This window comes from Sciurus vulgaris, assembly GCF_902686455.1.
Source record: "Sciurus vulgaris genome assembly, chromosome: X".
Classification (NCBI taxonomy): domain Eukaryota; kingdom Metazoa; phylum Chordata; class Mammalia; order Rodentia; family Sciuridae; genus Sciurus; species Sciurus vulgaris.
The window spans coordinates 129,418,704-129,490,792 of NC_136471.1; the positions used below are offsets into that span (position 1 = coordinate 129,418,704).

Consider the following 72,089-nt stretch of genomic DNA (forward strand, 5'->3'; position numbering starts at 1 on the left):
ATGACAGACACACAAATAACCCCTGGCAACACCTTCAGTGTCTTAAAGAAAACATTGAAAAAGTTGACTACGTAAAAATAAATCTTACTCATCTATAACATGAGCGATGAGGCTGAGACTGAGTGATATAAAGACACATCCAGGTTTATTTGCTAAGGTACTGAGAGACCATGATACGTGTATTTAGCATATTGATTATGCTTTCTTGCATGGCTATTTATCCCTTATGCTTATCTCTAGTTTCCCAACAATATTAGAGACCCCTTGATTTAAGAATGTGTTGCCCCCAGCATCCTGTTCATAGTAGGTATTTAAGAAGTTGCTCTTTATGAAGATGAAAATAAAAGTGATTTTGAAAATAAGACCATTTCAATCAATTAGATGAATTTTGAGAGAAAGACCATTAGGCAGATTAACCCATTGAAATGATCAGTCATCTGATTGGGTTCTAGTTGGTTGAATTAACTAACAATTTCGTCAAGGGCAACTTTTCTAATAGTTAAACATCAACAAAGCCTTTGTTTACTTATCCAAATTTGCTAAGTCCTTATAAACCAGGTACCTTGGTGCACATCTGTAATCCCAGTGACTCAGGAAGTGGAGGCATGACAATTTAGTAAGACCCTATCCCAAAATAAAAATGACTGGGATGTAGTGGTCGAGCACCCCTGGGTTCAATCCCCAGTAACCCTCTCACCAATAAATACTAATTCCTTCTTAACTCAGTAGCAGAGTGGATATTGATTTTCTAACTGATATTATATAATTCTACTTTTTAATTAGTAATTTTTTGAGTGCTGGGAATTGATCCCAGGGTTTTGTGCATGCTAGGCAAGTGCTGTACTACAGAGCCAATCCCTAACATCATTCTATCTTAATTTCAATTACATTAATATTCTTGATTTTAAAGGAAAAATCTTCCTTTTTCTTCCCAACTTTTTATTTTGAAAAATTTCCACATATAGAAAATGTGAAAGAATTACACAATATAACGTGAACACTAGTTGTTCAAGTTCAATAACTTTTACCAGTGAGTTACATTGGTTTTATCCCTTTATATGTAGATAGATATTTATATATTTTTCTTAATCATTTGAAAGTCACAGACAGCATGAAATTTTGTCACTAAATACATAAGCCAATATCTTCTAAAATGAGGTTTACATGAAAGAGAATACTTCATATAATCTCATATCAATTCTGCATTCAAATTTCCCTGATTTGTCCCCAAAACATCTTTTATAGCTTTTTAAATTATATTTATTTTTTTCTGATTCAGAAACCTCTCCGAGTTCTGTATTTTCTTTAAAATATTTGTTTATAAAAACTTTGTGAAAAAATATGATACCTTCAAAGTTAATTCTAAGCTCTGTGACAAAAACATTCTCATGAATGGCAGACCTGTACTTCCAGTAATGGGCTGGACTGTTTTATAAGCACAAAGAAGGACCATATTATTCTAAAATGAAGCCCTAAGATTTTTGAAACATTAATTTATAAAAGCTGAAAAAAGTTAAAAATTAAACATAACACTGTCATTTAAAATCTACAAGAATTTTCTGTCTCCTTAGAGATTGAGGTGGTGAAGTTTGTTGTATTCTTTATTTCCTTCATTTTTTCCTCTCCTTCTCTGCAAACATTTTGCTTGAAGTTTTTAGTTGGCAAATATAAGGCAATAATTTTTAAACATTTTCTTTCATTTTAATGGAAATAATAGCCATGGGTTTAGAATTCTTACAGAAAATAGAAGAGAGGAAACAGAAAAAGAAAGAGGTAATTGATCACATGGGGCTTTTAGGCAAATATAAAGTTTCTTTTCATTTTTTCTGATTTCAATAGGTAATAAATATTTATGTAGTACTGAACTTTTATATAGAGATATATAGATAGATACAGGGAGAGAGAGGGAGATACTGTATATCATGGCAGGGGGGCCCAAGATCACCCTGGGTTTGGTGATTCACTAGGAGGATTCACAAAATTCAGCATAGGTCCTACTAACGGCTATGATTTATTACAGTGAAAAGATGCAAATCCAAATGAGCAATGCGCAAAGGTCCTGGAGTACTGGTTGGAGGAAACCAAGCCCAGGCTTCCAAGAGTCTTCTCCCATGGAGTCTCACAGGATGGCCTTACTTCCTCCAGCAACCAGTTGAGAAAATACACACAAAATGCTCTCTACTAGGGAAGATCACTGGAGACTCAGTGCCCAGAATGTTTACTGAGAGCTGTTATGTAGGCGCCCTCTGCCTAGCACATTGCTTACATAATTTAAGTATAGTGAGCCACCCCTGGCAGTTCTGGAAATGGTGAGAACCATTCCTAAAGCCAAGTTCCCAGGCATCAGTCAAGGATCAACCTTGCAAGCAGTCCTTTCTCATCACAGCACTCTCAGGCCTGTTATCTTAACTCTTTTCGAATTTAGTTGTATATGGACCCAATACCGTTATTTAATTTATTTATTCTTTTGAAGTGCTGAGGATCGAACCCAGTGCCTCACACAGGCTAGGCAAGCTCTCTACTGCTGAGCTCCAATCACAGCCCCACTGTTAACTCTTTTCTGTACAGACATGTACATACATATACACATGCATGCAAACATACATAGGTGGATACACAGTAAAACATCTTCCACTCTCTTACCATCCAATCACACCCCATCCGCACAGGAAACCATTGTTATTTAGTTTCCTGCTTATTTTTCTAGAGTTTCTTTAGGCATACAAGCCAATGAAAACACACTTTTATCACCTTTCCCCCCCTAGAATGGTATAGTTTGTCAGTGTAAACTTTGATCTTCTCTTGCTTCTTTTATTTGACGTCCCTTCTACACCTTCATCTTTTCTCACAGTTAGAATACTTTCCATTGTCTGGATATTCTGCAATTTACTTCACCTTTTTTCTATTATTGACAGTTGGGCTATTTGTGATCTTCTGACATAAAAGTGCTTACTGCAACCACTAACTTTGGCCCTTTGAAGTCTTTTTCTGAAGAGTTCATGTGGTTCCCACGAACAACCCCTGTCTGATTGATGCCACGGATCCTACGTGGTTGGCCAAGTCCTCTGCTATTAAGTTAACTCAAGAGAAATCACTGGATGAAGAGGATAGAGATCTTCTATTTATTTTGTGAGAATAGGCCTCTTGTTGGCTGTGCTGCCTCGTACTTTGGTTTGTCAGTCTCATTGCTTTTTTCTCTTTCTGTGCAGGTGAAATTGAAAAAGATAGGAAACAGTCCTTGGTGGGCAGGTAAGGTTTAATGTAGCATTGCCAAATTTAACAAATTGGGATATTGCCTTTAAAAAATCATTTGTTACTTATCTAAAAATTAAATTTATCTGGATGTCCTGTATTTGGTTTGGCCTTCCTAGTTCAGTGCCATTTTTAGGTTCAGAGATTTAAGTATTGAAAGACTCCTGGGGTGAAGTCTCTGAGATGAAAAGGAAGGTCAGTCTTGAGCCTCATTCAGAGTGATGATTGAAACAAGGATACAGGTGGGGATGGAGTCCTAGGTTTGAGCCTCAGTTCTACCACTGGTCTCAGACATAGACATCTAAGTGGGTCAGTAGAAACTTAGCATGATATATACTTTTCCACAACCAGAGAAACACCTTTTTACTGATGGTAAACTAAATAAATGCCTCAAATTGCTGGATTCCACCTAATGCTGCATCCTCAACCTGTGGAAAGATAAGGTTTCAGGTTTCTTTATGCAAGATTTGGGTGAGCCTATGAGTGAGAAGTAGGGGTGAGTCCCAATGCTTCCAAAATTTCTGCTGGCTATTTCCACTCTGAGATGCTGTAAGCCAAGGTCTGCTTGATGAAAAGAAGCAGAACTTCAATGACAAGTCTTGTGGGATTTTTATAAATAGTCTGAAATTTTAACCCTTTAAGTTAGATACAATTATGGGTATTTTTAAAATGATGTGCTTTATTAGAAATTTGCAGATACCTTGAGCCTGCTTTTTGTAAATGACATGTGGAAAAAGAACACAGCCTACATATTCCTTTATAGAGGGTGTATTTTTAGCATTGTAAAGCCCCAATGTCATAATTAACCTTGTCTTTTGTTTCTCATTCCCTCTTTAAACTGAAACATGAAGCACTTCACTGCTTAGCTCTTGTCTAAGTTTCATTTTACCAAGAAATGAAAGTGTTCTGGATATGCCCTTGACACGACATGCAAATTAGTATGACAAAGACATTCTTTTGTGCTGAAGGCTGGTCCTCAATATATACTAGATTTCACTGAATAAAACTAAAAGTTCATGATACTGATGCAAATAATCAAGTAGGTGACTTGGTTAAAAGGCTATATCTAAACGTGATGTAATGGTCTTTGCTGTCTCAGAAACTCCAAAGCAGCTTTCCCAAGGTGTGCATTTACACACTCCATCTCACCATTTGGTCTCCATAGACCCATAAGTGATTTATCAGTATTAGGTATAGTGGAAGAGCACTTGCTTGGGATTCAAGAGACATGGCTAGCTAATAAAAATGTTAACTCACACCTGTTCATTCTGTTAAAGTAAATTAAAATGGAGACCAGGCCTGAAAAGTCCCTGAGCAGTCAAAAGCAGTTTCCTCAACCTTTCTTGATTTGTGAAGAGAGGTGAAACTTGAGCCATTTATTCTAAATACCTAAGTTAATGAATTACAGAACTTAAACTCAAGCAATGTAAAACAGCCAATAAAGTTACCATTATATAACTAAGGGCTTTCTAATGGTACAGACCAAATAAGGTAACTGTATAAGTGTAACCAATCAAATAATTTCCTTACTTCTGTATCCATTCTATAAAAGCTCCCTGCTTGCTCACTCTATTGAGTTCCTGAACCACTTCTGATTTGGAACTGCCTGATTCATAAATCACTGTTTTTCTTTCACATAAACTTTGAAAATTTTGTGCCTTGATTTACTTTTTAAATAATACCTTCATCCTGTTTATGATTTCATGGAGTTAGAGGCTCCATTACTCCATAAAGCCCAAGAGTAAAATGCCCACAAGGCAGCTATTTTCCCATAAGGAAGCTGATGTACAAATAATCATAGATATAGTAATGAACCAAACTGCAATACAACTCATGTCTTAATTCCACTGCCCCTGTTCTTTCTGACATCTATGCTGCCAGGACCTCAACAATTTGAGTAGATAATAAAACGTTTTTCCTTTGAGTTTATGATTCTAAGGATTTCTTTTCCATAATCAATGCAACTATTCATAATAGATACTTTCATGTTTTGCTCATCTATAGCTGTATAAAAACTATCCTAAAACTTATTGGCCTCAAACAGCAGCCATTTATTTGTTCATGATTCTGTGGGTTCACTGGAGCTTTACTGGTCAGTTCCTCAGCTGGTCTCAGTTGGGGTCTCCCATGTGATTGTTATTGGTGTTTTTTCTCCTGTCTACTTCTTCCATGCAGAAGACTGGGGAGTTATGACCTCTTTCTCTTTCCACACAGCTAGCTTGGATTCTTTTCATGGTTGTTAGATCCCAAATGGGAGAATTTCAAGAGAGATGAGCTCCAGTGAATCAGCAATTAAGTCTTTGTGTCTTTCTTGTTCATGTCCTATTTATTGGTCATGACCAAAGTCAATATGAAAATCAGACATTCAACAGTGGCATGAATAATGGGAGGTATGGTTCATTAGGAACTAACAAAATAACCATCCATCATTTGTAAAATGTAGAGGGATTAATATTTAAGTCAAGACCTGTCTTTTCACATTCTTGGAAGGATATCAGACTTCAACATTACTTTAGAATGCTATACAACTTCTGAAAATCACATTATTAGAATACTAAATGACAGAAAAAATATAATATGCTAAAAGTAATAAAAATAAAGTTCTAAAATAAATAATTGGGTATGCATCACACTTTTAGGCATTGTTATTGGTCATTCTTTTCATTGCTTGTCCTTGTATTTATCAAAATTACATCAAGAAATACATATTATTTTATAATGAATAATACAGTGCTATTATAATTGAAGAAAATAAAAAATAGTATTGCAACAATTGGTGATAGGTTAATAAAGTTTGAGTACATCTATATAATAGATACATTGCTTTTATAGATTCTGTAAAGTACTTGTTGTCAATAAAATAAAGTTCTTATGGAAATGCTCATATAACCATACCCCAGTTTTTAAATTATCAAACTGTAAAAAAAGAAAAAGATTATCAATTCTTATTTTTGGTCAGGATTCAGACATTTTAGGAGAGTGCAAATTGATGAGCAATTAGATTAGAATGTAAAATAGGCATTGTTTTAATGGAGAGATTCTATTTGTAGGAATTCTAAGGAGAGAAAAAAGTAATTCTCCAAAATGTCGGTTCTGACTTGTACTCATTTGTGGTCTTAATGGTGGTGTCTTTTTCTCTCTTTCCACCATTTTTATGCTTTATAAATGTGAAATCCCAAAGCTGATATGCTGTCATGTTGAGAGGAGGCAGCAGAACTTGGGAGTTTGGCAGCCATGACCCAAGGTTTTCCATCTCAGCTTTGTTGGAAAAGGATCATTATTAATTTCCTGATTCCTGGCACCCAAATATTCTGATTTAACTACTTTTGGGTTTCACTTGACTATTTGACATTTTTAACACTGTCCATATGGTTTTAGTTGACAGTCAATTTTGAGACCAACAGGCATAGAAAAAAACTATCTTAACTGATCTGAATGTAAATCTGACTGACTCATCTGCATTCTCTTTCCTGTAAAAAAGCGTTGACTAATTTTCAGAATCTTTTAACCTCTCAAGTTGGTAGTGTACTAGTACATATTCCCTTTTGCTCCTACAGGTTAAGTTGTATTCCCAGAGTCAGTTGTATTTGTTTCTAAGCCTTTTAATGCCAGTTGTATATTTCTAATTGTAATACTAGAGCTCAATCAAATGAGTACAAAAAGAAACAGCTGGATATTTTGGAAAGATAGTCAAAGTAAGTTGCTTAAAATAGGAAAAAAGCTATTGTGAGTATTAATTTTAAGTGTCAACTTGTATAGGACATGGTTGTTTGGTCAAACATTAGTCTAGATTTTAATATGAAGGTATTGCATAGATGTGTATAATATTTACAATCAGTAGGGGGTTACTCTTGATAATATGTGTGAGCATTATCCAACCAGTTGAAAGTCTGAAGAACAACAACCAAGGTTTCTCAGAGAAAAAGGAATTCTGCCTCAAGAACATAGAAACCCTGCCTGAGTTTCCATCCTATCAGCCCACCCTACACTTTTCATATTCAACACTGTAACACCCGCTCTTGCCTCAGTTTCCAGTGTACAGTCTGCCCTATAGATTTCATACTGGCTAGCTCCCATTACTCCTCAAAATAAATCTATATATTTCTATCATCTTTTCTTGGTCTTGTTTCTCCAAAGACTCCTGACTGATATAGATACCAAGTTAGATACATATGAGGCAGTTATAAAGGGGAAAATATTTGGAAGGATTTCCTAAGTCAGATTGCTGTAGGGCATGTTTTTAAGTTCTTGCTCCCCTGTTTAAAAAGATCAAGGTAAACTGCTAATATATCCCAAGTGTGATTTATGGAAGGCAGATAACCAGGGAATTCATATTCAAAGGGCCTTTGCTGTACATTAAAACAATTGATAAATATGATTGTCAAAGACCATGAAGGATTCAAGATTTCACCCTACTTGCCAGTTAATAAGTTAACTCACCACAGTTTTCTGGAATCTAGTAGAATATAAGAGTCTCTTGGCTCAGAGACAAATAACTTTAGTTCTTATGGCAAGGCAAGCATCAGTTCCTTTGTTTCTCCTTGTCCCATTTCCACAGAGTTGACCAGGTGGGTGCTGTGCACATAGCAGATTTGTACCACAGTTGGAGAACCTATGCTTAGAGAACCGAAACTTTTAGATTGGGTAGCAAGCAAATTTCCCTGAACTTTACCACAAGGAAGACATTATCAGACATTATCTTTATTATACTAGACAGCAAACAAATCCACCTGTGCCAGAGGAAGACACTTTATCTTCCAACACTCTCCGCTATTTTCTGTTCATTATACCAACATCCTTGGAAGGTGTTTCTGGAATAAAGATAGTCAATACCCCTGCTCACAAGAAATGCAGAAATACAAGAGACCAATGGAGAATTGTCACTTTGAAAGAAGTCCATTGATGTATTCCAAGTTAACATAAAATAATTAAGTTGCATATTTGTCTTTTAAAAAAAAAACTCCCTGGTTTATCTAATGTTGTTGTTTAACTGGTCAATGGTGTTTTAAAACATGGTGTTAAATAAAAGGATATTGATCATTTTTTTCTTGATTTTATCTTCCCTCCTAAAGATACTATTTTTTAAAGTTATTCTCATATTACTTAAATGTGAAATACTAAGATGGATCTACTTAAATATTAAGGAGTGTTTAGTAAACTCCTTATTATAAGTGATTTGAATACTTCTAATTTTAACATTTTTAATAACTGAATTTTCACTAGTGGTGTATTAATAATATAAGAGCATTACCGTATACATTGTGTTCCAAGACCACCAGCATTTCCCGTTTAACCAAAGCATTAGTAGCAACTGAAATATACCAGGCAACCAAAACAGCCCCTGGCAATTATAACTGTCAGGTGAGTGAATACAAATATCAAATGTTTTTAATTTAGGAATTGTGAAACTCTACATTTGTCACAAGTTTCGATTCTCTTCAAATGTCCACCAAGTTGGCATAGTTTTTCAACTGAATACAAGATTTACAATTAAACATGATTAAATTTGAGAGGAACTTACCAGAGTCAGAAGCTTTTTTGTCAGAGAAGGAAAGGATCTTCCCTGCACTATGAACAGGAAGCATCACACCAGCACCTGCATGTATTTAACCATCAGGGCTGGTTTTCAACTTTCTCCTAAGTTCCTGTTGATGCAGATTCTACTAGTCCAGGACCACACTTCATAAATCACCATTATTAGAAAAACCTCTATTACCCAGTGTTGTTATTTTGGATCACTTGTTAGCATGACCATCTGGAAGAGGACCAGGTGAATGCAGTGAATACAATAAAGAATTTTGGCGGGGTGGGGGAAACATATGGGGATATCTAAGTTAACAGAAACAAGAAGTCCAGGCTGTGATGCAAATAATCGTGCCATAGTTTGCTCTTTTCCTACCCTGAGGTTTAGTTGTATGCTCCTTCACTGTTAGTAGCTAGTTACTAGAATCATTGTAGCTTCCTTGGTTTAGAGCAAACCTCCTCATGTGAAGAATCAAGACCATTTTCCAATCCTGGCTTGTCTCTAAGGAACAGTGCAACCTTACTAAGCCAATCACTTCATCTCTTTTGAGTCTTACATTCCTTGTCTGTAAAATGAGATGGGAATCATTTAGCCATCAATGGTCCACCTAACTCCAAAATTTTATCAATTCCATGACTGTTGACAGGAGAGGTAATGGGCTCTGTGATTTGGCCATGGACCACATTTGTCATTTTAGCACATAAGAGTTAAATTACCTTTGTCACCATGATTCATCTTCATTCTGGTCTCTTACAGTGGGATGAAAAATAACTGAAGGGCCAGGTAACCTGCAATCTGCATGGCACATGAAGAAATCTGCTTTCTCAAGGTCTATATTAAAGTCAGACTAAATTTCAATCACCTCTTTCAAGGCTGCTGTTAGTATTATGTCAATTTCTTAATTTAAAGAAAAAAGAGGGCTGAAACCATTCTTAGAAGAAATCGAACAAACAATTTACTTACTCAAAGTCTCTCCCCTAAGGATGGGTGTTTGTGACCCTGCATGAAAAGGATAATGTAATTATTTCTATATAAATTTCATGTTGTAATAAAACACTGGTGTTGAATTTTTAAAAGGTGATATATGATTGCCATTGACTTATCCTTATTATTCTAAAATGCTTTTCTATTTGTGATTAGGATAGAGGCGAACTTGAACCTACTCTATTTCTAATGGCAATCTTCAGGAAAGAGGATTAAGGAAGAAGGTCCTGGTTAAAATAAACCTTGTTGTCCACTGAGGACAGTTTTGCCCCAAGGGAGCATTGGCTTTGTCTAGACATGTTTTTGGATTGTCACATTATCACAAATGAGGCTTGAGGACAGGGTCTGTAGTCCAGGGATGTCGCCAAACATTCTAGAGTGTACAGGGCAGTCCCACAGCAAATATTATCCAGTCCGTAATGTCAACAGCAGAGGGACTCTACTCCAAGGGGAGGTATCTGACCCCAGGGAAAGGTTGGTTCACCCAGTCTTCCTTTTCATCAGTGATGATTTTAAAGGGGGATGTTAATTCAGTTCTAGTACAGCATTCAAATTTTTTCCATAATTCATGGTCAGCCTTAGATTTAATGCAAGACAATACTAGATTTAACACCCCTTGTCTAGTTTTAGGAATCCCTCAATACATGGAAGAGCAAATGTCCAACAGTAAACATTCAGTGCTGTCCACCTTCTGCCTGTACTCTATCCTGGGGGCTCTACAGGCCACTTGCAGCATTAAAGGTAGATGTGATTAATGACCATGGACCATGTCAGGTCTTAAACATAGTCTCTAAGTGTTTCCCTACAGTGCTTCAGCTTCTATAGTTGGTTGAAAACAGATATAAAAAGAACTATTAATGGTGCAGGTCTTTGGCACATTGTTGGGCTTGACATATAATCTGCTTTTCTTTTTCTCTTTCTGCAATTAGCACAAGGGCAGACTCTTGTTCATGAGATTTCTTAGCTAAGGTGGCACAGGGAATCCAGAATTTTCTGTCTTACAAGCAAGGAAACTAAGGTGACCAAACATCCTAGTTTGCCCATGATTTCCTAGGATATAGGATTTTCAGTGCTAAAACCAAGAAAAGTGGCAGGCACACCCAAATGAGATGGTCACTTGATGAAGAAATAACCAACCTACCTTTGCCTCACTGGAACCACAGTCTTCACTTAGTAGAATAATTCCATCTGAATCTAGAGTAGATGTCATAGCCTATTAAAATGCTCATGAATTTGGCAATAATTTCCCCTCTCATTCTTGTTTTAGTCAGCATTTTTAGCACTGTGACCAAAAGACCAGACAAGAACAATTTTAGAGGAGGAAGTTTATTTGGTGCTCATGATTTGAGAGGTCTCAATCCATAGATGAATAACTCCATTGCTCTGGGCCTGAGATGAGGCAGCACATCATGGTGGAAAGTCATGGAGGAAGAAAGCAGCTCAGGACATGGCAACCAGTAAGCAGAGGGACAGGGAGAGAAAATAAGAGAGTGAGAGCTCCCCTCACCACAGACAAAATATAAATCCAAGAACTTTCCCCCAGTGACCCACCTCCTTCAGTCACACCCTACCTGCCCAGAGTTACCATACAGTTAATCCCTATTGGGATGAATGCACTGATTAGGTTAAGACTCTCATAACTCAATCATTTCACCTCTGAACTTTCTTGTATTATCTCATACATGAGCTTTTGGAGGACTCCTCATATCTAAACCATAACAGAGACACTCAGACTCAGAGAAGCATGGACATTATCCCCAAGGTCATACAGCATGCTAGGAGCATATCAGGAACCAGACTCCAGATTGCCACATTCCTAATTTAGGTTGCTATCCACTGCATTCTTTCTCCCCACCCCCATTCTTTTTATCATCCTCTTAAAATGTAAAGTAAGTTCAGTTGGCTTGTCTTTTGGCCACAGAACCCAGCTGTTGGAAGAGTGAAAACTGCCCTTCTGGTTTATATTGGGCACTGCTTTTAGTTGTATTTCTGATGGGATGTGAAAGAGGGCTAGAATAGTATTGTTTCATTGAATGGCCTCAATGGATCATCATCTCTATGATCTGGGGGCATTCATTTTTATCTGTTATTTCTAAGCTTGCTGCAAGTATTTCCAACATGCAATTTTTTGTTATCACCTAAATGCTAACGCTGACCAAGTCAGTCATGTGCCAAGACCATATAACCCTTCTAAAATGGCAGGCAACAGAATTGTGTTCCCCTCTAGATTTAACAACTAAAAAACATATGAAATTTTGTTTCTTTGTTCCTTACATTCTTTCCAAGGGAAGATTAAAGATTCCTATCTAAAAATTTAACTTACTTAATGTACAAACAATGGGTTCTGAGCACTTTACAGATAACATCTCATGTAATCCTCCACTCCCCCATGAGGGAAGTACTATTATTATCCCCATTTCACATATAGGGAAACTGAGGTACTATGGGGTTAAGTAACTAGCCCAAATTGTTTTAATTCTGGCAAGTGGTGTTTGTGTTCTTGAACATTATGTTCTTCTAGAAGTGAAAATGGAGCTTCAAGACTACAACAAAGCAAAGCATGCTGAATGTGGTCTTGGAAAGCAAGGGCAAGAAAAAGGTAAAGGCGTGTGTTCCTAGAAGAAAGTGCCAGTAAGAAGGATAATTGCAGTGAAAAGTAGGTGCTCTGTTGACTTTGGCATGCAATTTAGATGAAGGATATGGTAATATGTTTTAGGTTCTAGTTCCCATCTTCATTGGTTATCTTCCCTCAAACACAGCATGTACTGAACACCTGTGCTATCCTGCTTCAGTCCATGCTGAAACATAGCCATTAAGTTCTGGAAAATTCTGCCATCAAGTAGCATCTATAATGCTGGTTCCTTTACAAAGCTCTTCCTGATCTCCCCAGCCTGATTCAATGTTCTGAACCCCTTAGTACCCATCTTTCCCTTCCCCATTTAGCTTGCCCCATTGTAGTTCAGCCAGTGGATTGGGTAGGAAATGAAACACCTTCAAGATGAGACTGAATTGTTAGGTAGAAGTAAAGACTTTATTTTGGCTTTCACCTCTCCTGTACTTCCTTCCTTCTTTCTAGTATATTCTACATGTTCTCTGTCACATTGTGATCAACTTTTTGTTCAGATTTTGTTATTCTTCATATTTCACTGTGACTTTAAGACATTAGGTTGCCACTCAGTGTTATTCACACTTTGAAGCTGAGCTACACTGGGGGAAGTTTATTTTGTCCCCAAAAAGAGTAATTTAAAATATCACTGAACAGGGATGTGTTCTATGGGACAGGAACTCTTCTCTGGTGTTTCGAACATCAAAACACATGGACAACTTTTATGTGGCCTATGTTTAAGTTTGGTGTTCTCCAATACATGGGTATTGAACATCATTACTTCAATGTCTAAACACTATGCAATCTTTAAGGGGAACATCTATAATTACCAATTTAGGTGCCTTATGTGGCATACCTGTTACACGTTAGGGTAAGGAGATTGCTAGGAAGTCCTTCACAAAGAAAATCCTTCAAAATGAAGAAGAACTGACTTCGACTAACTTCTGACTTTTCTTTTTGTAATCTGGGCTATACTTGTAAAGTAGCAAACACTTTCAGGTACTGCATTAACACAAAACTCCACCAAAATGATGATGCAAACTGAAACAAAGTAGTCAGCAGGATTTTATTGAAATGTTTTAGTACACTGTAGGATCTTAAAATCCTAGATTCTAACCAATGCAAGCACTGCAATGATACATTCCTGAATCTAGTTGACATCATATCTAATAAAGGATAGTTATCATGTGAATATCTATAAGTTGACTAGTATAATTTAAATTGGAGGCTAAACAACTTTGGCATATTCATATTTTGATGGCTCCCCTTTTTGGCTAGATATATGTGAAGTTTACCCCCATTCTGTAGAGTTGGACAAGACTGATACATTTGGTGGCCTAACTTATTAAGTCTGCACACCATGAACAGCAAGGAACAAGAAAGTTCTGGGATTAAGCTATTCACGAGGCACTCTTCATCACCTCCGGTGACTGAAAACCAATGAATAGCTAAAGCCTGCATTTCCACAGTGTAAGGTAAGTTCAGTCTAATTAGTTCATAAATGCATTCAGGAGTATTTTGAATTGTACAAGTGGGGCCTAATAATGATAGCAACCATTTTTTAAAATCTGGAAATCATTATTAGAAAACTAGTTCTATACATTCTTAAACTTTCACTATCTCAGATAAAATGGTTACCTTTAAATTAACTGGCTTTAGTCAACACACCTGAACTTGCATACTTGCATGTCAAACTGTCTACATAAACATTTACAATTGTCTTTATTTCGTACAAGCATAGAAATTCCACAAAATACAGATGTCATACATTTATCAAAAAGGGAAATCATAAAGCATTAATATAGGTTCTTTATACATCTCCAGTCAACTCTTTCTAGACATAGTCAATCTGCACTGCAGAGCTGAATTTTTACCAGGCTCCAAAATTCTTTTGTAAAAACCACTTTAAGATATAACAAAATGCTAGTTTTGGTAACAACTTAAGTTATATTTTCTAACTTCAACTTCTGCTGTCTTGAAGTTTGAAACTGTAAAGACAGCTGGTCAAGTTTGTTAATGACTTAGATTTGATTTTTCCACCCGCGGAATTTTGATCAGAACATTTATTTTCTATCAGTTTTAAGATTCAGTAGAGGGGAGTTTAATCCCCAGTTCCAAAAAAACAAAGGACAAAAAAGAAAAGATTCAGTAGAGGGGATTTTTTTTCTCATTCCTAGGCTTCGTCTATGCAGAAGAACCCTGTTCTTTGGGGACTGAAGAATTTGGTTGGTTGTCCACCAAAATTGCATATAATAAATTCAGAGAGTCAACACTTGGCTTCTGCCACGGAGACAGCAAGGCACTTCACTTATGAGGATGTTATTAAGGGCCATTTATGGAGAATGCAATCTTCAGTGTATTTTCCCTTCACAATCACTTTTGAGCCACTTTTTGAACATTATCCTAATGGAGCAACTTATGTTTACTTTCCATAGGCCTCTCCTACACACGCTTTTTTGGTGTAACAGCTTTAGTTAAGGTACTTGTTTGCCAGAGACCTACTACTTCCGATTATAAAGGGCAAAAGAACATTTAATCAAAGCTCATGAGATAATGTTCAAAATAAGCATTTGACAGCACTCATAAAAAATTCACTTTTATATATGTCAAAAGCAAAATAATGATCAGCTTAGTAAATTTGAGGGGATTTAAGAGAGTCTTTGATTTTGGTAGAAATCCTAAAGTGAAATTACTGGAAAAACACTAAGTAAAAGCTATAGATAAAAAATATGGGGTAAAGGAACATGATGACAGGGACACAAGGTACATCCCAAAGAATTATCTATCTAGAGTGGACAGAGGAGAGTGTAAATATGACCCTGAGCTCAGAAACCACAACTCAAAATGGTTTATAAATTAGAATGATTGTAGAATGTAAATCTGAAGTTTTAGGACATGACATTTCCAGTGATAGTTATAACATAACTTAAAAGTGGTAATAAAAATGATACAGAACTATATTGCCTTTGAAATGTCTAATGTCTACCAAAAATTAACATGTCAGTGGTCATCTTTAGCTAAATAAAATTTGGTCCAAATTAGGCACAGTTAAGATGGTTTATTTAAAACCCAGATACCATTTTTAAAAAAGGAAAAAAAAAGAAAAATTTGAAATTCTTGGTATTATAAATTTTCTAAGATTTATTCCAAAGTAAAGGGCTATACAGGGTTTTACCCAAATGTCCATAGGCATTATATATTTATACAGAAGACTTTAATGTGAAGTCACCTTTGGCAACCTCAAAATATATAAAAGATGAATTTCCACAATGGAATCTTATACTTGAAAGTTGTTGCCTCAAAATACTAAAAGAACAAAGGAAAGGATCACCTATCAGAACAAGTCAGGATGATAAAAAACATTATTCATTTAAGATGGTTCACTTAAAGACCAAATAACCACCACCTTTTCCCCAATAAACCAGAAAGAAATAGTCTTGGGCTTCACAAGGGGAAAAAATGAATCTCAGAGTATACAAAGATCTGATGCTTTTGCCAGTGAATAGCCTATCATTGCTTAGTCCTAATGCTAAAAAAGCAAATAAATCAAGTGAGAAGTCTGAGGAGGCCTGCTCGACATTTCTCAGTTTGCATTTACAGCGGCACATGACTGAACAAATAAGACACGGATTCCCCATTGTGTGTCCTTCGGATTGCCTCGGCCAGGATCATTGAAATGTCAATCACCTGAACGCCAAAGAGAAAACAGAAAGGGAGGAGTTATAGTTCTTTAAAAAATGAAAATCCAAAAAGCCTAGAAATCATTTCTCTAGTATGCACAATGTGTTACTGTCAAAAGCTTCTAAACCCATTTCTTTGGGGAAAGCAGATAGCTTTGGGGTCTCTCTTCACAATACAACCTGCTGAACCAAACCTGGAAGGAAGATTTTCAGTGCAGACATCCAAAGGCTCTCCAGGGCTGCTGTTAATATCCTTTTCTTGGGAATCTGTTGTTGGTTTTATGATTTTTAAAAAATTTATTCTTTTTAGATATGACAGCAGAGTGCATTTTGACATATTATACATACATGGAGTATAATTTATTCTAATTAGGATCCCATTCTTGTGCTTGTATGAGATGTGGAGTTACATTTGTTGTTTTTAAATTCATTTTACTCAATAATCAGTGGGAGTTTTTTTTTTTTTTTTTCTTCTTTCAGAAAAAGGTGGTGCAAGCTTTTTCTTTCTCTCTGTGTGCCATTTCAGAGCACAGCTGTGATCATCTAACCCTGGGGTCAGCAAATTACATTTTATATAATGGACCACAGTTAATATTTTTGGCCTTACAGTCCAGATGATCTACCACCATTGTAGTATGAAAGTGACCACAGGCAATGTATGAATGAATGGGTGTGGCTGTGCATCAATAAAACTTCATTATGAAAACAGGTGATGGGCTGGATTTGGCCTGTGGGTCACAGTTTTCTAATTTCTCAGCTATACTGTTAATGACACCTTAAAATAAAAGCAACCAGCCAGGCACAGTGGCACACGGCTGTAATCCCAGTGACTCAGGAGGCTGAGGCAGGATGATCGAGAGTTCAAAGCCAGCCTCAGCAACATAGTGAGGCATTAAGCAACTCAGTGAGACCTTGTCTCTAAATATAATACAAAAAAATGGCTGGGGATTTGGCTCAGTGGTAGAGTGCCACTGAGTTCAATCCCCGGTACTGCCCCCCCAACCCCTGCCAAAATATATAAATATAAGCAATCAGTATTTTGACCATTTTCAAACTTATCTCCTTGCGCCAAATGAACTCTTTTCCTCTACAATGGACCCACCTATACACTCTACAGATGGAAACCCAGGTTCTGAGGAATTAAAGGACTTGCCGAGTTTCACCGAAACACAGAGGCAAAATGGGGACTAAAAACCTTTAGATTGATTCCAGGCCAGTTGGTGTCAGTGACTACCACCAGCTTCCAGTGGCCTGTGTGTACCTAGTTAGGAGGGATACAAAGGAGCAAAGCTCTGAAGTTCCTTAATATAGCCTGCTGCTTTCCATGGCCTCCCTCACTTTTTTAAAAAATATTTTTTAAGATGTTGGTAGACCTTTTATTTTACTCAATTATTTATACATGGTTTTGAGAATTAAACCCAGTGCTTCATACATGCTAGGCAAGTGCTCTACCACTGAGCTACAACTCCAGCCCTGTCCCTCACTTTTTGATCATACTAAAATATGTACATAACCAAAGTTGCCACTTAACCCTTTAAGAATTGTATTATATTCCCAATGATGTATAAACATTATGATTATCTATTTTTAAAACCTTTTCATCATCCCAAATAAAAACTGTGGGCTGGGTACAGTGGCCCATGCCTATAATCCCAGTGGCTTGGGAAGCCGAGGCAGGATTATCAAGTTCAAAGCCTGCCTCAGCAATTCAATGAGGCCCTCAGCAACTTAGTGAGATCCTGTTTCAAAATTCTAAAAAATATATAAAAAGGGCTGGGATGCAGCTCAGTGGCTAAGTACCCTTGGGTTCAATCCCTGGTACCAAAAACCAACCAAACAAACAAAAACAAAGAAATAAACAACAAAAAAACCCTGTGTACCCATTAAATGCTAACTCCCCAGCTGCCGTACTCCACTTTCTGGTAACCACCATTCCACTTTCTGTCCCTCCCATGTTCCTTCCTATTCTAAGTACCTCATATAAGCAGAAACATACAATATTCCTGCTTTGGTGACTCTCTTATTTGAGTTAACATGCTTTTGAGATTCATTCATTGTAAAAGATGTGTCAGAATTTCCTTCCTTCTAGATCAGAATAATGTTCCATTATAGCACTAGGTCACACTATGGTTTTCTCAGTATCAACTGATGGACATTTTCTCTGTATCCACCAATGGACATTTAAGCTATTGTGAATAGTGCTCCTATGATCATTCATGTGCAAGTTTTTATTTGAACATGTTTTCAAATTTGGGGGATATACCTAAGGGTGGAACTATCTAGTCATATAATAATTATATGTGTAACTTTACCACAGTCTTTTTTTTTTTTGCTACTTTTCTATTGTGATTTTATTCATTTGCTATTTCTAAATAGTAGACATTGATCTCTGCTGGCCCTGGCCTTTCTCAGGGATCTAAGGTGACTGAAACCCTGCTGTGGTGAGAAGCTGCAGTCTCAGTGAGCACCTGCCCTAGCAAGCAGTCACACCCAGAAGACTGGGTGCAATTTTTATGGATCTGAAGCAGGTACCTCACTGCTTGATTCTGTCTGTGGGAGAGTACCTGAATCTTGGAGCAGTGTTTCATCTTGTCCTCTTGTGGAATTGTGTTTGTGACAACAACAGCCTCAAAGGAAGCACTGTTGATTCTGGAAATAGCTGGCCCAGAGAAGATCCCATGAGTAAGGATAGCATAAACTTTGGTGGCTCCAGCTGAGAGTAGTCTGTAAAACAGAAGTTAAAAAAATAAGTATATACAAACCATCTTGTGATATTCTGCCTTAGTATCAGTGTTAGAAGCAAAATGTGTGTTACATAAAGGAAAAGATGTGACAAATTTCACTCACATTTATTAGCCAAGAGTAGGATCTTTTAAGATATGTTAGCAAAACACTTAGTGAGCTATCTCAGTGCATCTCAAGTCAGACTGGCCACATTCCAAGTGCTCCAACAGCCATGAGTGGCTGGTAGGGTCTCCACATTGGACTGTGCAGCTTTGCAGCCTCTGGAGAGCCATGCTGTCAAGGGAGCTGGAGCAAAGGCCAAAGTGGAGGAAGCAAGAGACTGAAGAAGCCCCAAAAGTCTTTTCTTCTATGCTCAGTTTCCAGGGAAGAACCTTCTCTGACCTTTTTAAAAATACACTGAAAGCTTAACCTAGAAAATGAAAAGGTCTATGGTTTCTTTCGTACCAGGAAGAGAAAAACAAATGGAACTTGCCAGACATGGTGGCATACTCCATACTCCTAGCAACTCTGGAGGCTGAGGCAGGAGGACTGCAAACAGCCTCTGTGACCTAGTGAGACCCTTTCTAAAAATACAAAATAAAAAGGGCTGGGGTTGTAGCTCAGTGGTAGAGTGCCCCTGGGTTCAATCCCCAGTACCAAACAAACAAACAAACAAACCCAACAACAACTACAAAACCAAATGGGCCTAGAATGTCCTTTGGTCTAAAATTCCACTGCAAAGCAATCATCAATAGGAAAAACATGCTCAATTTTTAAAAAACTGATTGTTTTTCTTTTTTAAGGAGATGTCCTCATGCTTTCCAAACTACCCCACGTACTTATCAGCAGCATGGCAGATGGTACCACATGTGTCAGCCATGTCATCCACGAGAATGGCTACGCGGTCCTTCACATCTCCCACCAGAACCATCCGGTCCACTTCATTTGCTTTCTTCCTCTCTTTGTGAATCAAAGCAAATTCCACATTCAACCTGTCTGCAATTGATGTGACCCTGTGCAAAGATGCAAAGGAACATGATAATACAGTCCATTTAGGAATTTGTTCTTTAGTGAATGTAGCTCAGTGGTAGAGCACTTGCCTAGGATGTATGAGGCCCTGGGTTCCACCCCAGAACCACAAAAAAGAAAAAAAAACTTTTCTTTTAAATTGTATTTTAGGAACATGGCAGGCAAACTACAGTCAAGAAAATGAAAAGAATCAGGTAAAGCAGCATACTCTGAGGTACATAATAAGCAATCCACAGGGAGAAACATGCTGGTGACAAGACTCTGCCTTTGTGACAGCTGGTAATGAATGTCAGGGCACCCTGACCACAAGATAAACTACTGGATAAGAAACTGATATTCAATATGTTAGCATTTAGGGGTACATTTTTAAAGTCATGGGCACAATTTAGAGCAAGTTATGTAGAAACTACCATTTGCTCCATTTGGGGAGCAGACAGCAGGGACAAAAGTACTGGTTAATGTATCTGTGTAACATGTAGGTGTTTGTGAGAATGAGTTTTGTTTACTTGAGACCTAAGATGATTCTGTAAATCATGAGTCCAGTCCCTCTGCACATCCAAGGCAACTGCTCCAAAATCACCGGCTCAGGAGAAGCTGAGGTGGCAAGAGAAGAAGTGGGTAGGCCAGGATAGTTGGTGAGCATGGGGCAATTTGGATTTGCCCATGAAGATTACACTTAAATATGAAACATATTTCAAAACAATGCCAAGGATATAAAGTGATACTACAATTTTCCTATTGCAGTTTCTAAAATGACAATTGTAATTATGCAACTCAGCTGAAAAAATATTCAAGGGATCAATTCACAGCCCCACCCCACCCCAATTTCAGATGCAGTGCATGGAGTATACCTCCAGATATTATTTTCAAAGCACTGGTCCTAGTCATCATATCATCCTCAGACCGCAACAGGTAATGGAGCTCCGTGTGTGCTCGATCAGGGGCAGAGTGGGCAATTCTCTGTGAGGACCCACTTTCTGGAACTGAGAGGGCAGAATGAATGGGAATAAATACTCCGGGGCTATCTTTCCTCATTTTTGAGAACTTTCAAATAGCTAGTAGTTTTCAAAATTGCAGTAAAACACATAAATTTATCTTTTTAACCATTTAAAGTGGCATTTAATGGCATTCACAATGATATACAACTATCACTTCTATCTAGTTCCAGAACATTTCATTATGTTGAAAGGAAACACCATTACCCATTAAGCAGTCAGTCTCCATACCCCTCTCTCCCCAGGTCATGCCCAGCACTAATCTTTCTGTCTCTATAGATTTACCTAGTCTGGGTTTTTTATATAAATAGAAATACAATACATGGCCTTTTCTGTCTGGTGGTTTTCTTAACATAACATTTACATGGTTCATCCATGTTACAGCATGTATCAGTACTTCACTGATTTTGTGGCTGAATAGGATTCTATTGAGAGGAAATAGCCCATTTTACTTCTTTGTTCATCTGTTGATGGACAGCTGGGTTGTTTCTACCATTTGCCTATGGTGAACAGTGTTGCTGTGGACAGTGAATTCCTTTCTTTGATTCTTTTGGGCATATACCTGGGAGTATAATTGCCAGAATATATGTAATTGTATATAACTTATTCAGCTAGTAGTTTAACAGTTTCTAGTTACCTTTTCTAAATATGAACAGAGAACACAGTGACCTCTTTCATGCCTTCATGCTTTCTTTCTACGTTTGAAAGCAAGGATATCTGGCATTGTAAGCAAGGGACATACATGAAAATGAGGCCTAAGGGAAGGCCATCTTTATTCCATACGGACTCCATACGTCTCTACTTCCAGATGACATTATGGAGTTGCATTATGGCAGTCTGGCACACTAGGTAGACTGATTACCCATCCAAGTGGAAACAACTAACTACAACTAACTACAGATGACACAGTAATCCAAGGAATTATCTTTACAAACACATCACCAACTCAGACATCAGCAAAGGCAGACAATGCACAAGTAGGTGACTCTGAGAAGCTGGCAAGCAGCAAAGTGCTTCTTCTAAGGGTTTTGAAGGAGCTGTAACAATCTTAAGCTTCTGTTTTGCTGGCAGGGACCTGGCAGATGATGGAAAATAAACCTAGGGCTCAGGCAAGACTGAGGGTATAGCAAGAAACCATCCTATTACACAGGAATACCACAGGCTCTTCTTTCAGGGTAATAAGCAATAAAAAATAAACCTGCTGCCCACCTGGGAAAAGGAAGGATGCTTACCTGTCTCAAACTCGATGCTGAGTAGAGAGGGTTAGTTCTTTCTAGAGAGTTCAAAACCACATTCCGGCTCTCCTGAGGGTTGCTTGTCCAAATTCCTATTATGTGTCTGATGAAAACCCTCAAGTGGAGAGTTTAATTAAAAGTGAATATTGGGGGCAGTTCTCCAAGGGAGCTGGCAACAACACATGCACACCCTCTCAGAAGGATTATAATAATAAGATTCTAAGGAAAGTGAGGGATTTATAGAACAGAGCCAAAAACACCCAAGGCAGCAAAACTGAGAGCCACCAGAAACAACTGTCGCCTAATTATAATAACAAAGAATGAGACACTGAAATTAGCTGAAAAGGACTATAAGTCAATTGTTTTGTTTTAAAGAAATAAAACAGAATCTTAGATAAGAAAAAAGGATGAAAAAATACCCAATCAAGACAGGAAAGAATGGAAGAGAATTTTGAGAAAATATTATGTTTAAATTTTATTGAAATTAAAAATACAACAGATAAAGATGGAAAACATTCAGAATGAGAATCAAAATCAGAAGATGGAGATGAATTCATTGTCCAGAAGGCAGTACAAGAGACAAAAGAAAAAATATACATGAAAAAGATGCTAAGAGGCATGAACAGCAGAGTGAGAAGGTGACATAAATAAATGGAGTTCTAGAAAGAGAGAAAAGAACAAAGAAGTGAAAATATTTAAAGAGACAATGACTGAAAAATTTCCAGAAGTATTAGAAGACACCAATTCTCTGATCTGATAAATGGAACCAATGAATCCCCAAGCAATCATATAAAACTGTAGAAGATGAAGGAATCTTAAAAGGCAAAGGATAAAAACCAGTCACCTAAAAAGGAATAACAATCAGACTAACATCCAAATTCTGAACTTCCACCATGGAAGTGAAACTAGGATTCAATACCCAACAAAATTGTCTTTGGAAAACAAGGACAACATAAAGATATTTTCTGTTAAATTATACACCCTGAGAATTAATTTCTAATATACGACTTAAAGAATGCAACTTAAGTAAAAGAAAAATGATAGCAGATACATTGAGATGTCATAGGGAAGAAAACTGAGCAAAGATATTGATATGTGAATAGTTGTTGATAAATGTTGATCGTGTAAGACTGCAATAATAATGTCCAATCTGTGGAGAAGAAACAAAAGCTATACTAGGTAACAATTTTAAAGTGCATAAGATGGTAGTCATAAATCCAAATATTAGTAATCATGTAACAGAAAACTGAACGAACTTTCCAGCAAAACAGACTGTTAGTCATGAGAAGACACTAATTTTAGATTTTTTCGAATATCTTTGGAAGCAAAAGGAAGTATTACTATGATGAAGTCCAAGTTTCTCCTCCCCTAGAAAAAAACATTTTTTAAGCAGGAACCAAAATCATAGCAGCCCTAGCAGACGCCTTTAGTTTCTAAACTTTCAACAGTTTCCTTGCCTAAGGATTTTACTGAAAGGAAAAAAAAAATTAATTTGAAGGCAGACAAAATCTTTGCCCCATAATCACCTTCAAATATATACTACCTATCTACATGCCAATTTTATGAGAGACAAACCATTTAAACTCTAATTAAGGAAAGCTTATTTCTTAAAACACGAAAGAAATTTCCTCAAGAAAGGATACTTGAACACTTTACCCAAAATGTATATTTGCATTAATTTTTGTTCTATCTGTTTATTTGGTAAGGAACAGGAATAGTACTAGCTCACAGCACAGCTTGGGAAGCACTGCCATTTGTGGCTGAAGTTCTAAGTCTGCGACATCCAGGCACAACTTGCTTTCCCCTTTCTTCCAGGAGACTCCTGTCCTCATCAGCCTATTTACATAGACAACTGGGAAGGCACAGAAGCCTGTCTCAGAAAGAAATTGAACTATGGGGTTCTTGGCAGTGGGGACCATGGGACATCTATATTTACGTGAAGAGTTCCAGCAACATCAGGTACTCAGTGGTAATGTCAAAGGCAGAAGATAAAACAAAAACATTCCTGCAAAAAGCCCTCTGGGTTGCTATAATGCTATTTCCTGAAAAAGCTACAGGTAACTCTTCTTTTCTGGGCATATGGTGGAGACACAATACACATTACCAATAAATGAGGTTAAGACAACATATCACATTGAAATCTTAGGTGGACAGAACTAGAACAAAAATAATATACAGTTAGATTTTGTTTTCTTTTTGGCATTATTTATATTCTTTCCTGTATGTGTGTGTCAGTGTTGGTGGACAGACCCAGGAGGGATAGATACGTGATACACCAAATTATTCCTCCTTTTATCTGATAAAGAAGGGAGGTAGTCTAAGTTTTCTCATAATTTTCCAAAAATTTTTATAGATAATGTCCAAAGACTACATAATCAGAAAAAAAAGTCAATCTGAATTTAGTTTCTTTCACTTCCCACGTCACTTTTAGGTTGATATTTACTATCTCAACTGGGGTGGGTCTGTTTCTTCAACCAAATCAAGCTTCAAAGACTACTCACGAGTGACCTCCTGTGGCAATTTTAAGTTTTACCTGGAATGAATTGGGCCTCAACTTTTTCCAAAGCAACAAGTTCTGATTGGTCAGATAGATATAGTTTCTCTTGGGAAATACGCTTTTTGCATTATGCAAAGAGGTCACAGATAATGACTACTACGTGGATTACTTGTTACCTACAAGGTTGTCAGTAGGAGAACAGTTCATTCCAGAATATGAGGATGACACGATATATAGCTGACACTTTGGGGAAAAGAGAAAGGAGGTGGCAAAAATTTCAAAGCTGGCCTCTCCTGGGATAGAGAGTCAGGTAGATGAGTGGGAATGTTTTGAAGGAATCTAAACAAAATGGTGTCTCAAACCTGGCCATTTCCTCTGGTTAGACTATTGTATTTTTTAAAAGTAGGAGTTAGTGAATAGTTAGGGGGACTTAGTATATGCAAAACACATTTCAAAACAATAGGAAAAGGTGGGTTATTTAATAAATAGTTTTGGAACAACTACACAGCTGGTAGGATTGAGGGGGGTAAAAGAGTTGAATTATAATTTCATTCTTTTTTCCAAAATAAATTTCAGATAAAAATAACATTTTTATGGAACATTAAAAAAGAAAAACAGTCTGGGCATGGTGGCACATGTTTGGAATCCCAGTGACTTGAGAGGCTGAGACAGGAAGACCGTAAGTTCAAGATCAGCCTCAGTAACCTGGCTAGGTTCTAAGCAACTTGGTGAGACTCTGTCTCAAAATAAAAATAAAAAGTGATGGGTGTGTGGTTCAGTGGTGAAGTACCCGTGGGTTAAACACCCAGTACCAAAAAGAAAAAAAGAAAAAGGGACCCCCCCAATATACAAAATCATAGAAGAAAAATTTTAAGAGAAGGGCAAATGCTTCATAAACCCAGAAGCCATAATATGAAGAGAAGATAAATATGACTGAACAGGAAGGTTTTAAAAATCCCACAAAGGATAAAAATAAAAAGGGGGAAAGAAATGAAAAACTTGGGGAAATATTTGCAACACACATAAGAAACAAAGCTGTGATCTCATATTCATGCAGAACTCTTGATAATCCTTAGGCAAGACCTCCAGCCATAAAGCAACAGGCAAAAGGTCTGATGAGACCATTCAGGAATCTGCCATGCCACAAAGAGCACTTTCCTTCACCAAAAGATAGCACAGCCTGCTCACCTGATTTGCCAAGTAAAACTGTCTGATAATCCACTGCGTGAGCAAGGCTAGTAAAAAAGTCACTGGTATCCGTACTTGATGGAATGTCTCTGAGTCTTTTTTGAAAGATCACATTTTAGCACTGTCCATCAAGACTACAATGGCTGGTCCCTCTGATTTGACAGTTCCCCTTCTAGGTATGTATCCCACCTGCCCCAGACACTAAATGGCAAAGCAAGCATAATGCTTCAGGAGTGTTCAATTACAGTACCTACACATGGGTAACAGGGGATTGACCATAGGAATTATAATGTGTGCATATAAGAGAGCATTACATGTAAAAAAAAATAATCAAGCAGACCTGTTACACAACTATGGAATTATTGCTAAACTATAGCAAGGATGTTTTTTAAAAAAGCATGGTGAAGAAGTGCTATACAAAAGTTAACATATTTGTGTAAGAAATAGGGGAAATATATGTTTGAATAACATCATTCTGACATTGGAAAGAACTGTGGTGCTTGAAGAAGAAAAGAGAGGTGTCCACCTTTTGTACTATTTCAATTTTTACTCAGAGCAATCATGACTTTTTTTTTTACCATATATATAAAAATATGGATGGGACAGGAGAGGAAAAGGCAATATAAATCTTTGGAATCTATTTGTACTTATTAGCCAAGAAAGTTACGTTTTCTGGTTAAAAAAAGAAATATATGAAACACATGGGTCATGTGCTTTATGATCAATTGATATGAAAAGTTCTGAAGACACAGTTCCATAGAGAAAGAAAGTGGATTAGTGCTAGCCAGGGGCGCAGGGCAGGAGCATCTGCTAATGGATATAAGGTTTACTTTTGGTGCAATGAAAATGTTCTGGAATTAGACAGTAGTAATGTTTGCACAAATCTGTGAATATACAAACCACACTGAACTGTACATGGATTAACTGTAGGTGTCTGAATTATAACTCAATAGATCTGTTATTACAAACCAAGGACATCTTCTGCACCTGAACCCCTTGGCCTACTTCCTCACCCCAAACCAGTAGATTGGCAATATTTGAATGCAGATTCCACCAAGTGACTTAAATAAGTTTCCATGAGAACTACTAGCATTTCCAGTAGAAATGACTCTGAAAAGTCGCTCAAATTCTTATGGAACCCCAATGAGATGGCCGAGGGCATATGTGTGTCCATCATGCACTATAACGAGCCACATAACATGGTGCTGCTTTCCACCCCATTGCTGTCCCTCTGGGGGCTTTGCAAGCTAATTCTCTATACTGTCTTTTATATATTTGTGTCTCCTTCCTGTTCACAGCCACTTCCTGCAGCTGTCAGAGGCCGATCTCCAGCTGTATGGCCCATTTCTTCCTCCTCTTCAGAGCTGGGAACTTAGGCAGCCGTTGGACTGACAGCTGAGAGCAGAATAAATAGGGCTCTTCTGAGAATTAGGACCTACATTCCCCTGCACGGGTGTTGTGACCACTTCCTGGGCCATTCCTAAGCTTTTAAATGTGATTCTAGGTCCCCAGCTGGGCTGCAGGTGGATGAGGGTGCTAAATGAGGGCCAGGCTTTTGCTTTGCCTTTTTTTTTTTTTTTTTTTTTTTTTTGGTGTTCGGGCTGGAACCCAGGGCCTCGTGCATGCTAGGCAAGAACCCTACCAGAGAGCTACATCCCAATCCCCTGCTTTTTAAAAACCTCCTGTGACTTGATACCCACTCAGCACTAGTCACACATATGTATTCTCCTCCTTGCTTTATTATTGGGCTGGTGGGTGGAGGTCTCTCCTACCTCTCTACCTTATGGTGGCCCCTATATGGGCAATAAACTCCATTCCACTTCTCTTTTTCTACCCACATTCCACTTTTTTTTTCTTCTTAGACAGCAGCTGCAAAGTTCCACAGCCTCGGCTTCTAGTCAACACTACTACAGATCAGCATTTGCTTACAATTCTCAGTCTTGATCCTCAACACCCTGTGCCCTCATGGGTCACTATCTCCATGAATCTTCCTATAAAATGCTGCAGCTTCATATATGCTACTCACCATCACTTTCTCTGCTGGGGGTTTTCAGTACCACATTGACTGCTCCCTCTTTTTTCTCCTTAGTTTTCATTGAATCTTGCTCATTTGATTGCATTGTAATTGTTTTATCACTCCTGCTACCCTACTGTCTACATATACTGGGTCTCGGAGAACTGTTTTCTTGGATTGCTGACTTTGGATCCTCAAGCATCAATCCGTTCATGTTCACATTCAGTAGGGAGTGCTCACTGAGCAACTGGGAGTCTCCCTCTGCAGTAGCTCTGCAGCCCAGGACCCATTTTCAGGTTAACTATTTTTTAGCATAGGGATTCCTGAACTTCAGGGAGAGGGGATATTCCACTGCACATCTGCCTGTGGCACAATCTTGTTGTTTGAGTCCTCATGGGGGACTATATTCTCCCCCTATCCAAAGGCCCAGCCTGCTAGCTAGAGGTCTGGCTTCTAGCTCCTTTCTTTATGGAGGTCCCAGCGTGAGCATTCACCGCCAAGCTGCCAGCCTGGCCTCTTCCCCTTAGGGTACCAGAAATGCAGCTTTTAGCACCTTCTTTATTTCTTGGCCTCGGGGTTGTTGGTATTCTATGTACACAGATATCTTTTTAAAAATTTTGTTCTATTTAGGCTACTATTTCTATGGTTTATAGCAGGAAGGGCTAGTTCAGTTGATGATGGTGTTCATTAAAAGCCTTATTTCTCAATAAAGGTCATTACTTTTATAATCAGAAAATAACTTCAAAAACAAAATATATCTATTTTTGACTGAAAACAAATATATGCATATTGTATGTGTATTTTTTAACTTTCATGAATGATGAAATGTTGACAAAGAGGATAAGTTTCTGCTCTGAAAGTGAAACCTGTGGTGTACTTACTGCTCATACGCAAAATAAAGTGTTAAGTAACTTAAGGCATGATTTCCTGGGAATGAGGTGTAGCTCAGTGATAGAGTACTTGCGTAGCCTGTGTATGGCCCTGGGTTCTGATCCTCAGCAAGGTGTGGGGGCAAGGGGACATAGAGCAATATGTAAAGAAAGCAATTTGCAAAAAGAGAAATCTGCATGGCTCTGCCTGTGAGTTACCTCTTGGCTCCCCCTGCATCCGGTGAAACAATAATACAGTTCTTCCACTCGGTGATATTCTCCCGAATCCACTGCAGAACTGCAGGCTCTGCATATAAGTTATCCACAGGAATATCAAAGAATCCCTAAGGGGAAAAATGAGTATCACCTTGCAGGAGTTTATTTAAAAAAAAAAAAAAAACAATAAATTGCCTTCATTAAATAACATTTGAATTTTCTATCCCAAAGAAATCATTACAACAGATTCACTTTTGTTAATGTTAACAGAAATTAAATCAAAATAGATATGTTACAGGGCATGTTTCAATCCAGCCCAACTTCAAGACATGATAAATCACTTAGGATGCCCTATCCTCTGAGGAAGAGAATAGCTTTTCAGGGCAGTGGGTGGGGGTTGGAGGTTTGTTTTGTTTAAGCACCTATTACAAGCCAAATATTTTATATTCATTATATATTGTAAAGTGGGCATGATATAATCTGGCCTGTTTTGGGGAATGAAGAAACTGAGTAATGAAGAGATAAAAGCACACATTATGATTCTGCCATTCTAATCATTTCCCACAAGTTGAAGTGGAATTATATAGTGTATACTCCAAGATGCCATCTCTACTCCTCCAAACCTGACCGGAGCCCAGGTGGTGATAGAGACAGGAGGTATCAACATGAAATTTCATTCCCAGGTTCACTAAGGACAGAAATCTAAGAGAGCAGCCATACAGAAATTCAAACATGAATGTTACCTCCTAAAATTATTTAACTTAACAGAGAGTTAAAACAAAACCCTTGGCAGAATGAAAATGCTGGTACCTGTATCTGAGAGGCATGCAGATCCATGGTGATGATGTGATCAGCCCCAGCAACCGAGAGCATGTTAGCCACAAGTTTCGCAGAAATTGGAGCACGACTCTATAAAAAGAAAGACACAGGGCTGGGGATGTAGCTTGGGGTAGAGTGCTTGCCTAGCCTGTGTAAGGCCCTGGGTTCAAGTTCTAGCATTGTCAAAATCAAAGACATGGATTTCATAGCAGGAAGAGATGGAGAAAAATCAACAAAGCATAGTAAGGAAAATTACACAAGTTATGACAATAAAAGATCTATCCATCCCATTTTGTTCACCAACTATTCACTATTTACATAAATCGCTGTGAAACAATGTACTTAACACTGGGTATAGAAAACAAATGTCAAAGAAGCAAACTTACAGGTGTATATACTATATATGTAATCTCATAATTTGTATAATTCAAATTATGAGAAGTAACTAGACATAAAATAAAAGTCACAGAATGAGAGATGAGAGCAGGAAGGACACAAAGTTTAAATAGGGTGGTTGTTAGAGGCCCCACCAAGGAAACTGCTTTTAAGACAAGGTGGCAAAAGGCAGTGAGAGACAGTGTTCTAGAAGGATACAATGGTACGTGTGAGAAGGCTGAAGCCAAAGAGCCTCACACAGCCAGGGACTGAAAGAAGCCCAGTTATTAAAGAGGCATTCATGTACTGACAGCTGCAAGCTACTGCTGTTACAAATTAAACAAAAACCAGGGGAAAGAAAGAACACTTTATGGTGACTGATAATTTAATATTTAGAGAAATAGATGTACTGATATTATGGTCTTTTTAAAAAAACTTCTTTATAGCTTTTGTTTCCACATTATAAATTATGGACAATAAATCTTTCCACATTAAAAAAATCCAAGAGACTATACAGATGTGATCTAGGAAAAGGTAAGTAATTTGCTATAAACAATGGTATTCCTATATAATACTAGCTATAAAAGAGAAAATAGAAGCTTGAAAAGAGATTTCATTCAAAATGGTAACAAATAAATAATCCCTTTAAAAACACACACATACACAGTATATTCATGTAAAAACACACAGAGGAAAGAATTATATCAAAAGATTAACAGAATATTTTTATTTTGTCTACCATTCTGATTCTTGAAAAGGAAATATATATTACTTTATATTATATATGTATATATGTGTGTGTATAAAATGCAAAATGTAAAAAAAAAAGACTAAAACACCCCAAAATGTTAACAGCAGATATATTTTAAAAACTGTGGAGAAAATTTTTTCTTTGTTTTAAAGCTTTTTAATCTTTTCTATTAACTATATCACAATTCATATTTTCATTGTTTAATTCTTCTATGCTATGTTCCACCTTGCCAGGATAATAAAAAGAACAAATTGGTCACTGTGACTTCTTTACAAAAGAATCTGATTCACAATGCTATCAACTTTGGGCTCTTCTCTTTATAAGCAGCTGCTCTGGATTGAATGTGCCCCCTCTGAAATTCAGGTATTGCTAATGTGATAACATTAAGCAGCAGGTCCTTTAAGAGATGATTAGGTCATGAGGTCTCTACCTTTTAAATGTGATTAATGCCCTGATATGTTTCCAGCTGCATCATGGGAGCTTGTCCTTCTGCCTTCAATCATATAAAGACAAAGAATTCCTCCCTTTGGAAGTTGGGACTCTTACCAGAAACCAAACAGCAGTGCCTTGGACTTCCAGGTACCAAAACTGTGAGAAAATAAATTTCTGTTCTTTATATAAATTACTCAGTCTGCCAGGTGTGGGGATGCACACCTATAAACCCAGTGGCTTGGGAAGCTGAGAAGCAGGATTATAAGTTCAAAGCCGGCCTCAGTAACTTAGCAAGGCCCTAAAGCAACTAACTTAGTGAGGCCCTATTTTAAAAAAGGGAAGGGGGCTGGGGATGTGGCTCAGTGAGTAAGTTCCCCTGAATTCAATCCCTGGTATCAAAATAAATATATACACAAATAAAATAAATCACCAGTCTCTGGTATTTTGTTATAGCAGCACAAATAGAAACCAGCAAAAAGGATCTTCTCTCCCCTCAGTGGAATCAAGTGTTTCTTACTTCTGGAATCCAAAACATAGGGGTAACTTCTAAATTCAGGTGTTCTGATTTCCTTCTTCAGCCCTTGTTTACAAATTTGGTTTTGTACTGTGTTTCACAGTTTGGCTTGATACCCAACCAAATCATACAGGAAGAGTGATTAACAAGTTAACTAACTTTACAGCCTACATAGATAAAAATTGTACAGCATTTAAACAAATGTAGAGTCAAGGCACAGTAGCCAAAAATAAACTTTTGTTCCTCTAATGTAAAATGTATACAGGTCAAACATTTTGCAAGTCAGCCAAGTATACGCAGGGTATCCCAAATTGCAGCATCAAATGTAAGCAACCCTGCTTCAAGGGAAATCTTGAAAGTTTTAAGGAAATTACAAGATTGTAGAGATGCATATCAGTTAAAAAATAAAAGGAAAAAATATTTTATCATTGCAATGAAAACAAGATTTTAAAAATGATTTTGAAATCAGAAAAAAAAATCCCATGCTGAAAGTCCTTCACCTCCTTCAGAAAGTAATTATTCCATCCCTTGCCCACAATCTATGGTTTTCGCCAGTGAAGGGAACTAGCAATTACTGAATGTCTACTATGGCAGCAAACTATGCTCATGGGCCGAACCCACATGTGGCCTGCTTTTATGCAACCTGAAAGCTAAGAATTTTTTTTTCATTTATAAAAAAGAAAAATATTTTGAGATATTTGAAGAGTATATAAAAATTCATATTTCATTGTGCATAAAGTTTCATTGGAACACAGACATGCCTATTTGTTTACATATTGGCTATGGCTGCTTTCACACTAACATGGCAGAAGTCAAGCTGTTGTAACAGAGACCCAATAGTCTCTGAAGCCTAAAATATTTGACACTAGTCTCTTTTCAGAGGAATTTTGCCCATTCCTATACTGTATAATAGGTACTTTATCAATAGTAGCTGTTACTATCCTTAATCTACAGATGAGCAAACTAAAAATACATAGTTTAAGTACCTTTTACAGAGGACAAACTGAATAAATAATGGTGTTAGAATTCAAATGTCAGTCCACTTCATCCCCAAGGTGCAACCCAAATCTCAGATCACTTTGCACCACCTCTTTTACAATTAATATTATAGCATCACTTTTTCTTGTTAATATTACATTGTAATATATCATAAAATTATTCCTTCATTGTCAGAACCTGCCTCTGGGTTCTTGTACAAATAAAAGCCAAAATAAAACCTAACATATTTGCAGGACTTGCTTAAAAAGAAGAGCAGGGTAAAAATGAACAAGCTTTGAAGATGGTTAAAGGCTCTAGGTTTTTCTGAGCTTCTTTGTAGGTACTTCTAAGTAGAGCAATTACACAGAATTTCATTGTGTCATCGGATGTCATAGGTAATACAGTCCCAAAGGAGGGGAAAAGGAAAACAGAAAGCCTGGGAGGCCTGCCCAGTGCTCTTTCTGTTGCCAAGGAGAATTTTCTGTGTAGGCCCAGAAATCAAATGTAGCCCTTGGCTTTCTATGACATTCATAGAAACACCACATGGCCTTCTACCTGCCTAAGTGAAACAAAAAGGCAGAAGTGCACCCTCACCCCAAATTATGCCTGGTCTCCTTTCTGTTCACCCACACCGGCAAAAGCCAGCACTTAACTAAGAAGCGAAGTATACACTAACAGGCTCTGGCCATTTCTTTAAAGTGCTAACTCAATTCCTGTTGCCCTCATCTAGGCAGTTTCCCTGTACAAAGCCAAGCTACTACTTGATCCAAGGGAGGAAATGAACAGTTAGAAAAATTGTTAGGAACTTAAAAATACCTCAAGTGATAGATCAAATCAAGAATTCTCCTTTCAACAAGTCTGAAGAAAGAATGAAATTGTCTCCTTCCCATAAGATGAGTCACATGAACTACAGATGTGTCAGAAATAATGGTGCCAGAACAATTTATGTGTGTTGGCCACCTGCAGGATCAGTCCAGAGGCTAAAGACCTCTAGACAGTAGCTATATATCAGTCTTGCTTAGGGAAGTCTGGGTGGGCACTTCTTTTCTGGCACAGTTAGTCACAGTGCCCCCTTTCAATCTCCATAGTGTCCTTGCTGGATGATCCAAGTTTCATCTCTTCTACTAGTAGTTAAGTTCAGAAAGCCATGGAAAGGTGTTCAAACTGGTCCCAGTGGAAAACACATCTAAGTATCCAACAATGGGAAAACTGGTAAAAAGCTAGTCAGATAATGCAGCTCCACAAAACAGGTACACTAGTTATTGGAAATCTGTAGGGCTCTCCTTGCTAGCACAGTGTCTGAGGGCAATATGTGCAATTGGAGCTGTCACACTTCCTGCACTTAGAAGGGCAGGGAACAGACAGGTAGTTTCTCTATTACAAAAACTTCATTATGAATAAAAGTATGAAACAAAATGTGAAAATACAACCTTTAAAAAGGATGCTACTTCAAGTCAGATATGTGCTAACAAAAAATGGAAGAATCTCAATACTGGTATCAAAGAGGAATTTCATGTTTCAAATCACTCTATGGAATGGAGGTCTTCTCATGAGAAAAGAAATAATATACTGAATAAACGACAATGTATTAAAAATCTCAGCCAAATACAGGCCAAATGCAGGATGTAAAACTTACTGGAAATGGAAGAAATTGATTAAAATAATTACAGCATGAGAATTTTCCAAATCTCTTGTCACACAAAATAGAAAAAGTGGCAGAAAATTAGCTCCTTTTTAACATGGACAAGGATAAAGATATTAAACAATCCTATCGAAACACAAAGATGGGAGGAAGAGCTCAGACAGATTATACTGATACCATTATAATTAATTTAAAAATTGAAATTCAGCAGCAAATCTAACACATATAACTTCAGAATCTAGTTTAAAATACAAGAAGCTGTATAATTAATAAGTGAGAGGACATGGCTCCACAGAAGTGTATGTGATCCAAAGTTTTGGTTAAGAGGTAGGGCCTAGCAAAGGATGATTAAGTCAGGAGAAGGGATTATTATGAATCTCTTGGAGTGGGTTAGTTCCTGTAAGAGTGGGTTATTATAAAAAGAATAGGCCTGACTCCTCTCTGCTTTCTTGTTCCTTGCTCATACATGTGCCCCTTCTGCATGTGGCTAGTCCCTTTTCCCCTTCTCCATGCTGTGACAAAGACAGGAAGAACCTTACCAGGATGCCAGTGGTCTTGCTGTTTGGACATTCTGAGCCACCAGCATTATAAGCCAAATGAATACCTTTACTTTATAAGCTACCCAGTCTCTGGTACTTTGTTACAACAATGCAAAACTAAATACAAAAACCAATTAGTAATCTAATGCAGGGGTTGGCAAACTGGCTCATGGAAGTCCTACCAAACAAACGCAATCTCTTCAAAGTTCCCCTTAACCTCCATCTCTGATACATCGTGAAGGTTAAGACCAAGAGTATTTTCTTCAACTTCTCCTCCAATGCTAATGTTGTTAAAAGAGTAATTAACCAATATTAACTCTGCTCTTGAAAGACTATAAGGGGACAATAGTATTTTCCTAATTAATCTTTTTATTTGGGGAGAATTATAGATTTACATGCACTTATAAGGAATAATGCAAGAATTCTATAGACCCTTTACCAGAGTCTTCCCCAAGGTAACATCTTCCAAAAATACAGTACAATATCACAACCAAGACCCTGAAATTGATACAATCCAGTGATCTGATTTGGGTGTTTCTGTTTGCCTTGGACTCACTGACTTGTGTGTGTGTATGTGTGTGTGTGTGTGTGTGTGTGTGTGTGCGTGTATGCGCATGCACATGTATGTATTTAGTTCTATCCACCATAGAGGGATAACAATTCTATTATAATAAGGACAATAAAATAATGGTATTTTGATATCTACAAAAACATGCTTTACCTGTTTTGATATCTATAAATATTAACATTATGCTGAGTTCAAAGGCAAATCTGAAAAAAAGTGAGGATACATATTTACATAATCATTAAAAGAAAAGGCCAACACTTCCCAGGCATTCCAATCAAGACCACATGTGAGGAAACAATGGTGACCCAGAACAGGTTTCAAGGGCAGGACACAACTCTTTTACCTTGTCCTTTTTATCTTGTCGGGCATATGGAAAACATGGGATCACTGCAGTCACCCTGGATGATGAGGCAATCTTGCAGGCATTGATCATGATGAGCAGTTCCATCAAGTTGTCATTGATTTCTCCACAGCCACTCTGGATGATATAGACATCTTCCCCTCTCACACTTTCACCAATCTCAACGCTAGGAAAAGAAAAATGCCACTGATTAGTAATAAGGTATATCTGTATTGCAGAGGTCTCTGAGACCACCTCCAAGTTCGATGATCCACCAGGTCAAATCACAGGACTCAGCATAAAGTCACATTCATTTCCTATGATTTATTATAGGGAAAGGACACAGTACAACATCAGCAAAGGGGAAAAGTTCATGAAATAAAGTTGGGGGAAACTGGAGGTGAGATTCCAAGTGTTCTCTCCCAGAGGAGGGTCACAGGTGAGTTTAATATCTTTAGTAGCAAGTTGGTACAACATGTACAAAGTGTTGTCTACCAGGGCACCACCTTAGAGACTCAAGGCCTAGGGATTACTGAGGGATTATCATGAAGGGACCCATTGCCTAGTGCACACCAAAATGGCAGACTCACAGGCATTCAGCATAAGCTACATTGGTAGACAGTTGTTAAAAGTTTAGTGAGCCCTTCTTATCAAGGAATTATGGGAATCCTTGCAAAATCTAAGTTCCCAGTTGCCAACCAAGGGCCAACCTTGCATGCAGGTTTTTCTAAGTTTCCAGACCTGCTATGATAACACTTCTCTGCAAAATGCTATATTTAGTTTTAAGTTTTCTATTTTTATTGAAGCTATAAATAAATGCTACTTTTAAAATTCAAGTCGGTATGTAAGTCTGATAATGGATAATAGCCTGGAAACAATTGATTTCAACTCTAGATATGGTTTTTATATATTTACCAAGTCTCTGGCTAATATGTGAGTCTTGCTATGTCTTGACTTTTCTTTTGAGGCATTATGATTGACTTCTTGCTATATAAGATGAGGATTTAACTCTAATTTCCTCTCTGTCCCACCACATAGGTATAACCCTTCCCAAAATGCCATCATCTCAATAAAGATCAATATTCTAACTAAAAACTGACCACTGTATTTGAAGTGCATAAATACTGTTCAGAGCTGAGCCATGCAATAAACTTAAATCAACATTCATATTCTCCTGTCATGCACAACTTCTGTTTTGTTTTGTTTTCCCTGGAGGTAATGATCTGATCTTTCTTTCTACTAGTTTTTGTAAGTACTGAACTCAGATTCTATTCTGAACACTTTACTAAAAATTTCAGTCTCCCAATGTCAAATGTTTCAAATCCCATCTCCATTTCATCATCCTGCAAATGCCCCTTCCAGAGCTGAATGACCTGGCTTATCCTCCTGCCTATGTCCCACAATCAGCTGGGGATTCCCTTCACCTCTGCCCTGCACTGAAATACCCACTTTCTGTATCCTCTTTTATGATGTACTTCCTTGTTTAGCTGGTTGGTATCTATTCTCCACTAGCTTCTTGAGGTACAGTAAGTAGGAGCTAAATTTTTAAATTGCATGTCTGAAAATTTCTGAAATTGTAGGTATAGAATTCTGGGTATTCAACATGAGAGGCAGCCCACCCCTGGTCTGTGCCCTCTGTGGAAAGAAAGCAAAACAGCTTCGTGTACTTGGGCAGGTCATTAACACCACTGTATAAGAATCAACTCTATCATCAGTGCTCATTTTGAGCAGGCAAATTTGTTCCAATAATTGACATATTTGGAAAAATCTGAGAATAATGTGAATTTTGTATTTGCTTACTATGCAGGACCTCTTATCTTGAGATAGAATGCAGAAAACTGCACTAAGCCCAGCTGAATGGAGCCACTGAGAAATTCCTTAAGCATATACAAGCACATAACTCAAAAGGGCAATGAGCCACATTCATCCCCATCTGGTGTCTCAACTTGCCTCCTTCTACCATTTCCTAATAACTCAAAACCTGCAACTCTTCTGAGACCCACTTCCACCAACAAAGGGAAGGTAATTTTCATCAGGAAGTGCCGTATTTCTTGTAGCATTTATGCATTTTAAATACGTAATACCTGTAAAAGTGGTTTATTGTTCAGATTACATTCCCATTTTTTTGAATGTTATGCCCATCCTCATTTTCTCTCATAAACCCTGTGACTTTTAACTGCATGATTCGTAGCATGGTAATTTTTAAGACTCCATATGTCACATTATAGCAGAACTGGTTATAAGCAAATTCATCCAAACATCAAATACAATGAATGTATAAGTTAGGCACATGATTATCCTTCTCCCTTCTCTTGTTATCAGAAGCCAATTGTACCCAATAAAATTATTTTATTAGAAGAGCAAATTACAACTAATGAAAATTTAAAAACAAATCAACATTTGAGATACTACGTAGTCTATCCAAACCAACAGAAGCTTACATACAACTTCAAAGAGAATAATCAGGAGACAAAAATGAAGACATTTAAGTTGCTACTTCTGAAAATGAGTTTTGATAACATTTGATCTTGTTCTTGCATGCTCTCTGCTATGGTGATTATTGGTACACTGTCAACCTCACGATGAAAGAGACAGAAATAATTCAATGTGCATCTCCTTCTATTTCGAGTTCTAAGGGGTTAACATAACTTCTTTGTGAATATTACATCAACTGTAGGATGAAATTAATTTTAAAATCACGCATTATATAGCTCAGTGGTTCACAAAATACAGCATGTGGCCTGTTTTTGTATGGCCCATGTGCTACAAATGGTGTGATAGGCAGAACAATGACCACCTCCCCGACCCCAAGAAATCTATGCCCTAGTCCTCTGAATATGTTTGATTACCTGGCAAAGAGACTTGTATATTTGCAGATGGAATTAAGGATGCTAACCAGCTGATTTTTAAAAAGGGAGATTATACTGGATTATTTAAATGGGTCCAATGTAATCACAAGGAACCTTAAAAATAGAACAGGGAGACAAAAGAGGTCAGAGTCAGAGAAAAAGGTGTTATGCCTGAAGCAGGGTCAGAGAGATGCTTTACTGCTGCCTTTGAAAGTGGAGGAAGGGTTCAAGAGATAAGGAATGTGGGCTGCATCTAAAAGGCAGGGGAATGGATTTCCCTCTAGAACTTCAGGAGGGGATGTAGCCTTGCTGACCCACCATGGACTTCAAACTTAACTGTAAGATATAGCAGCAATAGAGATTACATGTGGTCAGCAATGCCTAAAATATTTAAAATCTAGCTCTTTACAGAAAATTTCCCAACTCCTGGTCTCATGACTATTGATCCCACAATATTAGACTTTTTGTCCTTATAATTTTTCTCACATAGGACTAGAAATCCAGGGAAAGGCAGAGAATGCCATGGCAACATTTTTTCCAAAGATGCTCCTGCTTGTACTAGTAAAGATGATCACTCCTGATCCACATTCAAAGTCTTTAACAGATTGTGGATAGAAGGCAGCATCACATGCCATTCAGCCAGAGGATCTTTTCTGATCCCAAATAAGAAGGTCAAAGAGCATAAATGACTGAACAACAAAGAGGCATAGTAACTAAAAGATGGCCACAGATTCATTAACACTTTTCATGTAAAGGAGCTGGGTCTATATCCCCTTCTCTCAAATCTGGGAGGACTATGAGCTTGATCAACAGACTGTGATAGAACTGATGATGTACCAACTTGCAAGCTCAGGCCTTAGTGGATTGGTAGCTACCACTTTTTGTCCTATGAAACAACACCTCTTGTCATCTAGCTTCCATGCTGGACGGGAGCTGAAGTGTCCCTGTGAAGAAGTTTACAGGAAGAGGAACTTAGGTTCCTGTCTAAGCTTCCAGGCAAAAGCTAGTGTGAATTTATCAGCCATGTCAATGAGCCACCTTCAAAATGGCCTCCAGCTCCAGTAGCCACTCTAGCTGCCACCATATAAGATAGAAACAAGCTTTCCTTGCTGAGCCCTGCCCAAACTACATATTTATTAGTCAAATAAATAATTGTTGGTTTAACTCCTTAATTTCTGGGGTGATTTGTTATATGGTAACCAGAACCTTGGGTCCCACAATATAGCTAAGTACCCTGCCAGCACATTAACTGACTAGGGTAAAAAGTTCAACAGAGAGCTCTAGACAGAACCATGAATGCTGTTCTAGGAAGTCATTGAGGGATTTTGTGGTCTACAGTGTGGCTGGAGTAGACTTCCCTGCACATCAGATTTCTGGTCCTGGCTCAGTGAGAGATGTGGGAAGAGGCTTCTTATGGAATGGAAATAATTGTCTCTTCTTTTTGCCCTTCTGTTTGTCATTGCTTAGGACCACTGTGAAAACCAGATCACTAATACAGTACCTGGCATGGAGAGAGCTGTTGGTGAAAATCAACCTCTGAACCTATACCATTCATGGGAAAAAGCAAACTCAGATATTTAATTTTTTCTATTCTACATATTAAAACATAAAATGTAGCTATATAAGCAAATCCCAGAGTCTGCATGCTGAATGCGTTTTGAGATCTTATGATTTCTAATTAACAAGCAGTGGTTTTATGGTACTCAAAATCAAATAAAAATTAAGAGTACTTTATATTTAAAACAAATGCATGAACAATCACACTTGAATGTCTGAGTGAGTTTTACCCAACAGTTCATTAAATATTTTTAGCAGAAATCCAACACTGACTTAGCAATGAACTGACATAGAGTAACCATGCTCTTTAGTTAAGGATTGTGCCATACTGAGATAACACAGAAGGGCAATATAATTGCATTCAAAACCCACTTCATCCAGAAATTTCTCATTGATTTATATGACAACACTTTGTGAACAAAAACTATTACTTTTCTGGTGTTCTCAGAACTACCAAAACTTGAACAGGACTGGCAAAATATTGCAATATTCAAACCTAGCTCTGTCCTCCACAGCCCTTGACCATTCTCTAGGTCATCTGCATTAAACTCTGCAAAGTAGAATTTAGCCAGAGCTCTGCACACAGTAATATCACCGACCACTCACTCACTATGAAGTCTCTTCACTTATATTATCATCAGAGCCATGTAACTGGAATTCACCACCTGGAAAAAGTCACATAGGATTCACATATCCTAAAAATTGGTCAAATAAAAGCATCTTTGCCATCAGTATCAATGTCACTCCTCACCAAGAAATTTCTGCTTAACCAAAAGTCAGCAAGATTTTCTCCCATGCTTTCTTCTAAAGATTTTAAAGTTTTAGATTTTCATTTAGGTCTACGATTCATTTCAAATTAATTTAATAATGAAAAGTATGGACAGAGGTTCATTTTTTTTTTTGCATTTGACTGTTCAACTGTTTTAGCACCATTTCTTAAAATTGTTGGTTAAGTTGGATCTGGAACTCTGCCAAAGATATATGTTATCTGTAACTGTGTACACTTAACTAACTGTACTAGACATTTGAAGGGGGAGGGGGGAATAAGACCAACTTGAAATTAGTGAAAGCACTTTGTTAACTCAGGGAGAGTGAAAAAAGAGCCCTCCAGTCCAGTTTCTGAGGAGGGTCACCGCCTGACCACAATGAGCAGAGATGACCACTTGTTGACTTGAGAAATGGGTGGAATTTACACCAACTAGGGCCTTGCTGCTATACACAGCAGAGTTCCAGAACCACAAAGAAGATGAAAGTCCATCATCTTTGAGGCAGCAAAGTTAGAGGAAGCCTAGGGGAGCCCAGCACGTGCGTCCTGGAGTTCTTATGCTCTTTCGCAGCACAACCTCACCCTCTGGATAGAAGTGCTATGCACCCTGGCTGCTAGCGATAGTCACCTGGAGTCTTGGAACTACACAGATCCCTGATCCGCCCATTGGGTTATAACTTCTGGGGCATGCCCGGGGAAACAGCGTTTGAAAGGTCCCTAGGTAAATCCAGTGCACAGCCAGGACACTGGACATGCAGGGAACCTTTCATACCACGCACAGGTCTGGAGTTCAGCCTTGCAGGGTCGCAGAAACCCGGATTGGCAGACCCAGGGACGTCCTCCTCCGCGCTCTGCACGGATGCAGTTCCCACCGGCTGTGTCCACTCTCTCCGACGGTCTGTGACCGCCGCGATGTCGCCCTTCCGGACTGGGGACAGCAAGGTGGGCAGCGTGACTGGGAGGTCCCTAGAGTCTTGGGGTCGACGGGAAGCGGGGCTCGAAACCAGGCCGTCAGAGGGACAGCCCGGACGTGCGCTGGAACGCCCGGGTGGCCGGCGGGCGCCCCTCCTAGACTTCTCCCCGGGCGCAGCCGCGGTGGCTCAGAGGCCGCGTTGCCGCCGTCCCGCCCCGGAAGGGGGAGCGCGGCGCCCGCGGAGGTGGCCTGGGCACGGGTCGGCCCCTGCCCCGGACCCGCAGCCGCGCGCGGAGCCCACCAGAGCGCGTTTCCCACCTGGTCTCCTGGTTGCTGAACTTCTTGGTGACCACCTTGCCCAGCTCCAGGCCCAGGCGGTCGGCCACGCGCTGGGACAGGTCCTGGTGAGAGCTGCCGCTGAAGAGCACGATGTTGGGCATGGCGAGGCGCGGGTTCCGAGGGGCGCTCTGCGAGGTCGATAGCAACAAGGACAGCGACGCAGACGGCTGCTGCTGCGGGAGCGGGAAAGCGCGGCGGCTGGACCCAAAGGAGGGGCGGAGCCAAGGGGGCGGAGCTGAAGGAGGAGCCGGGGACACGGGAGGGAAAGGAGGAGCGGGAGTGTCAGGGGAGCTGGAGGGTGCCGGGAAGCAGCGACTGCCCACAGGGCCGTGCTGCAGGTTGTGAAGCCATGGTGGTCCTGAAGCGCCTAGGCGCTTTGGCTCCGTGGGAGAGCTCCCACCCCATACTTGACCTCTCTGACCTGCTTCGCAGGGGAAGTCCGAAAAACCAGACTAACAAGGCACAGAGAAAATGCGCGAAGGGGCCTTGGTGGTGCCTCGCAGACGAGAGCGACCTCCCATTCTGGTGTGTTCCAAACCCAGTGCAGAAGACTGGTGTTCCTCTCCAGCAGGAGTCTGCACACTATGGCCCACGGGACTGACACACAGAGCTGCTGTTTGTATCAGAGAGCTAAGTACTTATGCACTTTATGTGATGGTAGCATATACCACTTTTGAATCCCAATTTAAAAGAAATGTTTCCCCATAGAAAGAATTCCTCTCTTTGGTTAGTAGATGCACTACAAAAATTGTATTGAGATATTATTACGTTTTGGATTTTGTCAATAACAACTGAATTTTTTTGTTGTTGTTGTTTGTTTCATAAACGTACCTATAAAATATCTTCCCTTTTGCCTCTTGGTTCACAAAACTTTAAATATTTACCGTCCTGTCCTTGATAGTTAAATGCTGATCCTTGAACTGCAGAGTTGTCCCATGGCCTCAGAAAGCCAGCAATGCCAGCCATCATTTGAGCCCTGACCACAAGTGGACGGGGAAGGGTTGTTCTGGGTGATGCATTGGATCAAAGCAAATTCCCTCATATGCCTCATTTTTAGGTAGTCGTGGGGGTCCTTGTGCCAGGTTCAGGACCTCCTGCCTGTTGGATTCACAAGAGCCTGATCCCAGGATCACCAACAACCCAGAAAGGCCCCCAGACTCAGTCTCTCTGGAATCAGCACCTCCCTCACTTCTCTCCAGGCAGAAACCAGCCAAAAGGTTTTCTCAAGAAGCTAATGCAGTACCAGAGCCAACCTCTGGGCACAAATCCAGTGCAGGGGAAGGAATGTGCCCTGTGTCCACGTAGTGATGATGGTCACAGTTTTAACAATTCACTGAAGATATATTACGCCTGAGAGAGAAATGGCTAGGTTTTACAAACTATGACAAGAATTGGCTTTCTATTCATAGTGAAGGCCACCTGCAGTTGAGCTGTTGTCTACTCTAACTCAACTTCATATTATTGGGATTTAGGAGATTAATGGGATTATCATTCATTTTGCAAACAGGAAAGCCTTGCACATCCAGTGATTCTTTTAAATGTCTGCATGCGCCTGCTTACCAAAAAGTTTTCCAAAGCACCATTTCCAGTAGCATTTCTGCCCCCTTTCATTCTACTTAGAAAGATGTATATGCCTTGTTATATTAAAAAAACAAAGAAACACCCCTACCTGCTATGGTTTATCATCTATGCACAGTAAGGTACCGCATAACCATGTTTCAGTCAATGATGGGCCATAAATACAAAGATGGTCACAAAAGATTATATTGCTTAGTGATGTTGTAGTTATGTTAGTGCTTTTACACTCTATGATGCTCACACGAGGATGAAATTGCTAATGATGTATTTCTCAGAGCATATCCCAGATATTAAATGGCATATGAAAAAATTAAATTAAATTAAATTTGCATACTAAATTACCATATCAATGAGATTTATGCTCATACGCAACCATATGTCTAAAATGTTTATTGAATGAGTCTGTTAATGTCATTGTATTAAACTCTGCCAATAAAATTTACTACCAGCAATATTACTATAATTTTTATGTTTTTAAAATTTCACTTATAAACAAAATTGGTTAATAATCGAATTCTTCTAAATATATACATGTTCTACTCCAAGGGAAAGTGGCTTTCTCTTAGTATGGTAGGGACACAGTTCTTTGATGACAAGGACAGTGAATTTTAAATTAAAGCCCCTGGTCACTGGGCTGGTTAATTGATGGGGTTTTGGAAGCCAGGATTGAATTTTGACATATCATGAACTTGATAACACCAGGTTGAAGGAATATTTGGATTGGAGTAACTAAAAACATGGTTTTTGTTTCAACAGTTTGATGAAGTACTATGCTTAAGTTCTGAATGTAAACAAGAGGAAAAGTGCCATCACAATAGATGAAAATACTAATGGGGATTATCAAAAAACATCATGAGTAATGGACTGTACAGAAAGTCATCATTAGGAAATGTACAGGCTCAAAAGCATAGCTTTAGAAGATTTTGCACAAACACCTTCTCTCCTAAGCTTCTTTTTCCTTGATCCACAGGAGCCAGGTTGTGCAGAAACCTTGATCTGGAGTGGATTTCACAACCTCAGCACAGTTGATGAACCGGGTAATTCTTTGTTACTTAGAGCTGCCCCGTACATTGCAGGAAGTTTAGTAGCATCCCTGGTCTCTATGCACTAGATGCCAGTAGCACCTCTCCACCAATTGTGAGAACCCAAAGTATTCCCAAACATTGTCAGATGTCCCCCAGAGAGCAAAATCACTCTAGGCTAAGAATCATTTGTATAAATGAAACCCTAGCTCTTTCCTCTTCCATGTGGACTTTCCCCAGGGACTGCTCGGGGTTCCTCACAGTGTACCTGTAAGGGTCCAAGAAGGAGTCTTCCAAAAAGATCATCTTCAGAGAACAAATGCCTATCAATCTTCTGCTTGTATCTTATGTGTTAATATCTCACTGGCCAAACAAATATATGAAAAAATGTTCAACATCTCCAGCAATCAGGGAAATGCAAATCAAAACCACACTAAGATTTCATCTTAGTCAAGTTAGAGTAGCATTTATCAAGAACACAAACAATAATGAACTCTGGTGAGGATGTGGGGAAAAAGATACACTCATACATTGTTGGTGAGACTGCAGACTGGTACAAGCACTCTGGACAGCAGTATGGAGATTCCTCAAAAAACTATGAATGGAACCACCACATGACCCAGCTATCCCACTCCTTGGTATTTATCCAAAGGATTTAAAATCAGCATACTATAGTGATAAACCACCTCAATGCTTATAGCCATACAATTCACAATAGGTAAATTATGGACTCAATGCAGATGCTCATCAATAGATGAATGGATTAAGAAATTGTGGTATATATACACAATGGAGTTTTACTCAGTCATAAACAAGTATGAAATTATGGCATTTGCTGGTAGATGGAGGGAAATGGGGAACATTATGCTGAAGTGAAATAAGCCAGGCTCAGAAAGTCAAGGATCAAATGTTTTCTTTCATATATGGAAGCTACAGCAAAATAAAGAAAGGATGGAAGGGAGGATTAGATATCATAAAGATATAGGGACAATCAGTAGAGTAGAAGACGGAAATCCAGAGAGGAGTGGGGTAAAGGGAGAAAATGCAGAAATGAATTTTTAAAAATCATGATATGTGCATATATAAATATACCATAGGGAATTTCATCTTTATGTATAAGTAGAAAGAACCAATCAAAAGTAAAAGATGAACAAAAGAAAGATCAGCAGAGTACAGGAAGGAGAATGGGGGGATGGAGGAGGGAAGGGAAAAGTGGGGGGAACATGAACAAATCAAATTCCATGCATGTATGAATTTGTCAAGATGAACCCAACTACTCTGTATAACTATAATGCTCTACTAAGAAAAAGTTATCTGTAAATTTAACTTTGTGCTCCCTAGGATCTGGGGCAGGGAGTGGGAAGAACTCATAATTAACTCTAAGATTCATATCTGTCAAATTAAAAATAAACAAGCTGTCTTGAAATAAAATCCTATTGGACAAAGTAATTCTTCATGGTCGATATCTGAGTCAATGTGGTATGGGAAAACATAAGAGAGCGAATACTAGGTCCACTAAAGGTCTGCCATGGTGCATTTATTTTTGAAGTAAATGTGGAGCTCTGGGAGCTCTAGGAAAACTGGAACATATACTCTAAGACCTAAGACTCAGAGGAGAAAAAGGACATGTACTCTGGGTATATGGGACCTTTGATTTTGGGCATATTATAAATAATCATTATTTCATATTGAAAGCACCCAGAAACCACTCCAGATGTGGGAACTCACGCAAGAGAGTTTTTTAAGTGGACAGGCAGAGTGTCTCCCTGCAGGGTGAGAGAGAAAGTGTGTGCAAGAGAGAGAGAGTGAAAGCCAGGAGAAAGATAGCAGGGAAGCTATTTTTTTTTTTTTTTTTTTTTTTTTTTTTTGCGGTGCTGGGGGTCATTTTCACATCTTGTGCTTCTCATTTCATTTAGCCAAGTTATTTCAATGTAGTAAGAACTCTAAATATTTGCTGGATGAATTTACTCTTCACTATACTATGGCTGAAAAGTGGAAGAAAGGCCCAAAGTCACATGGTTACTGAAAAGCAGCAAAGGAATTACACTTCAGGTCTTCTAGTCTGGTCTTTTCCTCTCTAGAACGGTGCTGTCCAAAAGGCATCTAATACAAGCAATGTCTGTAATTTATATTTTTAGTAGCCACATTTTAAAAGAGTGTAAAGAAACAGCTGCTGGTAATTTTAACAATACACATTATTTAATCCAAAACATCACTCCAACATGTAAATGGCATAAAATATTAAAGAAATATTTTGCATTCTTTTTTGGTACCAAATCTGATGCATATTTTGCACAAATAGCACATTGCACTTTGACCTTGCCATATTTGAAGTGCTCAACAGCCACATATGGCTAGTTGTTGCTATATCAGAGCTAGAAGCTCTAGAACACTGGTTTCCAAGACTTATGCCAAGACATCCATTCTCTTGTGTGTTTTTACCAGGGATGTGGCAAATAATTTCTAACTAATTATAAAATGCTAAAGCTTATAAACAATTTACTTTAAAAATAAGTTTAAGTGGATTCAACATTATTCTGTTATTAGTGAACTTTTCACTCATAATCAGGAATTTTTTTCTGATTTTTATTTATATATTCTTGCTGCATGTTCTGCATGGGCTAGGGAAAGGGTTTCTGTAGAAGGGATGGGTTGGCTGCACGATAATAGCTAAGAAATTCATTTATCAGAAAGAACGACAGAAGACAGAATTATCTTTGAAGCAGGGGCATGACTGATTGAGCCGTCCATAAGGGACTGGCTCTAACAAAGGAAGAAGCCCGTGCTAGGTTTATTTATAGCGGTACAGATCAAAGCAGGGCTGGTAGGAGCTGCTTCTGTGAAAAACAGGATACGGTGGAGTTAAGCAAGCCATTTGGTTCTAGCAGGTCTTTCCCACATTCAGGACCTGCATTCAAAACTTCAGCAGTGAACCAACTGCAGGGCAACCACATGCTTCAGGCAGTCTTGAACAATCTTCCATAATTGTGAGTTCCTGAAAGCCAGATTTCTCTGTCTAATAGTCCAACCTAGCTTGGTTTTCCTGCAGACCATGAGTGGCGCCCTATAATATACCTTACCTTTTTATCTTCTATTGCCTAAAGAAAAATTCAAAATCAGGGAGGAGAGTATAATGAATACCCACATACCCATCACATAGATTTTGTAACCATCAAAATTTTGTCAAAATTATTCCATTTATTTTTTGGAAATATTTTAAAGTAAATTGAAGATGCCATATATTCACATTTATACTCTTCAGCCTGTATCTATATAAGGACACCACACTATAAACAAAAATTAATTTGTAATTGATCAAAGACCTAAATGTAAGAGTTAAAACTATATAACTCTTAGAGAAAAACATAGGTACAAATCTTCATGACTTTGGATTAGGCAATGCTTTTTGAAAAAATATGACATCAAAAGCACAAGCAGAAGAAATATGAAAAATATATAAACTGGACATCAAAATTAAAAAAAACCTTTTGTGCTTCAAAGGATACCATCAAGAAAGTGAAAGACAATGCAAAAAATGAGAGAAAATGTTTATAGATCATGTATCTCATGATGGACTTGTATTACATTAAAAACTGACAACTCAATAATAAAAAATCAAATAACCCAATTTAAATATTGGCAAAGGAGCCTGCCTACACATGGATATTGACCGCAGCTTTATTCATAATTATCAAAACTTGGATGCAACCAAGATGTTCTTCAGTAGGTGACTGTGTAAGATAGCAGCAATACATTGAGACACTGAGATACATTCAGAACTAAAAAGAAATTAACTATCAAGCTATGAAAAGACATGCAGGAAACTTTAAAACATATAATTAAGTGAAAGAAGCAAACCCGAGAAGGCTTCATTCATCTTGTATTTTTCCAAGTATAAGACATTCTGGAAAAGACAAAACTACAGAGACAATAAAAATATGAGTTGTTGCCCAGGGTTTGATAAGAAGGAGAGATGAATCAGTGGAGCACAGAAGATTTTTAGTGTAATTAAACTGTTCTGCATGCCACTATTATTGGTGGATACACAACATCACACATTTCTCAAAACCCATAAAATGCACAACACCATGACTGAACCATGATATAAACTTTGGGTGTTGGTTAATAATGATATGTCAATAAAAATTCATTGATTATAGCCTATGCACCACTCTGGTGTGGAATATTGAGAGTGGTGGAGCTGAGCATGTGTGAGATTAGGGGGTCTGTGGAAACTCTGTAGTTTCCACTCAGTTTTAGTATGAATATAAAACTTCTCTAAGAAAGTAAGTCTATTAAATAGTGACCAAAATGTGGGAAAAGAATCTTAATAGGCATTTCTCCCAAAAGATACAAATGGACTGTGTGAGGTGGCACACGCCTATAATCCCAGTGTCTTGGGAGGCTGAGGCAGGAGAATCATGAGTTCAAAGCCAGCCTCAGCAACGGCAAGGTGCTAAGCAACTCAGTGAGATACTTTCTCTAAATAAAATACAAAACAGGGCTGGGAATGTGGCTCAGTGGTCGAGTGCCCCTGAGTTCAATCTCTGGTACAAAAAAAAATAAATAAATAAAGAAGATATACAAATGGCTAATAAACACATGACATTCTGGCAAACAACATTGGCATCAGGAAAATTCAAATCCCAAAACCACAATGGAATACCACTACATATTCAACAGGCTGGTAATAATAAAAAGAAAGATACTGCCAAGTGGTAGTGAGAATGTGGGGAAGCTGGAGCCTGCTACATTGATGATGGGAAGGTAACATGGTGCAGTTGCTCTGAAAAATAACCTGTCATTACCTCAAGCGGGTAACCTGGAGTTACCATATAAGACAGCATTTCACTCAAAAAACTGAAAACTAGGGCTCAAGTAGTTCTCAGCAGCATTATTCACAACAGATAAAAGCTGAAAACAACCCAGATGTACATTGACTGATGAGTAAATAAACACAATATGGTATATACATACAACAGAATATTATTCAGCAATCAAAAGAAGTGGAGTTTTGATTCATGCTATTACATGGATTAACCCTGAAAAATGAGAAATTGTACTCCATTTATAGAAGATTTACCAAAATGCATAAATGTATTCTACTGTCATGTATAACTTACTAGAACATATAAAAAATTTTAAAAACATGTTGAGTAAATATATAGACACAAAAGAACACATATTGCATGAGCTCATTTACGTAAAGTGTTTATAACAAGCAAATCTATAGACAGAGCAAATTAGAGGGTACCTATGGTTGGAGCATTGGAGGATGGAGGAATGTTGGGGGTGAGGGCTAAGCAGTGTGGAACTTCTTTTAGGGAGGTAATGAAAATGTTATAAAATCGATTGTGGTGATGGTTGCACAATTCTGTGGATATATTAACAGCCATCAAATCTGATACTTTAAATGGGTGAATTGCATGGTATGTGAATTAAATCTAAATGAAACTTTTATTTTTCTAAACATTGTTGCATTGGAGACCAAGACTTCAACACATGAGTCTTTGGGGGACATTCCAGATCCAAACTGTGACACTATCTTCCACAGAAAGCAAACAGGTATCTTTGTCAATTTGGCTGACTCAGGATCTGGGGCAGGAATGGATGTGAAGGCAGCTAGGACATTTTTCTTTATGACTCTAATATCATGATCACATCCCACATTAACATGTCAAATTATTCAGCTATTAGTGATATTGAGATTGATCACTGGTTTAAGGTGGTGATTTTCTAATTTCTCCTTTATAAAGCAGCTTTTTTACCTTTGAAAAATGGGAAGCCTCTAATTCTATCAACCCCTCCTGTATGAAAATATTAGCTGAAATTGTTCAGTAAAGACCTTCCCTTTAGCAGGCACAGTGGTGCACACCTGTAATCCCAGCAACTCAGGAGGCTGAGGCTGGAGGATCACAAGTTTAAAACCAGCCTCAGCAACTTAGGGAGATCATCAGCAAATTAGTAAGACCCTGTCTCAAAGTTTTAAAATGTAAAAAAGGCAAAGGTTATAGCTCAGTGGTAAAGTACCCCTAGGTTCAATCGCCAGTACCCCACCTCTCTACACACAAGAGGTGAGACCTACTGGATGGTCTTTAGGTCATTGAGAATGTATAAGAGGGTTGTTATAGAAGCATGAACCTGGCCACTCCTTGTGTGCTTTGGCTTCCCATCTGGCAACGTAATTTCTCACATATGCTCCCATAATGATGTCATCTGCCATGAGGTAATGCAACTAGCAGACCCCTTGCTCGAACCAGTGCCATGCTCTTTGGACTTTCAGACTCCGGAACTGTGAATTAAATAAAACTTTTTTCTTTAAAGAGTTATCCAGACTCAGGTATTTCATTATAGCAAATAAAAACCATAGTAATTCAGGGATAGGTGATTGGATTTTCAGGGATGAGGAAGGATAATATTCTGATGGGAGGAGCAATATAAAGTCATTGAAATTGGACTGAGCTTAACTTTAGCATGAATCAATCTGATAAAAAAATTGGAGAGTCTAAATTAAGTAAGGACCAATACAAGAGAGTTTCAGCAAATCTTTTCTAGAATAAGGTAGCTTTTAAGAGAAGGAATAATAATTTTGCCCATGTATATAGTATTTACTATATGAAAAACCTTCAAAATAATCTTATGAGATCAGTCTCCTTACTATTAACCTCATCTCACACATGTAGAGAAACTGAGAAACAGAGAGATTGAGTAACTTGCCCAAGGTAACACAGCTATATAGTAGAGCCAGACAGTTCTTTGTTACGTCTCTATTTCCTCCTACTTCACTGTATCTTGTAAATGAATGTAGTTGAAATATAATTTCAATTTTAGATTAATGTGGTGTATAAAGTGTACTTCTCCTTCCTTATGATAATGGTTTCTACTTCTAAATAATTCCAGTAATGCAATTTTGATAAAGATTATCCCACAAAGCCATGAAATTTTGGAATGACTCCAAGTATGTTCCTGGGCTTTCTATTTCTTTTCTTTCCCTTTTTCTTTTCTTCTTTCTCTCTTTCTCTCTTTCTCTCTTTCTCTCTTTCTTTCTTTCTTTCTTTCTCCCGCTCTTCCCTCCTTCCTTCCTTCCATGCATTCTTTCATTCTTTCTCTTTTTCTCCCTTTCCTTTCCTTCTTTTTTCTTTCCAATGCTGGGGATCCAATACAGGGACTCACACATACTAGGCAAGAGCTCTACCACTGAGCTATATCCCTAGTCCCTGATCCCTGGACTTTCTTGTCTTCACTATTTTTACATGCCCTCCTTGATGTCATCAAGCCCCATGAGTTAATGTTGAGCACTTACATGTTTATATCTCTAGCTTAGACTTCTCCCATAGGGGTCAGAATTGAACATCCGACCTACTCCAATGGGTTGGTAAACTCTGACCTAAGGGCTAAATCATTCTATAACCTGTTTTTGTAAATCAATTTTTACATATTTATACACCCATTCATTTACATATTGTCTGTGTCTGCTCTTGTGCCACCCAGAGTTGAAGGGTTGTGGTTGAGACAGTGGCCTTCTGAACCCAAATAATTAGTATGTGGTCATTTAGTGGAAAAGCTGAGCTTCTCCAATGGGAAGCATGATGTTCTACCTCTCAATAACCTGCTCTTTCCTGAATATATGGTGCCACCATCATTTGGTCAAGTCCAAAGTGTGTGAATTACCCTTGATTCTGTCTTTCTTCTTACCCTTCCCATTCCAAGGCTGTTGGTTTAGTTTGCCAAATCTGAATCTCAAGTCTCCCTACCTCCTATCTTCATGGCCTCCGCAGGGCATTCTTCCGAGGATCTTTGCCTCCCTTCCACCTCTTTCTACACAACAATCAGAATGATTTTTTAAAAATCAAAGTGAATGATTCACCATCCCTGCACTTCACCTTCATGTGATCTTTCTGACTAACCTTCAGGTCCTCTGATTCCCTTTCTAAAACACCTAAAATCTCTCTGGCTATGGGACCTTTGCACCTGACCTTCTTCTCTTGAGAAGCTCTTTCCTTGGCTCCTACATCACAGCCTTGGCTTTTTTGATCTTTGTGTGTCTTAATTTATTTCCTTGTTGTCTTTTGTTGCATATTGATTGTCTTTTCCATTAGTGACTAGAATGTAAATGACACTAGGCCAGGGATTGAGTCAGTCTTGACCAGTTACATCCTGAATCCATAAGCATGTTTGGCCAGGGAGTAAATATGTTCAGTTTTGCATGTCATAAATTCTCTGTTCCAAAGATTCAAGTCTGCAGTTGTAGCACAAATACACAAATGGGTGTGACTGTGTTCCAGAAAGACTTTATTTATGGATACTGAAATTTAAATTTCATTTAATTTTAATGTGCTATGAAATATTCTGCTTCTCATTATTATTTTATTCTTATTTATTATTATTCTTTTGTGGTTTCTTTCCTTCAACCACTTAGAAATATAAAAACCATTCTTAGCTTGAAGGCTGTATAGAAATGGAGCAGGCAGGATTTGGCTAGCAGGCTGTAAGCAGTTTGCCAATTCTTCAGTTAGCACATTGTTTGGCAGATTCTCATACAAAAATTATAAAATATAAAGAAGGCATGCAGGCAAAACCTTTAAAAAATTAGAAGTGCTCTCCAACAAATGCTCCTTAAATTTGTTCTCAGAGAAGGCACATTGCACAGTTAATTTAAAATGTGATTATTTTGCAATTGGTGTGATCAAGGTAGATAGTAACAACAACAATAAAAACTATTCAGCATTTGGCATCTTCCTGAAGACCCAAGTCTCTTTATGTTGTGCTCACATAGCCACACTCAGAAATAATCTACCAATAAGATAGGAATTAGCATCCAGTTACTCCTAGAAACTTCTTAGAGTAATGAGGAATAACTCCAACCAAGTGTGTCTTTCTGATCATTATATAAAAAGGAACACATGCACACACAAATGTCAATAATAACAACAACCACGTGTCCAATTCTCCCATCAGCTTCTTGTCTTTCTAGATTCTGAATTGACTCATTCTTTTCTTCTCTCCCTTCAGAATATTGAGTCACCTTTTCCTGGAAGAAGAGTACCCAATTTAACAGTATATGCCTTCTTTGTTATTGTTTTTATGATGTAAATCTTTAGACCACCATTCTCTCCTGTCGCCTAATCAAGTAATCAGGGCTGTGATTCTGACATTATTTCTCCTTTTCCCATGTTCGGTATCTTTTGCTCCTGAGGGATCAGGGGTGCCAGCTAAGAAGATGTGAATTATTATCCTGCCTAATTAATTTCACCATGCTGGTGAGGAAACATTAAAATCAACACTTTCTCAATGTTTTTTTTATACAGCTCTTTAAACAAGTGCTTATTTAGAATAAGAGAAAATAAACAATTGTTGAAAACATTTTCCCTCCAAATTAGAGCTGTAAAGGAGGTAAGAATTTGATGTGTACTTTCTTAAGACTTATCATATATAAGAATCTGATTTACAACCACAGTTAAAACATTCCATGAAGGCCAACTTATGATAACAACTATCTACACATTGCTTTTCAGAATCATGTTGTGAGTTTCTTGATCTTTTAAAAGAATAATGTGACCTTATTCAGGCTTGAAAAAGTCTCAGCTCAAGTGCCTTTAGGGAAAAAGCCATGCTTTGTAAATGATTGACTTTCTTGGCATGACTTCAAGGTCACACTGTCATAGGTGAGAGAAGGACCAGCCAGCCACCATCAAGAATTTTAGTTCATGTACACTTCTCTCTGCTACTTAGACCCTCAGTTCCAGATTGCTTGAAATGAAGTCATTACCATACATTTAGCAAACATCAGTATTGTATGAAATCCAAATATCTATAAACACATCAATTTAATATATAAAAGGTTGTGTGTTGACTCATTCATGGATGGAACCCCAAGAAGGGATCATTACTTCATTATTATAGGCTGAACTCCTCAGAGAGTAACATTAACTCTGACAATAACCCCGTTGGGTATTACTCCATTAGTACAGATAAGGAAACTGAATCTCATAGATAGCACATCCAACCTAGCAAGTAAGGGATGGTGGCAAGAATTTGAAATCTTGTCTCCATTTTCTGTTTGTAAGTTGGATTTTTTTAAAATATTGAGCTAGGCACAGAGGCACATGCCCATAATCCCAACAGCTCAGGAGGCTGAGGCAGGAGGATCTGGAGTTCAAAGCCAGCCTCAGCAAAAGCAAGGCATTAAGCAATTTAGTGAGACTCTGTCTCTAAATAAAACACAAAATAGGGCTGGGGATGTGGCTTCATGGTTGAGTGCCCCTGAGTTAAATCTCTGGTACTCCCCCAAAAATACTGAAACACAGATGATAATTCTTCAATGTTGGATACAGCAAACTCTCCTTAGGGAACCAGTGGGATTCCAAATATCTCCAGATTTGACTTGGATTATGACAAAGAACATTTTTCTATTCCAAGGTTCAATCCAGATTGTAGAATTTTTTCTTTAATATTGCTATCAGAGAAGAGTTTTTGAAAGAATGGCATCTGTCTCAATGTATATTTCAAGGAAAAATGCGACCCTATGGAAAACCTACTCAAAGCAACAGTTAGGAAACCATTGTCCAGAAATTCTATTTTCTTTCATCTGCAAAGTGATGTTGATATGTTGCAGCCTTTAATTTGAATGAGATGTTCACTTACAAATGTGGAAAATTTTATACAAACACAAGATCTTTGACTTCTCTTAAAAAATCAGATGATATGGTAACACCAATCCTGCTTTTCCTTGTAGCCAGTCACCTGTCCCTGAGCTTGATCTGATGTCTTTGCCCTGGGCAGCACTCCCTGTCTGCCATCTACCCCAACAATCTCTGTATTAGTCCCATGGAGGTCATATGTCAACTGCGCTCGCTCTCTTGTCATGCCTGTGCTTGTGCTTGCCATCACATAGTCACCCCTCTCCCTGGATCTGTTGGCTCCTACAAGCGTCTGGTTTTGCTTGTGTGCTTCCAAGCCTTAGGACCCATTTAAATTAGAGAGCAAATAGCTGCCTGTCTCCAATTATCCTGGGCCTGTAATGCAGCTCAGGATGTGTATGGGGCTGGAGAAATTTAATTATCCTGCTGGAGAGTGAGTGTGCTTTCACTGTTGAAGGAAACACACACACACACACACACACACACACACACACACACACACATACACACACACAGAGTGAATATCAAATAGGTCTGGATAAATGTTGTCTTAACATGGAGGCTATTCGTAAGCTCTTGATTCTGAACTAGCCTCACCAGAGCATTGCAGACAGGGGCCAGAGATCTGAATTGTCAAAGGACTTGTGCTCCTCCTCGTGGCAAAGCATTTGCTGCCTGCCTTGTACATTAAAAGAATAAAAAAAAAATTTTAAAATGAATGCTGCAACCTAAGAAAACAGGTAATATTGGAATTGTTGAAATTCAAATTTATGTTTTAGATGCTGTTGGTTGGCAATATGAATTGTAACCATACATAGCTTGAGATTTGCAGGATTGACTTAACTCCTAAAAAATACTTATTTTAGAAATATATTTTCATTTTTTTCCAGAAAAAGGTTTTGTTGTATCATTATTGTTTTGGGTATAATTTTAATCTTTATTGTATTTTTTCTCTACAATTTGGAGAAACTAAAGTATGGAAAGTATGTGGAATTCCTGGTCAAGCTATTGACTCAGTATTTTAACTTTCCAAAAAAGATTCTTCCAGTGAACTTGTCTTTCTAAAAGTGAATAAAATTTAAGAATATATTACTTCTTGGTTATTTGATTGAATTGTGCTGAGATCATGTATTTTTTAATTTTTATTTTTGGTAACAAACCCCAAAGGAATGGTATTTTATAGTCTTGAATTAAAGATCACTGTATGCAAATGAAACATTCAACTGTCCTAATAAGTTAGTGTTTAAGGGAAGTTACATTTCAAAGATATGCATATTATTTCAAAGGTATATTATTTCAAATATATATACATATCTGGGAAAATTTTTGTAAAGGAAAATAAAATTATTTCTAGAAGTTCTTCTTTCCATAGCCCCTAATCCTTTTCATAAAGAAAAATTTGAATTGTGCCTTTTATTTAGAATGATGACTAACAATATACCCATTCATATAGTTGTTACCCAGCTTTCTCCTGGAAAAAAAAGATTATTAAACTACATTCATTATATATGCCTATCACATATATTGAACCCATGTTATAATACTCCAAGCAATTTGTTAAGTATTTGCATTCATTAATGCAATTAATTATCACAAAAGCTGAAGAAGTATGAGTTACTACCCCCATTTTGCAGATTAATCAACTGAAGGGCAGAGAGAAAAAGTAATTCGATCAAGGGGTGGTAAGTGGCAGAGCTGTGATTTGAACTCAGGTGGATCTGACATCCCAAGCTTATCAACTGAATTACTGCACACACTGCCCCTGCTAATTGTTATGGATTTATGACCTATGATTCCTGTGTGTTAAAGAAAAGAGGAGAAAATGCATTCCTTTCTCTAACCTGTCCCTGCCATTGTCATGAGCAAGAAGCAGGATTCAGGGGTCTCCTGGCTTCTGGTTTCCTTAATTCCTGCCTTCTGATCAAATCTCAAAGTCTTGGAACTAGAATTGTGTATTTCCAATGTGTGTGTGTGTGTGTGTGTGTGTGTGCGTTTTCATTTTGTTTTGCTTTCATGGTACTAAGGATGGGACCCAGGTTTTCACATATGCTAGGCAAGTGCTCTATGACTGAGCTACTTCCATAGCTCAGTATATGTTGTTTTCAAAGTTTTATTGATCTTCCTAGAGGAATTTGAGTCAGCCTCAAGATAAAGAACAGCAAATTTGCAAACTGAATATACTAATGCAAGATTAAAATGACTAAATGGATTTGGATGAATCACATTAGAAAGCCAAGTTAAAAGAGAAAGTTTAAAACTCCAAACCCCTCTTTATCTTCCAGGCAGCCAAGGGAGGCTAAGAAAGAACACTGGTCTCTATGATGCCTGGTGGTGGTGCAAAGAGGATTCCAAAGATTCAGGGGTTCCAAAGATGGCTTTTGCATCGATTACAGACCAGGTTGTATGGAGAAATGAAAGGACCTTGGGCCATGATGAGTTTAGCCACTCTGTTCTTAACACATTCATCTTTGTGAGTTCTGTATTGAGTAGGAGGACAAGCCTTCCAGGATCTGCCTCTCCCCTTCCAGAAGCTGCCAGGGACCCCACTGTGGGGAAGCTTCCTCACTGTGGGGAAGCTTACTCTCATAGGCAAGCACACTGCAGAAACACAAAATTCATCAGATGCTTCAGAAGAGGTGAAAATTGTATTTGAATACAAGGGGAATAAGTGTTTTCCCAAAAGAACAATGGCAAGTATGGCACTGAGGGTCAGTAAAGGTCCATTGTGTATGTTTGGCGGAGGGGACACTATGTTCTTTCTCTTAACTGAGATTTTCAGGTTTGGGGTACAAGGCATGAAGTTCTCTTGAATATGGATGAACTGGGACAGATCTTTTAAAAAATGTTCTCATAGAAATTCTTTTATAAACCAGAAGAGATGCTCTTTACGTCACTGAAATGTCATAGGACCAACATGAAGCCACTCCAGGAGAATCAGCATTGGATTTAAAGTGATAACCATTAGGTCTGGCTGTGGGATCTTCCCAGGCTGAACTGGTGTGTCACTAGCGTTCAGGTTAGAAACACACATCAAGACAAGCACCTATATTTCTTCTGCAACACCTAACATCACAGCGACCACACTTTATCACACAAATGAGAAGATATGACTCACATGGTGTGTGCCCTCTGGGGTTCTGCAGTACACAACTTGCACACCTAAGACGTCAGCCCTTAGAGAGGGTCACTCTTTGGTTTTTGAAAGGTTTCTCTTTCTGTTGTATTTTGTGTCGGATAGACAAGTATAAAAATGTAGAGTCAATGACTTGAACAAATATTGGAGCATGCTTAGCCTCAACCCAAAACTGATTACCGGAAAAGATGAATGTAGAATTGAACTTTTAAATTAAATAATTTAAAATATAGACAGGGAGTCGTTATCTTAAGAAATTCTGTGGCAATTGTTTTTTCATAAAGAGAAGAAGACTTTCACAAAGTAATCACCTCATATCATTGGAACAATTCAGATTTTTGTACATCCGATTTGCTTCAAATGAAGACCTCTGCAACGCATGGATCCTAGATCTGCGAGCAGAACAGTACATGTTCTCTCTAGTAGTCCCGAGAGTTCTCAGGAAACCTCAATCTAGGTCACAGGATTGCCTCTTTTGGACACTTTTTTGCATCTTTAAGGAAAGGACTGCCTCCATCTCTTAAAAAGTGCAGATAATTAATCATTTAGGGGGCATCATAAGGGGTTATCTTTAGGTTGCCACATTCTTCATCAGTTTCCTTACCCCAGTACCCCAAGAAACCATATAATATAGGAAAGAGGATCAGGCTTACTATATAAACTTAGCTTCCAGACGACTCCCCAAGCTTTTGGGTCACCAACTTGCCACCCCTATATAGAAATGTAAAGCCACCAGTGAGACCATTGTACTTATTGCTTAGGGATTATACTTACTGCACAAGATTTAGCTGAGATATTCCATCCCAAAATGCTCTTGTAAACTCTGAAGTACTATGCTCATATGTACATGTATGTTAATGCTAAGCCCTTGGAATCAAATGATCCCTGTATGTGACTGAGCATTAGAATTATATGGGAGCTTCAAAATGCTGATGCATGGACCACTCCCAGAGATTGTGATTTCATTGGTGTGAAATGTGACCTGGGCTTTAGAATTTTTCAAAGACCCCCCAGGTGATCATAATATGCAGATTTTGGAAAATCCCCCCTTATAATCCATTTTTCTCCATTTTCTCAAGGCAAGCCTGCCGTTGCTCCTTTTTATCTGGATAATGATGGTGATGAAGAAAATGTACGTACAATAATTTACTCTTCTTGCTCTACTATGATTTCTCTTAGGAGAGATACATATTGGATTTCAATGCACTGACAAAAATTTAGCTATAAATATTGTCAGATATGGTTCTTTTTCATTTTAGGGGTGTCATATACCACATGTTGAAACTTTTGGTTGAACTACATGTCACTTTCACATCAAATATTTTTGTACATCTGATCTACGTTAAGCATTTTTAAAAACTGAAATTACAAGGCTAAAAGATTTGAGTAGAGCAAATACTGGCAAGTTCAAAGGAGATGTTATTAATTTGGCCACTAGATGGCAGGAATTTGTAAATTAAAATGAACATAAACCAAAACCCATAATAAATTCAAGCATTCTTACTACAAAAAAAAAAAAAATGACTCCTAGGTGAGAGTGGGATATGCTGAGGTCATATTTTAAGGGAGATGCAGTTGATTTTTGATGACTGTAGGGTTTCTTTGTCCTCCCTCCACTTGGCACGTTGTACTGCTTTCAGGACCACCAACTCTACTTTGGTATGTATGCTCTCTGTTCCACTAGTTCCTCTGGGAATTCCATCTCTCCCAGTTTCCAGGAAGGCCTGGAGAGCAAATCAAATGACAGAACACATGGATTATGCCAATTCCAGATCAATTTATGCAAGACAGGAGAGAGTGAGTTTGTACATTTCCTCAATTCAGTTTCTACCAGGCAGCAATACAAATAGTAGATCCAGGAGGCAAAGTGGGTATGCTGCTGGAGGGTTTTATGAGTCATGCCAACCTGATCAGAGAAGGAAGCCACACGTTTGTGCCACCCTCATCCAGTAAGTGCACTGGCTTAGGGTGCACAGACCACATTAGCTGGGATTAGAATTTTCTCCAGGCTTAAACTATTACAGAGATATAAGATAAAGTTATTTAGAATCATTCTTGACTACTACCTGTCTGTGCTTGCAGGTGAATATGACTTCTTATGGTTTCTTTCAAAATTAATTCTTAAATTCTAGCCTCAGGGCATGTAGACTCTCTCCATAAGCCTGAGTCCTTGGGGAGATCATGTGCTTTTTGTGTGTGAACCAAAATCTCCTCTACAAAATTTCAGTCCACCAAGTTATCAATTGTAATTGCTCATCAGTAATAATGACTCAAAGTTTTTCAATATGGTTTAGTAGAACAAAAGATCTCCCATTGCAAACCCATCTGTCTCATTTCTACTTTCCAATGGAGAGACAATCAGACCGAAGTGATAACAATGGACTGTTACTTTACAAGCATTTTTGGCCATAAACCTCCATAGTAATAGGAATGGCAAAGACTACCAAATCCATCTACTCCTTCCTAGACCCGTGGCCACACATGGAAAGGTTTAGAAGTTGATGAATGTTACTGAGCAAGTTACCAGTAAATTTCCCAATTACCTTCACATTTAAGTCAGTTAGGTGCCACTGTGTGTCAGAGTTCTAGCCAGTGGAACTTGAGTAAAAGTGGCATTAAATGTCACATACCCCTCCATGACTCTTCCACTTCCTGCCAGCTGGAATGATGATGACTGGAGTTTTCTTGGATGTTGAATGTTGAATATGATAGAACTGCTTCCATCAGCCTGAACCTCTGAGTGATCATGAGTACCAGAGTCGCTCTCATCCCTCCCCCAATTTTGTACCCTCCCCCTACTTCTTTCACTTCAAAGTGTTATGTGAGTCAGAAACTGTGAGCATTACATTTTGGGTTCTACTCATCACAGCACTTTAGGTTATAACAAAGGACATGGATGACTCATATTCAAACTCAATCACAGGTACCTTAAATCCTACCTTTGGAGAAATTATGGACCCCTATTCAGTAAATATTACATACTAGGGTTGACGAGTGATAACAAGCTAGAGTCACATTTTATAATTGAAAGCAATCGAAAATCACATTGAAGTCAATATTGCACACTCAGAACAGACTCAAAACAGTGTTTTTGATAAGTTTGGTAATTTCAGCTGCATATAGGTTTTATGGTTCATGGATTTCATTGTAGAATGCTTAATTAGAACTCTCAGTGAACTCCAGTCACAGGTGAATTTTAATTTAATTTTAAAGTTACTTTACTTTAGTAACTTTGTATGACTGACTAAATGAAAGTTATTTAAATACCATTATAGATTTGTGAGAGACAGCAGCACAGTGGTTGACATGGATTTGAGCCAGAATCAATGGATTGGGTTATACTGCTAGACTTCCCACTATTCCTGGGTAGTGGATAAACCATATCAAATTCCTAAACCCAAGATTTCTCACCTGTAAAACAACACAGTTGGAGATGATCTTTTCCACTCTAACATTTTAATGATTTTTCTTGTTTTTAATTGCAGTGCTTGGGATGGAACCCAGGGCCTTGCATATTAGGCAAGCATTCTACAACTGACCTGTGTCCCAAGCCCACATTTTATGATTTTGTAGTCATTCTTTTTCTGTTTTTCCTCTTTCAAAATATACTTTTTATTTCTATACATTAAACATTAATAGTTTAAAACGAGATGGCAAACTTCCTCTCTAAAGGACTAGATAATAAATATTTGAGGCTTTTCGGGCCATGCAGACTCTGGAAACTTCTTAACTTTTCCATTCTAGTGGGAGAGCAGCCATAGATTAGACAGATAAATAAATGGGTATAAGCTAGGGCTGAGGGTGTAACTCAGTAGTAAAGTGCATGTTTAGTCTGCATGAGACTCTGGGTCTAATCCCCAGCACCACAAAGAAAACAAATGGGAGGGCACATCTGCCTATCAATAAAACATTATTTACAAACATAGGCAGCTGGCTTGCTGGCCATAATTTGCTTATACCTCATATAAAGGGCCAAATATATTTCTTCTAAAGAACTACTGTGGTTATTATCGATAGTTTCCTACACTGTACCTTCCCACCCCCAACCTTGCATCTCCACTTTTTCCTCCCTGGATATAAACACTTTCAACTCTTTAATTTTTTCTTAATTAACCTTTGTATCTCTCAATGATACAACAATTTATGCCTAGAAAGCTTACTCTGGTTTAACAAGCCTTCCCAGTGACTCATTCAAGTTTGAGAATCATACTCTAGAGAATTGTCTCTGTTATATTATTGTAAATTATTTAAAAATATGTTTTAAGGTATTATTTAAGTGTATGTTTGTTTTTCTCTTGAGCACAGTGCTTTTGTTACTAGCCCCAATTTTATCATCATTTCCGGAATTTTTCTGCAACTGTGTCTTCCTCTTTCTTTTAGACTCCCTTGCTTGTGGGAAGGGAGCAGGCTGATACCCAGTAGTTTCCTGAGAAATGGTAATGGTGCACAAAAAATACATTTTGAGGTTCTGCATATCTGAAAATGTCTTAAGTGTACTTTCACACTTAAAATTTGGTGGGGAGTAGAATTCTTGATTGAGAATTGTTTTCCTTCAAAACTGTATACTTGTAGTTTTCATTGTTTCTGTTCAAGAGGACAAAATTTCAAATCCTATATGAGATTATTTTTTCCCCACTATTGTTCTTTGGGATCATCTATGAGCCACTCTTTTATTGTGGCATATGGTTCTATTTGCCTTCATTATATTAGTCCCTCAAGGGACATTTCCAATTATGCTGTTCAATTTAGGGCTAGGTTCTTGGATTACTTCTGTGATGATTTCTTTCTCTTCACTTTTTCTGTTTTTCCTTTCTGGAGCTTCTCCCATCTAGTTTTTGGACCTCCTGTGATTATATATCTTTTATTTTATTCTGTGTTTCATTTATTTATCTCTTTCTTGTTCTCTCTGAGAAATTTCCTTTTCCTCAACTTTTTACTCTATTGAGTCTTTCCATTTGTGTTCATATTAAATTGAACCATATGAAATTGCCAATATTTGATGATTTAAAATTTTCAAAATTGGCAATTTGTGTGCATCAAACTGCTATTTTTAATTTGCAAAAGTCTACTCCATGTGTCAGTCAACTTTTCATCACTGTGATCAAAATACTTGACAAGAAAAACATAGAGGAGAAAAATGTATTTTAACTCATGGTTTCAGAGATTTCAGTCCATGCTTGGTGGGCTCCATTGATTTGGGCCAGAGGTAAGACAGAACATCATGGTGGAGGGCCATGGTGGAGGAAAGCTGCTCAATTTGAACACCTTACCTTCCCAGTAATGCTTTCAAATTTTTAATCCATCAAATGAATTAATTTATTATTTGGTTACAACTCTCATAATCTAATTATTTTGCCTCTGAACATTCCTGTATTGTCATGTGAACTTTTTCAGGGGAACACTTCATATCCAAACCATAACACTCATGTTTTCTGATTGTTTTTCCCGTTTTTTTTTTTTTTTGCGGTACTGGGGATCGAACCCAGGGCCTTGTGCACTCAAGGCAAGCACTCTACCAACTGAGCTATCTCCCCAACCCTGTTTTTCCTGTTTTGATAGCATTTAGTTCTCATTTCATGGATGTAAAATTTTCTCTGATCTCTCTGAGAATATATTAATGGCAGATGTTTTGTACATTTTTATGTTCTTATGATGTCTTTCTTCTCAGTTGTGTTTTCCTGAATAATTGTTTTGTTCTCTACCTTTCATATTAGAAGTTTTCCTCAGATGATGATAATATCAATAATAGCAAACATTTTTGTAGTGCTTACTGTCTGGCAGAAACTCTCTTAAGTGCTTTATGTGTATGAACTCATTTCATCTTAGCAATTTTAATCTTAGCAATAATCCTGTGTGGTAGGGGCTATTAGAGATATGAGAAAATGGAGACTCAGATCTCTAAGCTGTCTGCCAATATTTAGGGTGCAGTACCAAAGAGAGGAACAGAAGCTCTATGCTAGTAAGTGGGGCTTGCCAACTATGGGTTTCACTGAGAGTTATGGAGCCCCTGAGTTGGCAGAATAATAGCCCCAAAGATGCCCACACCCTAATCTCTAGAACCTGTGAATATGGTACCTCATGTGGTAAAAGGGGACTTTGCACATGTGATTAAGACTTTGAGATGGGGAGAGTTCTCTGGCTCACTCAAGTGAGTCCTATGTGATCAGATGGGCCCTTATAAGTGAAAGGGGCAGGCAGGAGAGTAATAATCAGAGATCATGTTGTAATGGAAGAAGAGGCTGGGGTGATGTGGGGTCATGAGCTGAGGAATGCAGGCAGTCTCTAGAATCTGGAAAAGGAAAAAAAAGATTCTTCATATCTGTGTTAATTATGTACTGTTATAACAAAACATCTGAAGCTGGGAGCTTTACAAAGAAGAGAGATTATTTAGCTCATGGTCCCAGAAGTTCTAAGATGTCATGGCACTGCCATCTGCTCTGCTCTGGTGAGGGTCTCGTAGTGAATTGCATGGCAAGGGCAGGACTGCATGTGGAAGAGATCACATGGCAAGACAGGAAGCAAGAGACTGGGGAAGGGCCAGACTCTAAAATAACTTACTCACATGGGACTTTGTGCAAGAGCAAGAAGATACTCCTATGAGGAAAGCATTATTCCTACTTACAGAACTAACCACCACTTCCTTCAGCTGGGGGCATTGCTCAGTGGTGGAGGGCTTGCCTAGCACACTCAAGGTCTTGGATTCCTCCAGTGGTGCAAAAGAAACAAAAGACCTTATTACCTCCCAGCATGTTCCATCTCTTAGAAGTTCTACCATCTTTCAATGTCACTACATTGGGGGGCAAGTTTCCTGCACATGAGCCTTTGGGGGATACACCATGACCAAACAGGTCATGACACTTTTCTGAGCCTTGAAAAGACACACAGCCCCAATGACATCTTGATTTTAGCCCAGAGAGATCCATTTCGAACTCCTGACCTCCCAAACTGTAAGACAATAAATATGTGTCATTTGAAACCACTCAGTTTGTGGTAATTTGTTCCAGCAATAGGAAACAAATACATGACCCATTCTGTCACAAAAGCCCCCATATCATTTCACTTGGGTGGGTAGAATTTTCCAGGGAAGTATTCTCTAGTGTCCTGACTGCATGTATACACATGGATTTAACAATGCTCCTGTTGTCATCACAGTCCCCTTACCCTTAACCATAGCTAAATAGAGGGTAGGAACCTCTATCTTATATGATCAAGAACACAGATCTGGCTTGTCTCCCAGGGTGGGAGAAAGGACATTTCCTGCCTCCCTAATTGAACGAGAGGATCTGTAGCATCAATGGCTTCAACCACTTTTCCTATTTTTAAAATTCCATCTTACATTAGTTTGCTAGAGCTGTTGTAATATAGTACCACAGACTTTATACTTTCCCAACAGAAATTTGTTTCCTCACAGTTCTGGAGGCTGGAAGTCTGACATCAAGGTGTTGCTAGGGTTGGTTCCTGATAAAGGCCATGAGGGAGACCTCTGTTCTAGGACACTCCTTGACTTCCTGATAACTTCTTGTGTCTTTTCATTGTCTTTCCCCTGTTGATGTCTGTCCGAATTTCCTCTTCTTAAAGGACACAGGTTTTATTGGATTAGGGCTCACCCTAATCAGCAATCCTAAATTAATTACATCTTTAAGATCCTATCTCTAAATATGCTCACAATCTGAGGGTTTTCAATGTGTGAATTTTGGGAGGGAGGACAAAATTCAGCCCTTAACACCACTTTTATCTCCACTTCTACAGATAACTGGGGTCACCTATATCTGAGCCTTTTGGGGAACCTGCAGGAAACAGGAAAATTATCATTGTGCAGTGATTTCTTCCCTAGGATTAGAATGTGGCTGTCTCTAGTTACTAAGTCAGTTCTCACTTGTCCTCCTCCCTTTCTACCTCCAACACTGTGATATTATGTTTTCTCCTTCATTTCATTTGTCTGCAGATATATACCTTAAAAATACATCCCAAATACTTTGCTTGAGGGCACTTTTGAATGGAGAAGAAATAACTACTGGATTTTAATGGCCCATCTTTCACAGGAAGTCCTGAATACTAAATTGGTATTTGCGTGTTTCAACAGAAACCAAAAGAAATTGAAAATTTGAAAATCTGATTTTTCAAACTTACATGGATCTTTTGAAAGTGAGTCAAATTAGCTATAGTATTCAATTTTCTTTAAATATTTTAAGAAATAAAACAAGATTTTTGAATTAGCATTGAATAGCTATATTCGAATGATTTTTATTACAATTTACATAGCAAGTGATGAAAGGGATTCATAGTAATTATCTGCAGAACATGTGGCAAGAAAATGTTGAATGTTTTAACCTCCATTTAAATGCTCAAGTCATCCTAGCTTACAAGAAGTGCATTTTGAACTTAAATTCATTCTCACAAGTCCATCAAGATGATGGTCTTCATAAAGATAAAATATTCCCAGAGGCAACACTGAGGTTCTTTTATGGACTAAAGTATAAGAAGGAAACAGGTGTTTCAAATGATCGTCCAGCCGAAATAGCATCTCTTCATATCATCACAATATCACATGCTATTTGACAGTAATTTTAGGGCCTTTCACATTTTTCAAAAAGATCCCAAATTCTTGGCCGAGAAAAATACTGCTCATACTATAATGGGCCCCACTATTTCTTACACTTTTCATGAAGTGAATTGGTATTCTGTCCAGCTGAAAATAAACCCGACTCTTAATCTTTCACAGATGCATGTATATTTCACCACTCTCCCTCCAAAATCTCACATCCAGTGCTGGCGATATAGCCCATCACATAGAGTGCCTGCCTCGCATGCTCCAGACCCGGGTTTGAGTCCCCAGCACTGTTAGATTGCAGAAATAAACAAAATATCACATCCAAACCATGTAAAATACCTAAAGTCATCCTTTAGGAACCTTACTTTTGTAGGCAACACTTAGAGCAGTGATTCTCAAATTCTGGCTCCCTTACCAACAGCATCAACACCACCAGGGAACTTCTTAGAAATGCAAATTTCTGGAGAATCAACAACTCTGGGGAAGGGTCCCAAAGTTTTAACAAGCCCTCCAGGGTATCATGTCATGCATTCAAGTTGGAAAAATTCTGTCTTAGAGGACTCAGGGCTAGATTGACTATTTCAGAACCTGGTATAGTTATCTGACATATAGAAGACATGCAATAAGTTTTTTCAGAGATGGAATGTAACAAAGAGTAACTTAAGACACATGCTATTGGAAGAGATAGGTGATTGGGCGTAGTATATCTTTAATCTTTATAAGGGATCAATAGAAGACTCCATCATGCAGATAGTTGATGACTCTTGCATAACTGTAGTTAAAGACATCGTGTCACTTTTGCAAGCAAGTGTCCTTATTCAGTGCCCTTTTGTGATAAATGAGCTTACTCTTAAGAAAAATGTGTCCCTAAAGAAGAATAAAAAAAAAATTATAACCCAAGACTTGCCCTTTTGGTTTCAGTGTCAGGAAATTTAGAGCTGTACAATAATTCTCTGCTCCTTTTGTCCTCTCCACATGAGTTTCTTTATTCTCTGATTACCTCATTGTTCCTTTTGCTTGATCATGTGAGTGGCCTCAAAGCCCTTGGAAATAGGCAAGGTACAGATTTTAGATAAGAAAGTACACCAAGGGTGGCAGGCAGCCTGGAGGGCAGGGCCAGCTAGCAGAAACCGTGACTAGAGAAGTGACCTTTGATCATTCATGTTTGCAGTAAACAGAGGAGAATGCAGTGTTGCAGGGGCTGATATCAGTGCATTGCACCTGACAGCAGGTTGGCTTGGGCAGGACTCCAAAATATTTGGTGAGATGGGGGGCTTAAGAGAAGGGGGAAGAAACAACTCTGAGGGAATGGCAAACATGAGCTTCTGGAAAGATCTGATGTGTTCCTCTCTTTGATCAGTCAGACAACCTTGGAGCCTCAAAAGCTTAGTGAAGCTTGTCTCTCCATTTGGGCATGAGACTGGGCCTCTTCCATGAGTAGATCACGCATGGGTTCTTTATTTCCTATAGGTACATTAAAGGAAGGCATATCCTTGATCTGGGACTGCTAGCTAACATCTTTCTAGCAATTATATCCAAATCTTCTTATGCCAGGCAACACATCCAGAAATTCTATGTCTTGGGGCCCATCAAGAGCCATTGAAGATGAACTTCTTCATCCCTGTGTTCTAATAAGAATGCAACAGGAGTTGATGCTTGGTGATTTCTGAGGCTAGTCATCAAAGGTGGCACAACTATCACCTGGCTCTCTCCTTGGATCACACATCTTTGAAGCCAGAAAAGGTTTGGTTACCCTGAGGCAGTCATGAGGCAGAGACCATGTAGAAAGACCACAAAGAAAGAGAGAGAGGGATGTTTGAGGATGCTCATCTGGTCCGAGCTCCATCTGTTTGGGCTTTCCTAGTTCAAACAGATGTGAGAGTGAGGATTCTTTGAGATGACTCCAGGCACAGGTACATGAAAAGCCTAAGCAAGTATCACTCAGCTGAGCCAGTCAGTCCCCCAAGCCATGAGAGAAATACTATGTGAGTGCCCTTGTAAGGACCAAGCTTGGGGTGGTTTTTTATGTAACAATAGATAACAACCATCTATCATCTTCTCTTTCTAGATCTTTGTCTTTCATTGGCTCACATAATTCCCATTACTCGCATGAACTCAATCAGAGCAAAGGTTGGTGCAGATCCTATGAGCCCATCAACAGTCATTGATGCTACTGATGAACACTGACTTATTCAGGTCACTGATGGCAGTCCTTGATCTCCAGGAGGGTGGGCTTTTGCCCCAGTCCCAAGGTCTGAATCAGGATTAGTCAAAATCAATGATTAGTTGGGCTTGGTGATGCATACCTGTAATCCCAGTGGCTCAGGAGGCAGAAGCAGGAGGATTGCAAGTTCAGTGCCAGCCTCAGCAACTTAGTGAGGTCCTATGCAACTCAGTGAGACCCTGTCTCTAAATAAAAATTCAGAAAAGTGGGGAGCGAGGATGTGGCTCAGTGGATAATTGCTCCTGGGTTCAATCCCCAGTAACCAAAAAAAAATCAACAATTAATTACTTTGGGGTGAGAATTTCTTCCAGCTCTGGCTAATGTGATGAAAGAAGTTTGCTTAGTTTTCTTTTCTCATATAGAGATTTAAAATTTTTCAAAACTCTGTTGGGGAACACTTTTGGACTGTCACCCTTTTTTGCTTGTTCCTGTTTGAAATATGGGTGTTATGCCTGGAGGTTGCTCAGCATCTCAACCCCCAAGACAAAGAGTCATCATGCTAAGGATGCAGGAGCTGCAAGATAGGAAGAACTTTGTTTCTCAACAGCATTATCATCCCCCTTGTCTAACTCTTCCAACTGCTTCCTTCTGTCATTTTTGCTATGATAGAAAAATAAATCTCATATGGCCATCACAGCATTGTGCCCAAATTTCCTTGAATATGCTTTCTGGGTTCTGAGGGCTACTTCTCCAATGTTTTGGGGAGTGGAGGGACTGGGGATTTAACCTAGGGGTGCTTAACCACTGAGCAACATCCAGTTCTTTTTATTTATTTATTTACTTTTAAAATTTTGAGACAGGGTCTCACTAGATTGCTTATAGCATCACTAAGTTGCTGAGGTTGAGTTTGAACCTGTAATCCTCATACCTCAGCCTCCAGAGCCTCTGGGATTACAAGTGTGCAACACCACACCTGGCTACTTCTCCAGTTTTGATGCACATTGCTTCTCACTATTCATGTCTTTGGTTTTCCTTTGGGGTCTGCTGAAAGGCCACTGAAGTCACAGTAGCCAGACAACAAGATCCATCACAGCATACATCTTCCTTGGGAAGCTGCAGCTATGGATTGATTGATGGAAGCAGGAGAATAAGTGCATAAGACTCCTTTTCCTCAAAGTGGAACAAACTTGAAGGTGAAATAAACACCCTAGAGATCCCCAAAAGTATTTGCTACTGCAACTAGAATGAGAATTGGAATCTAGGCAGGTGTTTTCCAAAGTTGAAACTCTGTTCTATTTGTAGTCTTTAATTACAGACAATATATTGAAATAACAGAAATCTAAGAATAAATTTGCTTGCAGACTTATGAGGCTCAAATTCACAGTTCCATATGTCCAATAACCTTTGAGTTCTTGTCAATAATACATTCAATTTATATATATGTGCAATAAAATATTTTGTTTGGTATTTCCTGTGTACATTACACTATGCATTTTCTTCCATCTCCTATTCTTCCACCCCAAACCTCCCTGATCTCCAAACCATCTTTCTGATCTATACCCACACCTCATGAAGGCAAACATTCCAGGATGAGCAGAATGGTGTCCGAGTGTAAATGCCAGAATTTGCATTTTGGTTCTGCTTCTTCTGGACTGTGTAATTACTTAAATTCGTAAGCAATTTAATTTTTGTGCTACAGTTTCCTGATCTGTAATATTAGGATCATAATAAAAGTATTGACTTAGTGTGATTGTTGTGAGGCTGAGGGTTTTATTTACCGGCCCATAGCAGAGTACATGGAATATAAGTGCTCAGTATGTTCACTTTGAATATTATATTTTATCCTGATAGGTCAATGCCATCTTGGATGTATATTGAAGTTTTCATCTGTAATTCTTTGTTCTTAGTAGTTTATGGATGTTATTTCACTTCCTTATACCCTTTAGTGTTTAGTATTGTTTATGAAAATTGTGACTTTTTTCTACCTCCATAAAATATTATTTCATTCTCAATAATGCTTGAAAGAGTCTCTTTGTGCCTCTGGAGCTCAGGAATATAATCAAAATGCTGCTAGGCAAGTGCTTTGATTTTTCTTAATCCCATATAGACTGGGTCCTTTTAGTCTGAAGACTTCTTTTGCTTCAGCCCAGGAAAATAATTCTTCCATTATTTCTTTAATTATTTACTTCACTTTGGTCCTTTTATCCTATTACTTAGCAGTAAACTAAGTAAATTACATTTTAGGTCTTCCCAATCTTTCTTCATGTATCTTATCTTGCTCCTCATAAATTCTGTTTTGACATCTTTTTCCCAGAACTTTTTCATCTTGCCAAACTGAAACTCTGTACCTATTAGACAATTCACCCTTTCCTCCATCCCTTGGAATCCACCCTCCTACTCTACCCTCCTACTTTCTGTCTCTATGAATTTGCATACTCTAAATTACTCATAAAATGGAATTACACAATATGTAATCTTTTGTGCCAGGCTTATTTCATTTAGAATAATGTCTTCAGGTTTCATCCATGTAGTAGCATGTGTTAGAATTTTATTTGTTTTTCAGGCTAAATAACATTCCATTTTATGTATATTCCACATCATGTTTATTCTTTGATCTGTCAATGGACATTTGCTATTTTTACCTTCTGCTTATTGTAAAGAATGCTGTTATGAATAAAATAGACCACAACACAATAATACTAGGTAACTTTAACATGCTTCTGTCACCACTGGATAGATCCTCCAAACAAAAACTAAATAAAGAAGCTATAGGACTAAAAATACAAAATGATAATTTAGATTTAACA

The 72,089-nt window shown here is 38.2% G+C and overlaps 1 protein-coding gene and 1 long non-coding RNA gene across 3 annotated transcripts; one reads left to right on the forward strand and one right to left on the reverse strand.

Moving 5' to 3' along the window:
• Positions 1-13,417: 13,417 nt before the first annotated feature.
• Positions 13,418-42,417, reverse strand: PRPS2 (phosphoribosyl pyrophosphate synthetase 2). Of its 2 annotated transcripts, none has more exons than XM_079124382.1 (7): positions 42,174-42,417; positions 35,774-35,957; positions 29,623-29,721; positions 28,816-28,940; positions 19,609-19,782; positions 18,610-18,769; positions 13,418-16,052 (listed from the first exon to the last, which is right to left on the reverse strand). In XM_079124382.1, exons 1-7 carry the CDS (start codon positions 42,293-42,295, stop codon positions 15,960-15,962), a joined length of 957 nt encoding a protein of 318 aa, XP_078980508.1. In that variant the 5' UTR covers positions 42,296-42,417; the 3' UTR covers positions 13,418-15,959. The 2 variants fall into 2 exon arrangements, with proteins under 2 accessions (XP_078980508.1, XP_078980509.1); XM_079124383.1 differs by lacking the exon at positions 42,174-42,417 and adding an exon at positions 41,571-41,927.
• A 13-nt stretch (positions 42,418-42,430) lies between these two features.
• LOC306651681 lies at positions 42,431-45,808 on the forward strand. Its single transcript, XR_013761180.1, has 3 exons — positions 42,431-42,809; positions 44,743-44,809; positions 45,035-45,808. It is a non-coding gene; the product is annotated as an uncharacterized lncRNA (long non-coding RNA).
• Positions 45,809-72,089: the final 26,281 nt, after the last annotated feature.

Coding starts and splice junctions, on each gene's coding strand:
- PRPS2 (XM_079124382.1), bottom strand. CDS start 42,295: ATGCCCAACATCGTGCTCTTCAGCGGCAGCTCTCACCAGGACCTGTCC. Junction 29,722..35,773: donor GACAAGATAAAAAGGACAAG/GTAAAAGAGTTG, acceptor TTCTTTTTATAG/AGTCGTGCTCCAATTTCTGC. Junction 18,770..19,608: donor ATCTGCCATGCTGCTGATAA/GTACGTGGGGTA, acceptor TCTGTTTTACAG/ACTACTCTCAGCTGGAGCCA.